General features: G+C 42.7%; 4 protein-coding genes and 1 long non-coding RNA gene across 7 annotated transcripts in view; 3 read left to right on the top strand and 2 right to left on the bottom strand.

The window, feature by feature from the left end:
• Positions 1 to 7774: 7774 nt before the first annotated feature.
• Positions 7775 to 28673, top strand: mmp20b (matrix metallopeptidase 20b (enamelysin)). The gene is given in 23 exon segments (XM_014163141.3): positions 7775 to 7915; positions 11222 to 11466; positions 11800 to 11948; positions 12189 to 12314; positions 12448 to 12609; positions 12774 to 12945; positions 13046 to 13179; positions 13680 to 13836; positions 13955 to 14058; positions 14161 to 14260; positions 14460 to 14481; positions 22552 to 22614; positions 22792 to 23036; positions 23266 to 23414; positions 23499 to 23528; positions 23531 to 23623; positions 23711 to 23872; positions 23995 to 24187; positions 24301 to 24431; positions 24551 to 24572; positions 24836 to 24979; positions 28368 to 28463; positions 28577 to 28673. Coding segments are annotated over 23 exon segments (2937 nt in total).
• LOC106581228 (matrix metalloproteinase-20) lies at positions 14264 to 21793 on the top strand. The gene is made up of 10 exons (XR_014381911.1): positions 14264 to 16517; positions 16846 to 17085; positions 19666 to 19814; positions 19988 to 20119; positions 20239 to 20392; positions 20460 to 20588; positions 20673 to 20818; positions 21048 to 21196; positions 21489 to 21562; positions 21693 to 21793. It is a non-coding gene; the product is annotated as a matrix metalloproteinase-20 (long non-coding RNA).
• A 1107-nt stretch (positions 28674 to 29780) lies between the features above and the next one.
• tbrg1 (transforming growth factor beta regulator 1) lies at positions 29781 to 35427 on the top strand. 3 transcript variants are annotated; one of them, XM_014163144.3, is made up of 15 exons: positions 29785 to 30096; positions 30351 to 30523; positions 30733 to 30790; positions 30911 to 30993; positions 31190 to 31226; positions 31715 to 31777; positions 32125 to 32361; positions 32553 to 32623; positions 32749 to 32972; positions 33086 to 33225; positions 33490 to 33636; positions 33766 to 33863; positions 33958 to 34068; positions 34270 to 34414; positions 34610 to 35427. In XM_014163144.3, exons 1-15 carry the CDS (start codon positions 29800 to 29802, stop codon positions 34613 to 34615), a joined length of 1890 nt encoding a protein of 629 aa, XP_014018619.1. In that variant the 5' UTR covers positions 29785 to 29799; the 3' UTR covers positions 34616 to 35427. The 3 variants fall into 3 exon arrangements, with proteins under 3 accessions (XP_014018618.1, XP_014018619.1, XP_014018617.1); XM_014163142.3 differs by having other exon boundaries at positions 34270 to 34418; XM_014163143.3 differs by lacking the exon at positions 31715 to 31777 and having other exon boundaries at positions 29781 to 30096; positions 34270 to 34418.
• LOC106581216 (sialate O-acetylesterase) lies at positions 35404 to 49391 on the bottom strand. Its single transcript, XM_082966109.1, has 9 exons — positions 49373 to 49391; positions 39650 to 39814; positions 39160 to 39329; positions 38864 to 38927; positions 38521 to 38692; positions 38219 to 38322; positions 36309 to 36486; positions 35898 to 36087; positions 35404 to 35753 (listed from the first exon to the last, which is right to left on the bottom strand). The coding sequence occupies exons 1-9, from the start codon at positions 49389 to 49391 to the stop codon at positions 35547 to 35549; spliced, it is 1269 nt and encodes a 422-aa protein (XP_082822235.1). The 3' UTR covers positions 35404 to 35546.
• Positions 49392 to 52688: 3297 nt separating this feature from the next.
• Positions 52689 to 60948, bottom strand: part of siae (sialic acid acetylesterase) — a 15103-nt gene continuing 6843 nt past the window's right edge. The window contains exons 2-10 of the mRNA XM_014163145.3: positions 60014 to 60178; positions 59134 to 59291; positions 58924 to 59062; positions 58601 to 58781; positions 58236 to 58354; positions 58012 to 58145; positions 54153 to 54307; positions 53745 to 53931; positions 52689 to 53345 (exon numbers count right to left, since the gene is read on the bottom strand). Coding sequence (XP_014018620.2) covers positions 53100 to 53345; positions 53745 to 53931; positions 54153 to 54307; positions 58012 to 58145; positions 58236 to 58354; positions 58601 to 58781; positions 58924 to 59062; positions 59134 to 59291; positions 60014 to 60178 — 1484 coding nt within the window. The 3' untranslated portion in view covers positions 52689 to 53099. The remainder of the gene's footprint in view (positions 53346 to 53744; positions 53932 to 54152; positions 54308 to 58011; positions 58146 to 58235; positions 58355 to 58600; positions 58782 to 58923; positions 59063 to 59133; positions 59292 to 60013; positions 60179 to 60948) is intronic.

Here is a 60948-nt window from a genome sequence, read left to right as displayed (position 1 = left end):
ATAACTCACGGACACTAGAGAAGCTTTAATCAAGTTGAATTATTCCCAAAGGTTCTGTACAGCTGTAATCAGACAACCCAACATTTGTCCCATCCAGATATTTATATCCCACTTAAGACACTCCCCCTTCTCTCCAATCCTTACATCTTGTGCTCAACAGGAAGAAGGAAACCAGATACTAAACCCTGATTACTCCCTTAAGGGGAACTGACCTCACCTCCTGACCTCAACCGTACCTTCCCGTAGTCCACAGATGTCCATCTGTCTCCCCTATCTCAACCGTTGCTCTACTCCCTTCCCCCAACCCATTCCAACACATTCCACAGCTATCTGTCTTTCTACAGAGGCCCAGTCTCTTTCTCCTTTGATTCTATGCTTCTTTCTTATCATTTATTTAATATCTCAAGGCTCAAAATGTCGAATCCAAAAGTTCAGAAGTCACATAATTAGTTCAATAAAGTCCACTTGTGTGCAATCTAAGTGTCACATGATCTGTCACAGGATCTCAGTAGATATACACCTGTTCTGATCAGAAACTTTGAACATTCCACGGAGCACCATTAAATCCATTATAAGAAAATTGAAAGAAAATGGTACCACAACAAACCTGCCAAGAGAGGGCCGCCCACCAAAACTCACGGACCAGGCAGGGAGGGCATTAATCAGAGAGGCAAGAAAGAGAACAAAGATAACCCTGAAGGAGCTGCAAAGCTCCACACCGGAGATTAGAGTATCTGTCCATAGGACCACTTTAAGTCGTACACTCCACAGAGCTGGGCTTTACGGAAGAGTGGCCAGAAAAAAAGCCATTGCTTAAAGAAAAAAATAAGCAAACACATTTGGTGTTCGCCAAAAGGCATGTGGGAGACTCCCCAAACATATGGAAGAAGGTACTCTGGTTAGATGAGGCTAAAATTGAGCTTTTTGGCCATCAAGGAAATCGCTATGTCTGTTGCAAACCCAACAACTCTCATCACCCCGATAACCTCATCCCCACAGTGAAGCATAGTGGTGGCAGCATCATGCTGTGGGTTTGGTTTTCATCAGCAGGGACTGGAAAACTGGTCAGAATTGAAGGAATGATGGTTGGAAATTCTTGAGGGAAACCTTTTTTTTAGTCTTCAAGAAATTTGAGACTGGGACAGAGGTTCACCTTCCAGCAGGATAATGACCCTAAGCATACTGCTAAAGCAATACTTGAGTGGTTTCAGGGGAAACATTTAAATGTCTTGGAATGGCCTGGTCAAAGCCCAGACCTCAATCCAATTGAGAATCTGTGGTATGACTTAAAGATTGCTGTACACCAGCGGAACCAATCTAACTTGAGCTTGAGTAGTTTTGCCTTGAAGAATGGGCAAAAATCCCAGTGGCTAGATGTGCCAAGCTTATAGAGACATACTCCAAGAGACTTGCAGCTGCAATTGCTGCAAAAGGTGTCGCTACAAAGTATTGGCTTTGGGGGGGTGAATAGTTATGCACGCTCAAGTTTTCAGTTTTTTTGTCTTATTTGTTGTTTGTTTCACAAAAAAATATATTTTGCATCTTCAAAGTGGTAGGCATGTTGTGTAAATCAAACGATACAAACCCCCCCAAAAAATCTATTTTATTTCAAGGTTGTAAGGCAACAAAATAAGAAAAATGCCAAGGGGGGTGAGTACTTTCCCAAGCCACTGTATGGTGTTATTACTGTGTAGGCTTATCATATATTGGTCCCAGATTAAGCATAGTCTTGGACTAAAATGCACCTTTAGTGGAGATAGCTTCTTAGTCCAGGACTAGGCTTAATCACTGTCTGGAAACCAACACATAGTGTATAGGCTTGCTTATCACATTTACTGTAAACGCCAAACATCCTGTATCACTGATACACCTGCAGCTTAGATCATTGATGTAAACATTATGAAGAGGTTCACTGGTGATCTACTAACTACTGTAGGACTATATCATGGTAAAGTAGCCAATTAACACAAACAACACACAAAAAACACTATATATACAAAAGTATGTGGATTCGGCTATTTCAGCCACACCCGTTGCTAACAGGTGTATCAAATCAAGCACACAGCCATGCAATCTCTACTGGCGAACACTGGCAGTAGAATAGCCTTACTGAAGAGCTCAGTGACTTTCAACGTGGCACTGTCATAGGATGACACCTTTCCAACAAGTCAGTTCATCAAATTTCTGCCCTGCTAGAGCTGCCCAGGTCAACTGTAAGCGCTGTTATTGTGAAGTGGAAACGTCTAGGAGCAACAAAGGCTCAGCCGCGAAGTGGTAGGCCACACAAGCTCACAGGATCGGACTGTCCTCGGTAGCAACGAGTTCCAAACTGCCTCTGGAAGCAACTTCAGCATAAGAACTGTTAGTCAGGTGCGTCATGAAATGGGTTTCCATGGCCGAGCCGCCGCACACAAGCCTAAGATCACCATGCGCCATGCCAATCGTCGGCTGGAGTGGGGTAAAGCTTGCTGCCATTGGACTCTGGAGCAGTCGAAATGCATTCTCTGGAGTGATGAATCAAGCTTCACCATCTGGAAGTCCGATGGACAAATCTGGGTTTGACGGATGCCAGGAGAACGCTACCTTCCCAAATGCATAGTGCCAACTGTAAAGTTTGATGGAGGAGGAATAATAGTTTGGGCTGTTTTTCATGGTTCGGGCTAGGCCCCTTAGTTCCAGTGAAGGGAAATCTTAATGCTACAGCATACAATGACATTCTAGACAATTCTGTGCTTCAAACTTTGTGGCAACAGTTTGGGGAAGGCCCTTTCCTGTTTTCATGACAATGCCCCTGTGTACAAAGCGAGGTCCATATAGAAATTGTTTGTCAAGATCGGTGTGGAAGAACTTGACTGGCCTGTCTAGAACCCTGACCTCAACCCCATCAAATACCTTTGGGATGAATTGGAACACCGACTGCGAGCCAGGTCTAATTGCCCAACATCAGTGCCCGACCTCACAAATGCTCTTGTGGCTGAATGGAAGCAAGTCCACGCAGCAATGTTCCAACAACTAGTGGAAAGCCTTCCCAGAATAGTGGAGGCTGTTATAGCAGCAAAGGGGGGACCAACTCCATATTAATGCCCATGATTTTAGAATGAGATGTTCAACGAGCAATTGTCCACATACTTTTGGTCATGTAGTGTACAATAACACATAACCTTTAGGGAAACGGAAAGGGGTATACCTGGTCAGTTGTCCAACTGAATGTATTCATCTGAAATGTGTCCTCCGCATTTAACCCAACCCCTCTGATTTGGTGGCATTTACCTGTATTTGGAGCAGTTCATAGATCATTATACGTAAGGGAATGACCGTTTCTTTTGAAAATAACTGACTCATCAGTAATTCATTCCATTCAAAAGGTTATTTAAAACAATCTTACAATTACAATGGAGCAGCTGAGCACACAACATAATGGTATTCTGATTTAGCATTAGGCCTTCCCTTTGGAGGCAGGCACAGGGCACAGACAGAGGCACCAGGGGAGGGCAGCAAAGCACTGCTGAACAATGACAACACTGTCTGAGACATGTTCTTGTTCCAGGGTGGCCCAAAACGAATGTGTGAGGTGACAGGTGAGTCACATGTTTTTTTGTGTCACAAAATATCATATGAAACATCATTCGTAATCAGATTTTATTTGGATTAGACATGAATCTTAGTGTACCAAGACCAAGTTACACAAGACATGTAACATGTGGTTTTCAGATGTCAGATTAAAATTGGCAAATATAACAAAGTAAATATTGTACATCTGCAATGGATATGGTTATGAAGCTACTGAGAATGGTTTGTTAGTTAATTGTTCTTTTTATATTCTTTTTAAATTCTTTTTATAAATTATTGACATTTTGTGCCTTTGGTGTAGATTATTGTGTTGACATTTTAGTTTTGGTGATTAAGTGGTTTTCAGTGGTTAAAAGCAAGCTCCTGTGAGTCTGGGTTGTGCAATGCAAGTGGTGTGCTTAGGGCACCTGCATACCTTCTATGGCTCATCTCCTTTAGGCTATGGATTGTGAAAGCCCTTAGTTGCAGAAAACATTCTGATTGTGAAGACATCAGAAGCACGACTGTTGGCTTTGTTCTTAGTTCTTACACAAACACTACACACGTACTACAGTTTAAGGCCAATGATATGCCTATAACACTGACTGTAGAAACATAGTCATCTAATATCTGCCATCTCTCTGACAGACCATGAGAGAACTTGTACCCCTAGGGATAGATTTCCAACCTGAGAAGACTCAACATCGCTAAGAACCAGAATTCAATACAGGAACAAAGCCCCAAGAAGCCTGATGCTGATCGGAGGGGCACAACATAATGATTAATACTATTATGATCTTGCCTTATGTTCCCTCATTAAATATAAAAATAGCTAAGATTTGGAATAACTGTAACAATACATGAGAGGGTGTGATATAGTATATGGTGTGATATATACTGTATAGGCCAATCATATTGTATACAGTGCCTTGCAAATGTATTCACCCCCCTTGGTATTTTTCACATTTTTTTGCATTACAACCTGTAATTTAAATAGATTTTTATTTGGATTTCATGTAATGGACATACACAAACTAGTCCAAATTAGTGAAGTGAAATGAAAAAAATAACTTGTTTCAAAAAATGTAAAAACATTTCAAACTGAAAAGTGGAGTGTGACTGTGTATTCACCCCCTTTGCTATGAAGCCCCTAAATAAGATCTGGTGCAACCAATTACCTTCTGTTAGGTTCTTATTTTTCTGAGTAAATAACTCACGGACACTAGAGAAGCTTTAAAATAACTGACTCATCAGTAATCCATTCCATTCAAAAGGTTATTTAAAACAATCTTAACAATTACAATGGAGCAGATGAGCACACAACATAATGGTATTCTGATTTAGCATTAGGCCTTCCCTTTGGAGGCAGGCACAGGGCGCAGACAGAGGCACCCAGGGGAGGGCAGCAAAGCAGAATACTTCTCATAAGGGATTTCGAATAATTTCCGATGTTTTACTCAGAGCAAATCTGGCAATGGTTTTGTTCTGGCAAACATGACTATGGGAAAGGAAAGACACTGCTCCTGCTTGTTTAATTACCCTCCTCACTCTCTCAGCGCATTTCCTCTCCACCCCAATCTGGGGGCCCACAAATGTTCCCACACAAAATTACACTTAACAGCCTAATAAACTATAAACATCAGCTTTTATTAACGTAACTCTCAAAAATAAAGATATACAGTACCAGTAAAATGTTTGGATACACCTACTCATTGAAGGGATTTTCTTTATTTTTACTATTTTCTATATTGTAGAATAATAGTAAAGACATCAAAACTATGAAATAACACATTTGGAATCATGTAGTAACTAAAAAAGTGTTAAACAAATCAGACTCTATTTTATATTTGAGATTCTTGAAAGCAGCAAACCTTTGCCTTGATGACAGCTTTGTACACTCTTGGCATTCTCTCAACCAGCTTCACCTGGAATGCTTTTCTTACAGTCTTGAAGGAGTTCCCACATATGCTGAGCACTTGTTGGCTGCTTTTCCTTCACTCTGCGGTCCAACTCATCCCAAACCCTCTCAATTGGGTTGAGGTCTGGTGATTGTGGAGGCCAGGTCATCTGGTGCAGCACTCCAACACTCTCCTTCTTCGTCAAATAGCCCTTACACAGCCTGGAGGTGTGTTGGGCCATTGTCCTGTTGAAAAACAAATGAAAGTCCCACTAAGTTCAAACTACATGTGACGGCCTATTGCTGCAGAATGCTGTGGTAGCTATGCTGGTTAAGTGGGCCTTGAATTCTAAATAAATCACTGACAGTGTCACCAGCAAAGCACCACCACACCATCACACCTCCTCCTCAATGCATCACAGTGGGAACCACACATGCGGAGATCATCCATTCACCTACTCAGCGTTTCACAAAGACACGACAGTTGGAACCAAAAATCTCAAATTTGGACTCATCACAGATTTCCACCAGTCTAATGTCCATTGCTCCTGTTTCTTGGTCTAAGCAAGTCTCTTCTTCTTATTGGTGTCCTTTAGTAGTGGTTTCTTTGCAGCAATTTGACCATGAAGGTCTGATTCACGCAGTCTCTGAACAGTTGATGTTGAGCTGTGTCTGCTACTTGAACTCTGTGAGGTACTTTCTGAGGTGCAGTTAATTACCAATTTCTGAGTCTGGTAACTCTAATGAACGTATTCTTTGCAGCAGAGGTAACTCTGGGTCTTCCTTTCCATTGGCGGTCCTCTGAGAGCCAGTTTCATCATAGTGCTTGATGGTTTTTGCAACTGCACTTGAAGAAACTTTCAAAGTTCTTGAAATTTTCCGTATTGACTGACCTTCATGACTTAAAGTAATGATGGACTGTCGTTTCTCTTTGCTTATTTGAGCTGTTCTTTCCATAATATGGACTTGGTCTTTTACCAAATAGGGCTATATTCTGTATACCACCCCTACCTTGTCACAACACAACTGATTGGCTCAAACACATTAAGAAGGGGAAAAAAGCCACAAAAAAGAGTGTGCAAAGCTGTCATAAAGGCAAAGGGTGGCTGCTTTCAAGAATCTCAAATATAAAATATATTTTGATATGTTTAACACTTTTTTTGCCTACTACATGTGTTATTTCATAGTTTTGATGTCTTTACTATTATTCTACATTGTAGAAAATGGTAAAAATAAAGAAAAACCCTTGAATGAGTAGGTGTGTCCAAACTTTTGGCTAGCACTGTATATATTTTAAAGTGTATGTTTCAGAACTATGAAATTCTATCATAACACAAATCATGCACTAATGCATTCTGCAGTCCTGCTACGGTGGGCAGAGAAAAATCCATGTAGAATGAGGATGCTGCCAAGCAGTGGAATGTTGCTGATGCTATAAATCTCAGCTCAGAAGCACCCAATCGAGCCTAATTGTAGCCTGAATTTGCCATGGAACCACCAGGCCTACTGCAGGCATCCTGGCTGGCAGCCATTGTCTTTATCAAAGGCCCAAAGCCAACCACAGTTGCAACAGTTATAATTACAGCCAGTTTGAGTTCCTTTTTAGATGCTCTTCATAGAAACGAGTTACATGGATTTGCTAAATTAGGACAACAGTTAACTTTTAAATGTATTTCAGGAGACACTGGAATGCGTTGGTGGACAGCATAGCTATATTGGTTGTGTCAGTTCACATGCAATACAAAATTAAGGTAGCTACCAGAAATGATGAAATGACAAATGTTTATCATTTGATTTTGGAAGAAAATAATTATTTCCGTCTTCTGACAAATATATTTTGCAGATCATAGGCTAATTGTGAAAACAAATCTGTTTTCTTCACTACTGCATCAGTTTCATCATTTCTCTGGGGTTATCTCTGGGTTAGCAACTTAGTCACTAACTGTTGACAGAAACTTGGGTCTTAGGGACTTATCCACGTCACAACATCAGCACAGAGTCATGGACATAGCTTGACAGAGAATATCATTAAGATATATCCTTTTAATATCAATTTCAATAGTCAAAGGAAAACACATCATACAGTATTATCATATTATATAAAAACGTCAATAAAATATTACATTTGATATGATCTTTTATGCATTTTGTCTCTCCCTTTGCTCTAACTAAACCCCTCCCTATTTCCATACTGCTGTTTGAGGCTTCCATGGCTTTGGCGGAGTGAGTATGACTCATAATAACCAGTTAAAAGGCTTTCCCATTAACCAGGACTTGCTACTCTATGCAAACTAGCCCCACTTCAATCCTGTGTGGTTACTATTAGAAATGCATCTTCTGTTCTGTTGGACCTGTGTTCTGGTCTTGGTTCTGCTTGGTCCATGTTCTACAGCTCCTACATCTATTCCTGAAGAAGAGGTCACGGCACTCCTCACAGGACAGACCCAAGAGGACCTAAAGCTGGCCACAGTAAGTGTATAATTGAATGAGTTAAATTACAAAATTACAGACAAGGACTGCATGTTACATTGTTTACTGTACGTAAAAATGCACATTTTAAATAACATGTTCACGTTTGACTGCGGATGACTGCGGATGTGAAAAAACTATATCATCCACATGTATTTGTAAAAATGTGATCAATACTTTAGAACTTTGTTCTAAAGATGTATCTGTACCCATTGGATGCAGTGATCACAATATAGTGGCTATATCCCAGAAAGTAAAGGCTCCAAAAGCTAGTGTATAAAATTGTGTATAAGATTTTCCAATTATTGATAAACATGCACCTGTTAAGAAACTGACTGTTAGAACTGTTAAGGCTCTATGGATTGATGAGGAATTGAAAAACTTATGGTTGAAAGAGATGAGGAAATTGGAGTGGCTAAGGAGTCTGGCTGAACATCTGACTGGTTGACTTACTGCAAATTGAGAAATGATGTGACTAAACTCAAAAATAATAATAATCTGTATTATGAAGTCAAGATCAATGATATAAACAATGACAGAAAATAATTTTGTGCAGAAAGATAAATTCACCTCATTCTTTCATCGAATCAGATCATCAAATTAAATCACTTCAACTTAGATGGAAAGCTACTGAGGATGGTAACTGAATCTTTAGCCAGTATTAGCCACTCCTATCTGTCATATCTTTAATCTGAGCCTACAGAAAAGTGTCAGGCCTGGAGGGAAGCTAAAGTCATTCCGCTACCCAAGAATGGTAAAGCTGCCTTCACTGGTTCTAATAGCTGACATATCAGTTTGCTGCCAGCTCTTAGCAAATTGTGTTTGACCAAATACAATGCTATTTCTATCTAAACAAATTAACAACAGCCTTTCAGCATGCTTATAGAGAAGGGCACTCAACATGTACTACACTGACACAAATTACTTATTATTGGTTGAAATAAATTGATAATAAGAAGATTGTGGTAGCTGTACTGTTAGTTTTCAGTGCAACCTTTGATATTATTGACCATGACCTGTTGTTGAAAAAACATGTGTTATGGCTTTTCAACATCTGCCATATTGTGGATCTATCTATCTATCTATCTATCTATCTATCTATCTATCTATCTATCTATCTATCTATCTATCTATCTATCTATCTATCTATCTATCTATCTATCTATCTATCTATCTATCTATCTATCTATCTATCTATCTATCTATCTATCTATCTATCTATCTATCTATCTATCTATCTATCTATCTATCTATCTATCTATCTATCTATCTATCTATCTATCTATCTATCTATCTATCTATCTATCTATCTATCTATCTATCTAATAGAAGAGAGAGGGTGTTCTTTAATGGAAGCTTCTCTAATTTTGAACATGTAAAGTGTGGTGTTCTGCAGGGCAGCTCTCTTGGGCCTCTACTCTTTTCAATTTTTTTTACAAATGACCTGCCACTGGCATTAAACAAAGCCTGTGTGTCCATGTATACCGATAATTCAACCCTATACTTGTCAGCAACGACAGCTAGTGAAATCACTGCAACCCTAAACAAAGAGTTGCAGTCAGTTTTAGAATGGGTGGCCATTAATAAACTGGTCCTGAACAGCTCTAAAACTAAGAACAATGTATTTGGTACAAATCATTCCCTAAGTTCTAGACCTCAGCTGAATCTGTCAATGAATGGTGTGGCTGTTGAGCAAGTTGAGGAGACTAAATTACTTGGTGTTACCTTAGATTGTAAACTGTCATGGTCAAAACATATTGATTCAATGGTTGTAAAGATTTCTGTCTAATGTGCTGGGGGTGTGTACATATTATGTAACACATAGTATCCTGTCTCACAGTTTTGATTCATGAACCTGCAAATATTTCCTAAATGTTATCCTTACAGGCAACCTAATATATTGGACTAAATTCAACATGTTATAATTAGTAAGTAAAAGTCCTGCAGGCACTTATCTTATCTTGATTATTGTCCAGTCATATGGTCAAGTGCTGCAAAGAGAGTTAATCTAGTTAATCTACAGCTGGCCCAGAAGAGAGCGGTACGTTTTGCTCTTCATTGTAGTGAGAGGGCTAATATCAATACCATGCATGCCAGTCTCTCTTGGCTAAGAATTGAGGAAAGATTGACTGCCTTGCTTCTTGTTTTTATAAGAAACAATGTGTTGGAAATTCCAAATTGCTTGAATATTTTACTTACACAGCACTGACACACACACACTTATCCCATCAGACATGCCACCAGGGATCTGTTCACAGTATCCAGATCCAAAACAAATTCAAGGAAACATACAGTGTTATACAGAACCATGATTGCATGGAACTCCCTTCCATCTCATATAGCGAGAGTGAACAGCAAACCTGGTTTCAAAAAACAAAAAAAGCAATACCTCAGGCACAACACCTCTCCCCCATGTGTCCTACTTTTTGTGTGTATGTACTGACGTGTAACTGATAGATGCACACACACACACACACACACACACACACACACACACACACACACACACACACACACACACACACACACACACACACACACACACACACACACACACACACACACACCCACGTCAGTGTTTTTAAATGTATGTAAATTGTAAAGTCTTTTGTCTGTAATGTAATGTATTTTTTGTTATGTGCCGGACTCCAGTAAGACTAGCTGTCACCATTGCCGTTGGCTAATGGTGATCCTAATAAAATCCCCCCCAAAATACTGTAACGGCACAGTGTGAGATATTGAGATAATCTTTTTTTATCCTTTTTTGTTGTCGTGGGTGGGAGGCGGAGCTAAACACAATTACCTCAGAATGTACATGCCCTCACAATCAAGCACAGTATATGTTCCAAGATTGGCAAGGCAAGGCTCCAAAATAAATCTGTTTTTAATTTAGAATGTAAATGTGATATGCACTGTGGGACCATTAAACTGAAGGATAATTGTGATTATTTCAAGGTTGCGTCTGAACAAACCCTATATTTATTTTATGGATTTGAGTAAACTATGCATTATTGCTTAACCACTGATGTAAAATGATGTTTGAGCATTAATGGTTCTGCTATGCCAAGTCTCACACAACAGTTGTGCTAGAGTATCAGAACTAGAAAGAATGGGGAAAATAATATGAACCCTTTGTCTCCAATTCCCTATAAAGTTTGTCCTTGGTACAGTGTTTCCACATGTCTAGTGTTTCCAACAAGAAGTTGTAACAAAGTGATTGAGTCCTTACTCAGTCAGCATAATATTGATTTAAGATGTTACGTTATATGATAGTGAGACTCTAAAGAAGCTTTCATCTGTTCTCAGGAGTACCTCCGGCATTATTACAACCTGAAGAAAGAACAACCTTTGGCTCGGATCAAGAGGAACCTGCCCTCGTTCACCTCCAAGGTGAAGGACATGCAGAGCTTCTTTGGCCTCAACACCACAGGCAGTCTGGACTCTGAGACCCTGGAGGTGATGAGTACCCCTCGCTGTGGGGTCTCTGATGTAGAGGACTACAGTCACAACAACCGAGTCAACCGCTGGAACAAGAACGTCATCACCTACAGGTAACAGTTAGGGGTTGGGTTAAATGCGGAAGACACATTTCAGTTGAATCCATTCAGTTGTACTACTGACTAGGTATCCCCCTTTCCCTATTCTTCTGAAATTAGATCCATGGCAACTGGAAGGCATGATATTATCACAGGATTTGTGTATTAGCTCACTGGAGGCTGTAGCAGGTAGACTAGTGGTTAAAAGCATTGGCCCAGTAACCAAATGTGCCTTTGAGCAAGGCACTTGTGCCTTTGAGCAAGGCACTTAACTCTAATTGCTCCTGTAAGTCGCTCTGGATAAGAGTGTCTGCTAAATTATTAAAATGTAATTGTTTGATCTTGCAGCATTGGCAGGTACACCAGTGATTTGCCTCACAGCATGGTGGACTCTCTGATCGAGTCGGCGCTCAGCGTCTGGGCCAGGGCCAGCACTCTGACCTTTGTCAGGTCACGCACACAGAGGGCCGACATCATGGTGGAGTTTGCTACCTTTGGTGGGTAACACCTATAGTGGTCTTTCTAGATAACACTTTACATTAAGGTATACTTTATGAAGGGTTTATATACTTTATTGACTATTTATAGATTTACAGATACTTTATGAATCAATAATAAACATTGAACTTGCTGTTTGATGCTCCTAATACTCAGCTCCAAAACAAGGGAGTAGCAAAAACAATTGCTTTGACTCTGACATTTTGTTGTGTGTTTTCTCTAACCTCTGGGACATAAAGAGCACGGTGATGCCTACCCATTTGATGGGTCTAAGGGCACTTTGGCACATGCCTTTGGCCCTGGAGAGGGAATTGGAGGCGATGCCCACTTTGACGACGATGAAACTTGGACGGCAGGGTCAAAGGGTATCCTTTTTCATTTTATAGAATCATTAGAATTTTTTTTTAGATGTACTGATCAGTAGTTTATTTATTTTTTTAAACAAGAGAGAATGACCAAATAAACTGATTGTGCATGTTCCTGTTTGTGTGATTTCAGGGTTCAACCTGTATCTAGTGGCAGCCCATGAGTTTGGTCATTCTTTAGGCTTAAGGCACTCCCAAAACCCAGAGTCACTGATGTATCCTACATACAAATCCAGTCGCAGTTCACACAACCTGCTCTCCAAAGAGGACATTGCAATAATCAACTCACTTTACGGTAAGGAGGAGACCATTCAACAAATTCAAATTCTGAATGTAAGATAAGATCATACAGTAACGGCCCTTTGGCCCTTGTTAAAAGTAGTGCACTATAGTGCATAGTGTATATATAGGGGATAGCAATTTCGACACAGACTAAATGTTTATTTTGGTGTGCCTTAGGTCCAAAAAACAGTCAGCCATATTACTACTCCAGATATGGCTGGAATCCACTTTACAACCCCTGGTTCCTGGGTTCCCACTTCCCTCTGATGATGCAGAACAAATGTTCAGCTGACCTGTCCTTTGATGCTGTCTCCACCCTGGGGGATGCCACCTTCTTTTTCAAAGACAAGTATGTCCATCCACCCTGTTGAAATGCCAATAGTATTGATGAATGAAAAGCAAACAAATCTGGGGTTCCAAATGTCATGTTTTTTCCCCCCCTTCTGGAGGTATCTATGGATCAAGCACAACCAGCAATATGATATAAAAGAAGGTCCTATTAACAACTTCATGCCAAAGATTGAATCCAAAATTGATGCTGCCTTCTGGGTCCCTCGGCGATCCACTGCTTACCTGATTCATGGTACAGACATCTCCTACCATACTACCCCATCATGGTTAACGGTGTGTAACGAATGTATAGGACTCATTTTCTGAAAATAAAGTGAAGCCAGTTTGGAATGGGAACCCTAGTGCCCGTATCAGCTGAGATTGCACTAATTAGATGCTGGTATCAATCACGCCTACCTTATTTAGCGGTCTATTTCAGCTGACCGGTTCTGCTCAGACACCCTGCTGCCGCTTGCTGCTACTGCTAGTATGTGTTTCCTTCTTTTGCTCCGACCACCGCCCCAGGCTCCACCTGTTAGGTTCTGTTTCCTGCTGGGGGATTGGTATAGTCTACCGCGCTTCACTGCTTGTAAGTCCTTTTATATATTGACGCTTTGCTTGGGCAGTGAGCTACCCTGAAGGAGCAGAGTCTATATCGCCAAGACTTGCATTATTAATTATTGAATAAAAGGTTAAACATATTTCTACATGGTGTTTCCTTTCTAACTATGAGCCATCCTCTGTTTGTTCCAGAATCCATATACTGGACGGTGAAGGGTTCCATTGTGAAAGGCAAACCTAAACCCATCAGCAACTTTGGCTTCCCACCATGGGTTCAGGAAATAGATGCAGCGGTACACATTGTCAAAACAGGACGCACGCTGTTCTTCATTCACGACATTTACTACAGGTGAGCCTGGCATTCTGAAACATCACTAGTGTACAGTCATTAACCTACAGTACAAAATATCATTATAGCATATTGAATATATTGCAGAGAAACTGTATTGTGGACATTGTTTTTTCAGTTATAATGAAAACCGAAGAGTTATGGATGCTGGATACCCACAGTACATCAGTGATGATTTCCAAGGGCTCAATACTACTATCGATGCAGCTGTCTACAAAGATGGTTAGCTACTGTTACATCACGACAACAAAGACCATGTCAGCTCAATTTGAACATTTCATTTTGTAAAACTCCTCCTAATTGTTCAATTTTTGTTCATCCTAGGCTTCATCTACTTCTTCGTTGGACCACAAGTGTACAAGTACGATTATACCCAGAAACAAGTTGTTGGAACTGAGAAAGCAAATACCTGGCTCGGATGCTAGTGAATTCATGGGAATTTAAACGTTTTTGTCCAAAATGCAATAATGCAAAGCTGTACAAAACAGTATGCATAATGATAACATGTTGAATTTAGTCCAATGTATTAGGTTGCCTGTAAGGATAACATTTAGTAAATATGTGCAGGTTCATGAATAAACTGTGAGACAAGAATGTGTTACATAATACCAACATACTCGCAGCACATTAGACAGAAATGAACGGGTAAGTTTATGTGGCTCATTTCATAAACATTGCCTCGATCATATATTTCAGTTCACACATCAGCAAGTGCGGTTGAGATTGAAATGAAGATATGAAACCAGTCAAAATGTAATTTGGACATTTGGAAAGATTAAGTAGACGATTGATGTGCAAACGTGTAGCTAACGTGCAGGAAACAATATACAGTTGAAGTCGGAAGTTTACATACACCTTAGCCAAATACATTTAAACTCCGTTTTTCACAATTCCTGAAATGTAATCCTAGTAAAAATTCCTTGTCTTAGGTCAGTTAGGATCACCACTTAATTTTAAGAATGTGAAATGTCAAAATAATAGTAGAGAGAAGGATTTATTTCAGCTTTTATTTCTTTCATCACATTCCCAGGGGGTAAGAAGTTTACATACACTCAATTAGCATTTGGTAGCATTGCCTTTAAATTGTTTAACTTGGGTCAAACGTTTCGGGTAGCCTTCCACAAGCTTCCCACAATAAGTTGGGTGAATCTTGTCCCATTCCTCCTGACAGAGCTGGTGTAACTGAGTAAGGTTTGTAGGCTTCCTTGCTTGCACACGCTTTTTCAGTTCTGCCCACAAATGTTCTATAGGATTGAGGTTAGGGCTTTGTGACGGCCACTCCAATACCTTGACTTTGTTGTCCTTAAGCCATTTTGCCACAACTTTGGAAGTATGCTTGGGGTCATTGTCCATTTGGAAGACCCATTTGCGACCAAGCTTTAACTTCCTGACTGATGTCATGAGATGTTGCTTCAATATATCCACATAATTTTCCCTCCTCATGATGCCATCTATTTTGTGAAGTGCACCAGTCCCTCCTGCAGCAAAGCACCCCCACAACATGATGCTTCACGGTTGGGATGGTGTTCTTCGGCTTGCAAGCTTCCCCCTTTTTCCTCCAAACATAATGATGGTAATTATGGCCAAACAGTTCTATTTTTGTTTCATCCTACTAGAGGACATTTCTCCAAAAAGTACAATCTTTGTCCCCATGTGCAGTTGCAAATCATAGCCCGGTTTTTTTATGGCGGTTTTGAAGCAGTGGCGTCTTCCTTGCTTAGCGGCCTTTCAGGTTATGTCGATATAGGATTCGTTTTACTGTGGATATAGATACTTTTGTGCCTGTTTTCTCCAGCATCTTCACAAGGTCCTTTGCTGTTATTCTGGGATTGATTTGCACTAATCGCACCAAAGTCTCATTCCTGAGCAGTATGACGGCTGCGTGGTCCCATGGTGGTAATACTTGCATACTATTGTTTGTACAGATGAACGTGGTACCTTCAGGCGTTTGGAAATTGCTCCCAAGAATGAACCAGACTTGTGGAGGTCTATAATTTTTTTCTGAGGTCTTGGCTGATTTCTTTTGATTTTCCCATGATGTCAAGCAAAGAGGGACTGAGTTTGAAGGTAGGCCTTGAAATGTACCCACAGGGCCACCTCCAATTCACTCAAATGATGTCAATTAGCCTATCAGAAGCTTCTAAAGCCATGACATAATTTTCTTGAATTTTCCAAGCTGTTTAAAAACACAGTCAACTTAGTGTATGTAAACTTCTGACCCGCTGGAATTGTGATACAGTGAAATAATCTGTCTGTAAACAATTGTTGAAAAAATTAAGTGTATGTAAACTTCCGACTTCAACTGTACTTGATAACCAAAGTAACAATCCCAGCATTGACAGAAAGGGCCATAAGATACCCTTTTAGTCCTGTTTCATACTCTTAAGACCTATATGTAGTTCAGGGCTTTCTATAGAGCAATTATTCTTACCACACACCTCATGGTAATAGTGGCAGCAACTGCAGAATTGAAGGCTTTGAAACCACGTGATTCACCGCAGACCTTTAGTATGCTCCTATCTATAAAGCCATGAACTAAAATGTAAAGAGCTTGTTCATTTAAAGATGGAGCGGCTGTGGCCCTGGATCCATGTGCTGTGTATTCTAGTCCTCACAGACCTGTGGACTTTACCCATCTCTAAGGAACAATGGCCAAGGCCTAAGAACATGGAACTGGCTGAGTTTTGTGTCTTCATCCACTCTTTTGAAAATCATCTGGAAAAGAGTAAAAAAATACTGCATTGGAGTACATTGATTGTTTTGACTAATTCCTCAGGTATTGCAATTCTAGTTATTTTCTGTTTTTCAATGGTAATAGTTGAGTATACTTACAGTAGGAGGTGCACTTTAGGACAACTAAAAGTTATGACTACTTTAGATCAAGCAAAAGCTATTTTCTGGATAACTTAAAATGTTGCCTACTTTAGGACAAATAAGACGTATTTGTCCATATAAGAGAAGCGACCTGCTATCAGTGGGAATTTGGTTAGTAACCAGCTGGTTGATAAGGTACCTGAGGATGTTCTACCACATGAGCCACAGCAGTGGTCCCCTGCCCTGCAGTAAGAGGGCCACCTCAGCCCTGGAGGAGAAGATCAGGGAGATGCAGGGTTTCTTTAGTCTGAAGAAGACTGGTAGACTGGATCTCCAAACCCTCTCTCTGATGAGGAAGCACAGGTGTGTACTGCCTGCTGTGGAAAACTACAGCTTTTACCCTGACCAGTGGAAGAATCACACCTTCACCTACAGGTAGGCGCATGTTATTACCTGTTATCTGTTAGCGGTCACAATGTCTTCTTCTTTCTGCTGACAAGTGTCTTCTGTCTGTGTTGTCCATCTTGTTGTACCATTTCTTTTTATTTCCTCCCCCTGCCCCACAGGAGGCCTTTTGCCTCAAGCCAGGCCGTCTTTGTAAATATGGATTTGTTCTTAATTAACCTGACTAGTAAAATAAAGAAATACATTTGATCTTTTGACTTTTTCTCCACTGATATTCTAAATATCTGTCAGAATATAGATATACAGTGCCTTCAGAAAGTGTTCAGACCCCTTGACTTTTTCCACATTTTGTTAGGTTACAGCCTTGTTCTAAAATCGATTAAATAGTGTTTTTTTGCCCTCATCAATCTATACACAATACCCCATAATGACAAAGCAAAAACGTATTTTTAATTTTTTTTAAAACATTTTTGCTAATTTATAAATATATCACATTTGCATAAGTATTCAGACCCTTTACTCAAGCACCTTTGGCAGCAGTTAGAGCCTTGAGTCTTCTTGGGTATGACGCTTTAAGCTTGGCACACCTGCATTTGGGGAGTTTCTCCCATTCTTCTCTGCAGATCCTCTCAAGCTCTGTTAGGTTGGATGGCGAGCGTTGCTGCACAGCTATTTTCAGGTCTCTCCAGAGATGTTCGAATGGGTTCAAGTCCGGACTCTGGCTGGGCCACTCAAGGACATTCACAGACTTGTCCCGAAGCCACTCCTGTTTTGTCTTGGCTGTGTGCTTAGGGTCGTTGTCTTGTTGGAAGGTGAACCTTCGCCCCAGCCTGAGGTCCTGAGCACTCTGGAGCAGGTTTTCATCATGGATCTCTCTGTACTTTGCTCAGTTCATCTTTGCCTCAATTCTGACTAGTCTCCCAGTCCTTGCAGATGAAAAATGCTGCCACCACCATGCTTCGCCATAGGGATGGTGCCAGGTTTCCTCCAGACGTGACACTTGTCATTCAGGCCAAAGAGTTCAATCTTGGTTTCATCAGACCAGAGAATCTTGTTTCTCATGGTCTGAGAATCTTTAGGTGCCTTTGGGCAAACTCAGAGCGGGCTGTCATGTGCCTTTTACAGAGGAGTGGCTTCCGTCTGGCCACTCTACCATAAAGGCCTGATTAGTGGAGTGCTTCAGAGATGGTTGTCCTTCTGGAAGGTTCTCCCATCTCCACAGAGGAACTCTAGAGCTCTGTCAGAGTGATCATCGGGTTCTTGGTCACCTCCCTCACCAAGGCCCTTCTCCCCTGATTGCTAAGTTTGGCCGGGCAGCCAGCTCTAGGAAGAGTCTTGGTGGTTCCAAACTTCTTCCATTGAAGAATGATGGAGGCCACTGTGTTTTTGGGGACTTTAAATGCTGTAGAACTGTTTTGGTACCCTTCCCCAGATCTGTGCCTCGACGCAATCCTGCGGACAATTTCTTCGACTTCATGGCTTGGTTTTTGCTCTGACATGCACTGTCAACTGTGGGAACTTATATAGACAGGTGTGTGGTTTTCCAAATCATGTCCAATCAATTTAATTTACCACATCTCAAGGATGGTAAATGGAAACAGGATGCACCTGAGCTCAATGTCGAGTCTCATAGCAAAGGGTCTGAATACTTATGTAAAAAAGCTATTTCAGTTTTTAATTGTAATAAATGTGCAAAACGTTCTAAAAACCTGTTTTCGCTTTGTCATTATGGGGTAGTGTGTAGATTGCTGAGGATTTTTTATTTATTTAATACATTTTCGAATAAGGCTGTAACGTAACAAAATGTCGAAAAAGTCAAGGGGTCTGAATACTTTCCGAAGGCACTGCCACTTCCCAAAACAGACTTTCATATGTTTTAACTGCAGGGAGTTACACTGAGTGTACAAAACATTAGGAACATGACATAGACTGACCAGGTGAATCCAGGTGAAAGCTATGATCCCTTATTGATGTCACTTGTTAAATCCACTTCAATCAGTGTAGATGGATAGGAGGAAACAGGTTAAAGAAGGATTTTTAAACCTTGAGACAATTGAGACATGGATTGTGTATGTGTGCCATTCAGAGGGTGAATGGGCAAGACTAAAGATTTAAGTGCCTTTGAACGGGGTATGGTAGTATGTGCCAGGCGCACCGGTTTGAGTGTGTCAAGAACTGCAACGCTTCTGGATTTTTCACACTCAACAGTTTCCCGTGTGTATCAAGAATGGTCCACCACCCAAAGGACATCCAGTCAACTTGACACAACTGTGGGAAGCGTTGGAGTCAACATGGGCCAGCATCCCTTTGGAATTCTTTCGACACCATGTAGAGTCCACGCCCCATTGAATTGAGGCTGTTCTGAGGGCAAAGGGGGTGCAACTCAATATTAGCAATCTGTTCCTAATGTTTTGTACATTCAGTGTATAAGAGGAACTACATAATCCACAAAATTAACTATGTTATCATAACTTCACAGTTTTGTTTCATCACTGAATTGCAACAATCAATACCTGCCAATAGATTACAAGCTCACTGGATATAACTAGTCATGTTTCGTTCAGGTTGCTTCATGCTTTTCTGTGTTGTCTGTGTGCCAATGACCAGCAGGATTGCTCAGTACACCCCTGACCTTACAAGGGAAGTGGTGGATACCTCATTCCGTTTGGCCCTGAAAATCTGGAGTGATGAGGCCCCACTGAAATTCATCAATGTCAACCACGACAAGGCAGACATTATCCTCTCCTAAGCAAGAAAGAGTATTCTGACCCTAAATCAGTCTCTGCTCAGTTCAGTGTAGTTTCTAATAGAGGTGGTAGAGAATGTGTGTGGCTGCATGTGAGATTTTAATTGCGCTATAATTATATACCTACTGGAGCCAGTTTCCAGGTACATGACTGTTAGTACATCTCTCTCCATTTGTCCATCGTAGCTCATGGAAACTTCTTTCCCTTTGATGGCCCCACAGGTATTCTGGCTCACGCCTTCAAGCCAAGGGAGTGCATGGGGGGAGACGTGCACTTTGACAAGGATGAAATCTGGACAGTGTGGCATCGCAAGCTAGGTAGGGCCACTGCTCCAAGCATAACATGAGGATCTGAATAGTTTTTAAAAACACAATAAAATAGGATTTCAAATATGATTATAGACAAATAAACATTTTCTCATTGGATGTTGTTTTAGGTTACAACCTGTTCACTGTTGTGGCCCATGAGTCAGGCCACTCCCTTGGTATCTCCCATTCCAAAGACCCCTCATCTCTCATGTACCCCAACTACAAGTATTACAATGGAGCACAGTACACACTGCCATGAGGTGACGCGCTGGTAATCCAGCAGTTGAGTTGAAGTCACCATAGTTATCAAATGGTCCATTTTTGGTGGATTTCTATCTAAACATTGGAGACTTTGCTTTTATTTCCAAAGCAAGCCGGTCAGAAAACAGGATCCACCTAATCTTCCTAAGAAGTGCGATCCCAACTTCTCTGTTGATGCAGTGGCAGTGTTCGGGAAGGAGATAGTTCTCTTTAAAAAGCATGTAAAGGAGTTTTGAATTATGCAATATGATTTTTATGGTATAAATTCTTATTTGCCCCAACACAGCTGTTTGTTTCCCTCCAGGTACATGTGGTTGAGGACAACATGGACGACATACTGGAATCGTCTGAGAGAGGGCCCCAGCAGCACATACCTTCCCAGCATCAACTCTCCTGTGGGTGCGGCCTATGACATCCCTGCCAAAGGCGTGGCATATGTCTTCACTGGTAATGTGCAGTCTGATCGCCTCAAAGGCCTCACTTAGGCCTTGCAGCATGACAAGGCTAGATTTGAAACAGAAAACTGTTTCAAAGAACAACTGGACCTAAATTATAGCACTATGTCATAATTGTCGCACCTCATGCAAGAAACTCACGAAGCTTATTGCCATCTGGCAGTTCTTGTGGTATGGTTTTCATAATGTTCCAAATGCAGTGGCGGTGCTCTGTGTTTCAGGTCCTAAGTACTGGGTGGTTTGACAGCTTAAGATGAAAAGCCACTTTGGCTCCATATATGACTATGGCCAGAGTAAGGAACATTGACGCTGCTGTTCATATCAGTGAATATGGAAAAACCTTATTCTTCATCGGACACAATTACTACAGGTAAACACAGTCTCTAACAAAATGTTTTTGGGTAAATGACAAACATAAAGTGAATGGTAATTACAGTATAATACAGTATTCTGTTGCAGAAAATATAATGTTTCCAAACGTCCAGTTTTGGTAAGAGCGGTATGTCTTGACTGTTGCAGTGTTTTGATGAATAGGCATTCCAGCTCCTGAGAGGCAAAGCCTGCCATCTAGTGTTTAACAATGAGACATTTGTTAGAAATAACTGCACTTAAGCAATCCATCATTTATAAGTTCAATGTTTATTTTTTTATACAATGTATAGATACGATGAACACAGACGTTCATCAGACTGGCCAGGTATTGGGAGGAGGGTTGATGCCGCATTTGAGTTACAAGGTAGCCTATAAAACAGTTTGCCATGTCACCTTGCCTTCAATTGCATACATTTTGATATCATGACACATTTGTGTTATCTTGATTACAAGGCCCACTTTAACAAAACATTATCATGTTTTCTCACCAACAGGTACAATCTACCTCTTCAGTGGAACAAAGGCATACAACTATGACTACAGACAGAACCGGGAGCTGAGTCGAATCCTAGCAAATGCATGGCTGGGCTGCTAACATATCTGTCAAAGACACTAGACGTGATCCTACACTCCTTCATGAAAAGGAATACTACTTACAGACATTTTACATTTAAGTCATTTAGCAGACGCTCTTATCCAGAGCGACTTACAGAAGCACCTCACCTTGCATGAACCAAGATAACTCATCAGTTGAATGTTGATGACAGTGTTGCAAGGAGTTAAATGACATCATCAAGCAACCGTCTTCAAGGCCAGTTCACTTAAATCCCAGTGGTATCTTTCTGTATGTGTACAGAACATAAAATACAAATGTATTAATTGTATTATAATGTAGTAACATGTTACACTTCTGAATTGTATTTCAATAAAATAGGTATTTTGAATTTTGAATGTTAATAGATGTGCTTCCATTGACTGATCAAAGATATTCAAACTAACCACTGCATTATCCTGACAATGTATACCTACAGTATGCCTAAACCTCACCCTAACAATCACCCCAAACTCTACGCACCACCTCCTGAAATGTTATCAGGAGGATGATCCCTCTTCCGTGAGAATAGGGGCTTGTCCTAACGTTTACAGCAATGTTCAACAGCACAAAGCCGACTTTGGCATCTCACTCATGTTCTGATTGGAACCATGCACACCACAGGTTAAAATAGAGTGTGGACAGGGCAGGGTGATAGAGAAAGTGAGGGTCTCCCTCTCTGCATTATGACAGGTTTGTAAATTATGGGTCTTTCTACGGGTTCCGCGGTCCTGTTTCTGGCCTGTTTGGGTCTGTGTCAGGCTGCCCCCACCAGCACTCCAGAGGTCCAAACATCACCAGAGGATGACGAGACAGTTGCTAGGGTAATTTAGCATTACATGGCTCAGTGTGTTGCTACCCGTACTGTCAGTATTATCTCAGAATGAGGCGAGAAAATACTTGTTAGTCTACTTGTTATGCTTGTTATGTACTGTTTTGCATGAGAGTCCTAATAGGCATGATAGTTTCAAATGTTGTCTCTAATCCTCCTTCTACACCAGGACTACCTGTCTCAATACTACACAGATGTGGGGTTGACGAAATCAACTTCCCAGAGTATTATCAAGCCTGACATTCACAAGAGCCTGGAGGCCATGCAGGCGTTCTTTGGCCTGGAGGTCACTGGGGTTCTGGACAAAAACACTCTGGAGGTGATGAAGGAGTCCAGGTGTGGAGTGTCTGACATCAGCAGATATGGACACTTCCACAGGAAACCAAAATGGGAGAAGAGCACTGTCACCTACAGGTATAGTAAAAGCTCTTTAAGTGCATTAAGTTTGACAGCTAAAATCATTGAAAATAATATGGTATTCATGGATAATTGTTGATCATCTGCTGAAATGTCAAATCCGTTGTTACCCACCCGGGGTCATTGTGCAATGCCTAGGTTGCACTGCACTGCAGGAGTAAAATGGGTCCCTTTTACTTGTCAGGTAATGTCAATGAGTGAGTGCCGAATGACTTGTGTTTGACAGAATCACTCAGTACACACCAGACCTGAGGCAGAGTGATGTAGATGCAACTATAGCTCAGGCCTTCCAAATCTACAGTGATGTAATCGCTCAAGACTTCAAACAGATCTACACTGACACTGCCGACATCATGATCCTCTTCAAGGGTTGATGTGAGTATGGACTATCACAATGGTAAGGATTCAATACCATCTCTATACACTACTGACAAAATATCTTAAATCTCGCAAACACAGATCATGGGGACTTCTATCCTTTTGATGGCCAAATGGTGTCTTAGCCCTTGCCAACTCCCCTGGACGGGACCAAGGCGGGGAAACACACTTTGACGATGACAAAACCTGGACAATGAGCTAGAGGGGTGACCATCTGAACACACAACAATATTTAAAACATAGTGTTGACCGATTCACTTATTCAAAAGACTCACGTGTAATGTTGTCCTCAGGAGTGAATCTGCAGTTGGTGGCGGCCCATGAGTTTGGTCACGCTCCGGGACTTGACCACTCCAGGGACAGGAGAGCTCTGATGTTCCCCACCTATCAGTATGTAAATACCAATGGATACACACTGCCTGATGATGACAGACGTGGGGTCCAAGCCCTCTATGGTAATCAAACACATTGACAGCATTTCTATAGAATAATTCTGTTCACTACCTGTGTTTTTTATTACTATCTTTATGGAATCCTATTTACAGTACATGTTTGTGCGGTGTGTGTTATCTTAAAGGTACACGTACACCTCATCCCAAGCCTACACCCAAGCCAGAACCCAAACTAGGACCAGAGCCAGAACCTGAGGAGCCAACAGAGAACCCCAAGCCAGACTCCAGACCCAACCCCAAAGACGAGCAGTGCAACCGGGACCTGGTGTTTCACGCAGCCTCCTCTATCAGGGGAGAACTGTACTTCTTCAAAAATGGGTGAGTTGGATCCTTGCAAACATTTCCAATGCAAGACAATTTGATCATTATCTTGTAAGAAAAGGCCTGAATGATTGCAACCTGTGTTTCAAGCTGATTCTCTGTCATTATAGGTACTACTGGCTGAAGAGCACTGCTGTCCAAGGAATTAGGCTGACTAAAGTGAGCTCGAGATGGGCTCAGATTAACTATGTCGATGCTGCCTATGAAATCCCAGCTAAATATGTGGTATATCTGTTTGAAGGTACAGTAATGACAGGAATGTCAAAAGCACCAAAAAAGGACAGCTAAATTTGATTTGTGTACTCCCACTCCCAAACTCTCTCGTACAAACAGTATGTCCTTCGTCTCATATTTCCACAGGTGACAAATACTGGGGAATACAGTGCCTTGCAAAAGTATTCATCCCCCTTGGTGTTTTTTCCTATTTTGTTGCATTAGAACCTGTAATTGAATGGTTATGCACGATCAAGTTTGCAGTTTTTTTTGTCTTATTTCTTTGTTTAACAATAAAAAATATGTTGTATCTTCAAAGTGGTAGGCATGTTGTGTAAATCAAATGATACAAAATCAATTTTAATTCCAGGTTGTAAGGTAAAATAACAGGAGAAATGCCAAGGGGTGAATACTTTCGCAAGACACTGTAAGGGCTAATGCAAAGACAATCCTCCCTGGTTATCAAAAGTCAATCTCCAACTTGGGTACCCCCTTATCAGTGACTAAGTTAGATGCATCTGTGTATGTGCCAACCAGAGGGAAAACTCTCTTCTTAGTTGGCAACAAATGCTGGAGGTGAGTTTACATTTACATTTTACATTTAAGTCATTTAGCAGACGCTCTTATCCAGAGCGACTTACAAAATAGTGCATTCACCTTATGATATCCAGTGGAACAACCACTTTACAATAGTGCATCTAAATCTTTTAAGGGGGGGGGGGGTTAGAAGGATTACTTTATCCTATCCTAGGTATTCCTTAAAGAGGTGGGGTTTCAGGTGTCTCCGGAAGGTGGTGATTGACTCCGCTGTCCTGGCGTCGTGAGGGAGTTTGTTCCACCATTGGGGTGCCAGAGCAGCGAACAGTTTTGACTGGGCTGAGCGGGAACTGTGCTTCCTCAGAGGTAGGGGGGCCAGCAGGCCAGTGGTGGATGAACGCAGTGCCCTTGTTTGGGTGTAGGGCCTGATCAGAGCCTGAAGGTATGGAGGTGCCGTTCCCTTCACAGCTCCGTAGGCAATCACCATGGTCTTGTAGCGGATGCGAGCTTCAACTGGAAGCCAGTGGAGAGAGCGGAGGAGCGGGGTGACGTGAGAGAACTTGGGAAGGTTGAACACCAGACGGGCTGCGGCGTTCTGGATGAGTTGTAGGGGTTTAATGGCACAGGCAGGGAGCCCAGCCAACAGCGAGTTGCAGTAATCCAGACGGGAGATGACAAGTGCCTGGATTAGGACCTGCGTGAGGCAGGGTCGTACTCTGCGAATGTTGTAGAGCATGAACCTACAGGATCGGGTCAGCGCCTTGATGTTAGTGGAGAACGACAGGGTGTTGTCCAGGATCACGCCAAGGTTCTTAGCACTCTGGGAGGAGGACACAAGGGAGTTGTCAACCGTGATGGCGAGATCATGGAACGGGCAGTCCTTCCCCGGGAGGAAGAGCAGCTCCGTCTTGCCGAGGTTCAGCTTGAGCTGGTGATCCGTCATCCACACTGATATGTCTGACAGACATGTAGAGATGCGATTCGCCGCCTGGTTATCAGAAGGGGGAAAGGAGAAGATTAATTGTGTGTCGTCTGCATAGCAATGATAGGAGAGACCATGTGAGGATATGACAGAGCCAAGTGACTTGGTGTATAGCGAGAATAGGAGAGGGCCTAGAACAGAGCCCTGGGGGACACCAGTGGTGAGAGCGCATGGTGCGGAGACAGATTCTCGCCACGCCATCTGGTAGGAGCGACCTGTCAGGTAGGACGCAATCCAAGCGTGGGCCGCGCCGGAGATGCCCAACTCGGAGAGGGTGGAGAGGAGGATCTGATGGTTCACAGTATCAAAGGCAGCAGATAGGTCTAGAAGGATGAGAGCAGAGGAGAGAGAGTTAGCTTTAGCAGTGCGGAGAGCCTCCGTGACACAGAGAAGAGCAGTCTCAGTTGAATGCCCAGTCTTGAAACCTGACTGATTAGGATCAAGAAGGTCATTCTGAGAGAGATAGCAGGAGAGCTGGCCAAGGACGGCACGTTCAAGAGTTTTGGAGAGAAAAGAAAGAAGGGATACTGGTCTGTAGTTGTTGACATCGGAGGGATCGAGTGTAGGTTTTTTCAGAAGGGGTGCAACTCTCGCTCTCTTGAAGACGGAAGGGACGTAGCCAGCGGTCAAGGATGAGTTGATGAGCGAGGTGAGGAAGGGGAGAAGGTCTCCGGAAATGGTCTGGAGAAGAGAGGAGGGGATAGGGTCAAGTGGGCAGGTTGTTGGGTGGCCGGCCGTCACAAGACGCGAGATTTCATCTGGAGAGAGAGGGGAGAAAGAGGTCAAAGCACAGGGTAGGGCAGTGTGAGCAGGACCAGCGGTGTCGTTTGACTTAGCAAACGAGGATCGGATATCGTCAACCTTCTTTTCAAAATGGTTGACGAAGTCATCCGCAGAGAGGGAGGAGGGGGGGGAGGGGGAGGAGGATTCAGGAGGGAGGAGAAGGTAGCAAAGAGCTTCCTAGGGTTAGAGGCAGATGCTTGGAATTTAGAGTGGTAGAAAGTGGCTTTAGCAGCAGAGACAGAAGAGGAGAATGTAGAGAGGAGTGAGTGAAAGGATGCCAGGTCCGCAGGGAGGCGAGTTTTCCTCCATTTCCACTCGGCTGCCCGGAGCCTTGTTCTGTGAGCTTGTAGTGAGTCGTCGAGCCACGGAGCAGGAGGGGAGGACCGAGCCGGCCTGGAGGATAGGGGACAGAGAAAATCAAATGATGCAGAAAGGGAGGAGAGGAGTTGAGGAGGCAGAATCAGGAGATAGGTTGGAGAAGGTTTGAGCAGAGGGAAAAGATGATAGGATGGAAGAGGAGAGAGTAGCGGGAGAGAGAGAGCGAAGGTTGGGACGGCGCAATACCATCCGAGTAGGGGCAGAGTGAGAAGTGTTGGATGAGAGCAAGAGGGAAAAGGATACAAGGTAGTGGTCGGAGATTTGGAGGGGAGTTGCAATGAGATTAGTGGAAGAACAGCATCTAGTAAAGATGAGGTCAAGCGTATTGCCTGCCTTGTGAGTAGGGGGGGAAGGTGAGAGGGTGAGGTCAAAAGAGGAGAGGAGTGGAAAGAAGGAGGCAGAGAGGAATGAGTCGAAGGTAGACGTGGGGAGGTTAAAGTCACCCAGAACTGTGAGAGGTGAGCCATCCTCAGGAAGGAACTTATCAAGGCGTCAAGCTCATTGATGAACTCTCCAAGGGAACCTGGAGGGCGATAAATGATAAGGATGTTAAGCTTGAAAGGGCTGGTAACTGTGACAGCATGGAATTCAAATGAGGAGATAGACAGATGGGTCAGGGGAGAAAGAGAGAATGTCCACTTGGGAGAGATGAGGATTCCAGTGCCACCACCCCTCTGGCTCGATGCTCTAGGGGTATGCGAGAACACGTGGGCAGACGAAGAGAGAGCAGTAGGAGTAGCAGTGTTATCTGTGGTAATCCATGTTTCCGTCAGCGCCAGGAAGTCTAGGGACTGGAGGGTAGCATAGGCTGAGATGAACTCAGCCTTGTTGGCTGCAGACCGGCAGTTCCAGAGGCTGCCGGAGACCTGGAACTCCACGTGGGTCGTGCGCGCTGGGACCACTAGGTTAGAGTGGCAGCGGCCACGCGGTGTGAAGCGTTTGTATGGCCTGTGCAGAGGGGAGAGAACAGGGATAGACAGACACATAGTTGACAAGCTACAGAAGTGTTGTTTCTTGTATTATTGTCTCTTGTGTCTTTAGAGAACTGTTTCACTTTGATATCCTTTTTCTTCTGTCCTGATTTTCTCTTTCTTTTCTTCTGTTAACTAGATATTCTTTGTTGTTCTTCGTTAGCTAGCTAGCTTCTTAGAGTTTAGAACATGATTTAATAAAGATGCCAATAATATATATATGTCATGCATTTTTCTGTATGATAACATGAATCTTTAGATTTAATAATAATAATAATACAAAATAATGATTTGATTGATAATTATGTTTCAGCTTTGAGGCAAGATGACAAATGGACTATGGATATCCTCAATCCATAACTCAGGATTTCCCAGGCATTGGCTCCAAAGTGGACGCTGTCTTTGAGAATTTGTTTTGCAATGAATATTATCTTCATATTATTACATACATGAGTTTATAAAGCGTTCAGCACAACATTTGCTCTGGACAAAACTTTTGCTGATAAAGCCAATGTTTCTTCCTATAGGTTACCTTTACTTCTCAGATTGTCCAAGGCAGAGTGAGTACAAACGGGTGATTGGTGTTCTTCTGAACTAAGGCTGGCTGGATTGCTCCTAAGATACTACTACTGCAGTTTCGCTAATTTTCTATCTCTGTAAATAATTGCAAAACTGTTGTAGGCTTACTACTGTGTTTCTTGCTTGTCTATCACTACAAAACAAGGGAAAGCTGTTATAGAGTGTATGTCTACTTTTATATTCATCCATAAATATGAATATGTGTATGGGCTCATCTCTAAAAGAGACCTTGGTCTCAGCATGACTCCCTGTCAAAATAAAGTTGAAATGCAATAAACAAGTGATTGCTGTATTTGATTTATGTCAAATGACGTGCATATAACTGTTGGGTATGTGTATTGTTAATATTGCGACAGTTCGTTTCTGGTATCAGAACAAAATAGTCAGCACATAGTAACTTCTAATTTATCTGTACTTTAATTAATGCAAACACGTGTATGGTAAATATGTCGTTCGTATACGGTCTCTCTATGACACCTCGCAGGGCAAACAGAGAAGAGGACGACACCTCCTTTGTTCTCTCTTTTATTCTCTGACAGAGTTAGTTCCTGCTCAATGCTGGCCTGTCAGAGGGAGGAGGAGCGTGGTTTAAACTCGCTCCTCCTATCGTCGGCGTGCAGGCTGGTCCCAGCCTCGTGACGCACTTCCTGTCGCCGGGTGTCGTTCTTCCTGTCTTCAGCAGTTGATTTATTCGTAGTTTATATACTTATTATTGTAGCATAGCTTCCCCGGTATATTATATAAGTTATGCAAACAAATATCCAGTTCAACCCTAACAGTATAATAGATCAAGGGTTGTTGTCTATTTCTTAATTAATGTCAAACTCCTATCAGCATAGCCTAGGGATTCAAATAAAAGTCAGATGTTGTGTAAGTCGACGTGTTTACTGTACCTTCTGGCATTGGCAGGACTGCTGGCACTTGTTTGTTTCTCATTTGATCATATCTGTTGTCAGAGAGCAAGATTCGAGATGTTCATTGATAAAACATTTATCATTAAATAAATGCAATTGATACAAATATTGATTAGTATTATTGTGAACGTAGCTCATACTCAGTTCCAACTACAGATACAGCATACTTGAGGACATCAGCTGTTGACAACAGGCTGCATAAAGAACTACATTTCCCAAATCTAAAAAAAGCGATTAAATGACAGGAAAGGCATGGTGCTCGTTTTAATACCTCCGAAGCTTAGTTTCCGTCAGTTTTCTGAAATAGTTCAGGCGATAAAAACAAGTCGACTGCACAACGCGTTGTTGGATTTTTGCAAACCTTTCATCATAGTAATTTTTGAGATTAGAAACAAACATACTCTCCGGGAAACGTGTTTGTTTGCTAGCGTCAAGCTTTTGCTGCAACGTGTAAGTTATGTAAACAATGCAATGGAGACAAGCGAAGAAGTGCTTCAGGGTTCTCCGATGATTCACGGAAAAGAGCAAGCACGAATTGACAGGAGTGGGGTAAGTTATAAAACGAATACTCGTACAAACGTTCATTAGCGTAAACTGCCGAGTTATCTACTTCCTACAAACCTCTCGCCTGCGTTCATTGATAGATAACTAGCTGGTAGTAGCTGCTCATGCGCCGTCGCCGATGACCATTTCAAACAATTTCCAAAACATCCTCATGCCTCTTATTTTCCCATGCAGTAGCTATGTTCTACAAAGTAATCTAGATGACCAGTTCTTGGATGTGTGTCTTCGTCTTGTTCCAGCCCTCAACGAGCAGAAACCAGACCACAGGAACTCCTCTCTCACCTATGGACCCACTGAACACACTGTCCAACTTCGAGTCAGAGATGGAGCCAGACGGACAGGGAAACTACTCTCTCTTCCCTGCCTTGGACAACATGGCCAGCCTGGCAGGAGCTGCCGAGGCTCTAGAGAGGTAAGCAATGCCAAATGTACAGCATACACACACACGTCCTTATTCTGTTGTGTGTAGGAGGACAAATAGGCTGCCACTACACAGGAAATATAATGTTGGGTCTTTCTGCTAGTATGATATGAGGACAAGTCTCTTACTTGAATATTTATTTGCTTTGTCTTAAACTTTCTACCTAAATATGAATATGTCTATTCATTATTTTTCCACAGTGAACCAGCTAACGATGTTGCAGACAAGCCCAATCTCACATGGCTTGATGCTGCGCAGGTACGGTATTTTTTTAACACAGCACTGTCTGTAGGCTACTGTATGTACCATGTTGACATTTAAAATCAGATTGCTGTCTGTCAGTGAAATACAGCAGCAATACAGTCTGCTCTTTCCCAGATTGTACTGGAGGCAGCTGGACGCCCAATGCATATCAAGGAGATCAAACAGCAAATCATTGACAGGGGATTGGTTCAGTCCAAGTACAGTACATCATTATCAATTCTATAGATATACAATGCATTTTAAATAAAGACAAAATGCGTCAACTGCATGCTTTAAAAAAATATATATATATTTGAAGCTTTCAAAAACATTCCTGATAGATCAACAGCATGATATTCCCAGTAATCATTCCTCAACTGTCCATAACCACATTTATATTCTATTTCTGGACAGTGCGAAGTCAAGCCTTGAGGCTGTCATGTACCGTGAGGTAAGACTAATGAGACACTTCAATGGCCGTGATAGGTCCAAAGCTCATAGCATCTCCATTTTCTTTGCTGTACTCCAATGGACTCCACACCAAGGCCACTATAAATTAAGCAGTTCACTTTATTTTCATTATTTGTGCTGTACATTATCGAAGTGGATATTTCAGTATTACAAAAAAATACATTTTTTTTGCTTTCTGCATATCATTTCTCTGTTGCTTTCCCTTCCTTTTGTTATTGAAAGAAAGGCCGTTAGTTGAACGTAAGACAGGTTTGCACATCAAAGGCCTGTGCCTTGAACCAGAGCGAATGCAATTGTGCTCTCTGCTATAGTGTGCCAGGATTAGAACATTCATCATGATGCTCTTAAGTAGCAGTTAACACAGGCTAGATCTTATTCATTCAAGGTTACAACAGTGAGACCTGCCCTTAAGACATTTGTCAGTTCCCCAACACCTAGCCTTGGCCTTAGTATCCCACTATGTTGCAGACACAGAAAGGCAGCAGGAGATTCAAGAGGATTGAGAACAGAAATGGAGTCTTTGCACTGTTGGTAAGTTATCATTATGCAAAGGATGTCAGAAGAAATCCCTTTAGTTCAATTCTATCACTGCTGATCTGACAAATATAGACATTTAGGAGAGTGCAGTGGAAGATCAATGTGTTTGGATAATTAACATATTTTTTTTCCTTATATAGTCATTGTAGCCATGTTACTTTGCTCTGTCACAGTTTTCATTTTGCGTTGCATCAGTTACTGTTCCAGATATACCTCATCCACATAACATTGTCATTGTATGCACAATCATATGATGTGGATCATGGCCTACATTGCCACTAGTATTTGAATGTGGTGTTATGATGCAATGCCCACTGAGTTTGGTCTCTCGCCATTCACAGACAGATGATGAGGGGCAGCAGGCTCTACAGTCCTTCACCACCCAGTCTTTCATGGGGTCTCCCCCCCAGTCAACCTTCTCCAGCTCTGGCTCTGCAGCCTCTCTGCCTCCCTTCCCCTCCCCCACAGGTCTCTCTGAGACCAGGCCCAAGACCAAGAAAGGCCCACGCAAGAACCAGAACGAAAAGTACAGACTAAAGTACCTCAGACTACGCAAAGCAGCACTGGCCATGATTTTTGTGAGTACTCTACATACTAAAGACAATCACTTGAATCAGTATTATTCAAGTTATTTCTGTAACACAATGTGTTCAGATGCTACATGCGTCCACCATAACACTTAGATGTATGGAAGAGAAATGTTGGAGATGTATAGTAGACTATGGTATTATAGGCCGAGGGCTGAAGTCACAAACTGAATATCCCACAGGAGAATGCGGCTCTCTGTGATGAAGTTGCCCACTTAGAGGAGAAGTTTGTGCGAGCAAAAGAGGAGCGCAGGTGAGTTTAACTGTGCTATATTGATGCATTTTCCCCCCCTTTTTTTCTTTTGGACACTGATTGACAGGTACTTTGAAAACAGTTTTTGTTGTCTAATTGGGCATCTCTTGTGCTTTGTTTTCCAGGTTCTTACTGAAATCGCTGTTGCAGTACCAGTCTGTGTCAGAGGGGGAGCTGCTCACTGCTGCTACTACCAGCTCTCACCCCCCTGTGACCTTCAGTGCCGTCCCAACGGGGGCGTCAGTCCTGCCTGTGGGTCATAACCTGGCCTCTGGGACCTCTGGGGCAGAGGAGGGCCTTCCTAAGAAGCCTAAGAAGGAACGAGGCAGGGAGAATGGAAAAGACGACGGTGGGTAGAGCCATGTTTATACCAGCCTACCTGTAGATAAGACAGATTCTTATGTCTTGTAATGATGGGTAGCACAGTATTTTCTTTGACTCCATAAAATACATTTTCCTCAGGTCCAAAAAGAATGTCAAAAAAGCGGAAGCTTGCTGACGCGGGGTCTCGTAAGCTGGTTCAGCCCATCGCTCTGGACTCCTCAGGACGTCCTGTCTTCCCCATAGTACTGGGGGGTCTGACTGTGTACAGTCTAGGGGAGGTCTGTGTCTCAACTCATACTTATGCCTCACATTTGCTCTTTATAAACACTGTCCAACTTATCTTACATTGTTCTCCTCACTTGCATAACCATTCTGTTGAAAGTACTGAACAGATTTCCACCATAGGCAGAACATTCATGTTGGTCAGGATCAGTGTCTATGAAAGGAGACCAGGAGAGGCTATTTAAGACTGTTGGGACACAGCCCATGACTTCTCAGATCAGTGGCTAGAGAATAATGAATGATGTCCTTCCTTGTTCCAGATTATCACAGACAGGATGCTGTTCCATGACCAGTGTGCCATCTACCCAGTGGGTTTCTGTAGCACACGCTTCTTCGCCAGCATGAAGAGCCCTGATCAGCAGTGCCTCTACACCTGCCAGATTAAGGACGGGGGTGGTGGCCCACAGGTACACTCGCACTAATGGAGCTATAAAACATTATGAAGTCAAGTGCTAAGTAAGTCAATGAGGTGCTGTGAGACAGCTTATGTTTTTGTGAGGAGTGTTTTCCTTATCAAACCATCTCCCTCCTCCCAGTTTGAGATCGTGCCTGAGGAAGACCCTCAGAATGCCATAGCTGCCTCCTCTGCCCTCACCTGCCATTCCAACCTGCTGAAGGCCATTGGTGCTCTAAGGTACCTGCTTGCTGTACAGACTGGCTTACAGAATCAGTGGATGCATTTCATTGTATGACTTTTCTCTCATTATCTTACGTCTATACCCCTACAGATCTAAACCGGTGGCACCCATCGTGCCTTCTGGAGCAGACTTTTTCGGCTTCTCCCACCCCACCATCCAGAATCTGATCCAGAGCTGCCCAGGAGCACGCAAGTGCAGCAAGTGCGTCTCTAGTACTCAAGTATAATGTCATGGACCTCACAGGAAATTAATTGAACGTTGCACATTATCTTTGTGGAGATTGTAATTGGTGCATTTCCTGAGTTCAGATGAACTGACCTTTAATATACTCTCTCATATCTGCTAAAGTACATGTAGCTGAACAACTTATGTGTTGCTTATTGGTGTGATATGTCCCTGTAGTTATCAGTGGATCCGTTTTGAGGTGTGTCGTCCAGGCGACGGCCAGGTTCCACACAGCCTGTCTGAGGACGATGCCTCAGTCAACTTTGAGGCCTACCAGAGACACCAGGGCTTTGATGACAGCATCAGGGGGGAGCACAATCTAGTAGGTGAGGCCGAGCAGTTTGCCACACTTTCTCTACCTACCTGTACACCCCCTAGGCTCAGCATTTAGCATATAATGGCCTTTGTTTATTATTCTTGTTGTCTGCTAGCGGAAATAGAAAGCAATGATATTATGGGTCAACGATCCACAGTCAAGATCTGATTTCAACCACTCAATCCCATTTTCTTTCCCCAGGCATGACTCCACAATCCCCTGGTTCCTCTCACCAGCATCTTCTGAGCTCACCCACCCTTCAACCTTCTACATCTTACTTCAGCCACTGATCCGTTCCTCCTCAACCTCCAGACCAGTGAAGTAGTGGAAAAGAAAAAACTGATAAACGATGATCGCCTTTTGTGGTTAATAAAGTAACGCTCCATATATTTTCAATGCATTTATTTGTGATAGGTGGGTAAATGCTCGTGCAAAATAAATTAAATGGCATTTACCCTCCACTACACCACTGCTCTAGAAAGCCTGGTGACGCCTGTGTGGAGGTTCTCAATAGGACCAGTTGCGTCTGTACTGACATTGACAGTCCTAGAAGGAACCAAGAAGAGGAGACTACAGAATCATGTTCTCTTCCATTTAAACGATCAATGTACGTTGTTGTTGTTATCATGTGAAAGAAAGTTGATCTGACCGCCCTCTGCAGGTCTCTTTGTGTAGATGATCAAGTTGGCCCCTGTATGTAATACTGTAGTTAGTACTATAAAATGGGTGGTTCGAGCCCTGAATGCTGATTGGTATACCACGGGTATGACAAAACATTTATTTTTACTGTTCTAATTACATTGGTAACCAGTTTAATAACAATAAGGCACCTCGGGGGTTTGTGATATATGGCCAATATACCAAGGCTAAGGGCTGTATCCAGGCACTTAACAGTCCTTAACCGTGGTATATTGGCCATATACCACACCCCCTCCTGCCTTACTGCTTAACTATAGTTGATTTGGTGGACAATGTAAAATGGACTACACCTGGCATTTCAATAAAAACATTTTATTTCATTGATCATCAAATAATAGAACAAGGTAAAAATCATTTCTCATATCGTATCATTCAAAAACACATTTCCTACCCAGATGGGTTGACTAATCCATTCCTAGCGGGGGGGGGGGTTCTCGTCTCACTGCTCGTCTGGCCAGCGGTTGAGAGTGAAGGGAGGTGCAGGTAGAACCCCATCAGCACTGTAAACAGGACATGCCTTAAAGTCACAAGGCCAGTCCCTCCATGCGTAGCGCAGGCCGGCTACATTGTCCATGGAACAGTAATTCGTGTACACTTGGACGGCGTTAACGCCCCACTGCAGTATGGGAGCTGGGACCCACACCTTTTATCAAGGTGGAAAAGCCTGCATGAGCCAAGCTGCTGACAACACCAAAGAAAGAATTCAGACCAAGTTGATACAGCCCATCCTGTTCATGGTCGGTAGAAACACTACACTATAAGTTAATACACATTACAAGTACAGCAATCAGACTTGAAAGATATCTTTGGATTGAGCGACGAAGATTCTCTGGTTATAAATAATGTTGAGATACTGGTCATTGACCAGGACCCGGCTAGGGAAAGGCCCCTGGAATGAGACGCCCTCCTCCCCATAAGCCACAGCTCTCGCCCCTAGAGACAGTCTATAGGCCACGCCCTGCTTGTCCCGGGGATGGATACTGGAACAAAGTCACTGGTAAACATCTTGTTCCACATTCTAATATCCTCATTAGTGTACCACTTAGAATGATGCAATGCATGCATCCTAAGTGGTATGTTAGTTTCGATATTGGAACATAGCCTTGTATTCTCACAGTATTCAAATGTGAACTGCTTAAAGCTTTTAGAAGAGTACAGGCTTATCAAATACTGTGGTATCCATTCTATGATTGTTACTTACCTGCCAAAAGGAGACATTTCATCTCCTAAGTCCATAGCAACGGCCATGAATGTGTTCTTCATACGCAGGTTGGGAGCAAAGCCATAGTCTGCAGTCTGGTGCCAGCGTATGTTTGGAAATCCCTCACTTAAGGAGGCCTTTATATATGTAGAGACCTCAGGACAAATATATAGACAGAATCAACGTAACAGCGTAAGAAGCAGTGGATAACATCCTGGAGTGATACATTGTCAAAGCAATGTAGTGATTCCTACTATTCAAGATGGTTGCAAGAAAAAGTATGTGAACCCTTTGGAAATACCTGGATTTTTGCATAAATTGGTCATACAATTTGATCTGATCTTCATCTAGGTCACAATAGACAACACAGTCTGCTTAAACTAATAACATAAACAAGTATACATTTTAATGTCTTTATTGAACACACCGTGTAAACATTCACAGTGCAGGGTGGAAAAAGTATCTCAATCGGGTTGAGGTCAGGACTCTGACTGGGCCACTCCAGAAGGTGTATTTTCTTCTTTTAAAACCATAATGTTGTTGATTTATTTCTGTTTTGGGTTATTGTCCTGCTGCATCACCCAACTTCTGAACTTTAATTGGTGGACATTCTCCTGAAAAATGTCTTGATAAACTTGGGAATTCATTTTTCCGTCAATGATAGCACGCTGCCCAGGCCCTGAGGCAGCAAAGCAGCCCCTAACCATGATGCTCCCTCCACCATACTTTACAGTTGGGATGAGGTTTTGATGTTGGTGTGCTGTGCCTTTTTTTCTCCACACAGTGTTGTGTGGTCCTTCCAAACAACTCAACTGTAGTTTCATCTGTCCACAGAATATTTTGCCAGTAGCGCTGTGGAACATCCAGGTGCACTTTTGAAAACTTCAGATGTGCAGCAATGTTTTTTTTGGACAGGAGTGGCTTCTTCCATGGTGTCCTCCCATGAACACCATTCTTATTTGGTGTTTTACGTATTGTAGACTCGTCAACAGAGATGTTAGCATGTTCCAGAGATTTCTGTAAGTCTTTAGCTGAAACTCTAGGATTCTTCTTAACCTCATTGAGCGTTCTGCACTGTGCTCTTGCAGTTATCTTTGCAGGATGGCCACTCCTAGGGAGAATAGCAACTGTGCTGAACTTTCTCCATTCATAGACAATTTGTCTTAGTGTGGACTGATGAACATCAAGGCTTTTAAAGATACTTTTGTAACTCTTTCCAACTTTATGAAAGTCAATTCTTAATCTTAGGTCTTCTAAGATCTCATTTGTTCGAGGCATGGGTCACATCAGGCAATGCTTCTTGTGAATAGCAAATTCAAATTTTGTGAGTTTTGTTATCGGCAAGGCAGCTCTAAACAACATCTCCAATCTCGTCTCATTGATTGGACTCCAGGTCAGCGGGTTCCTGACTCGAATTAGCTTGGAGAAGTCATTAACCTAGAGGTTCACATACTTTCTCAACCTACAGTGTGAATGTTTAAATGATGTATTCAATATAAACAAGAAAAATACAATAATTTGTGTTACTAGGTTAAGCACACTATGTCTATTGTTGTGACTTAGATGTAGATCAGATCAAATTTGATGACCAATTTATGCATAAATCCAGGTAATTCCAAAGGGTTCATATACTTTTTCTTGCCACTGTACATTCACAGGGGATTAGGTTTTGTCACGATTTCATTTAGTGAACAAAGAGGAGAGCAGTTGTTGATGAATCCAATAAAAATCTATCCGGTTTATTACAATCATTTAGGGAGAACACCTTCAGAGCTGAAGCAAAGAAAATGTCTTACGGGCATGTCAGACATGTTAACGTGGCTGTTTCTATGCTGTTTGTATGCTGTTACTGTATGCTGTTACTGTATGCTAAAAGATGGGAGAAAACAGATGACTCCAAGCTGTTTTACCTTGGTACCAGAGGTCATGTTGAGAAGTGGATGGATCATGGCATTCCACAACAGAGTTAGTCCGCTTAGACAAATACATTGAAGGTGTATATGGCATGGGGATCCTGGATGAAAAGAACATAACATAGTCCAACTGATATCAAGTACCATAGATGAGAGGATATTTTTCTTAGTCCAAAAGAACAAGACACAAATATTCACTAGTCTACCCATCTACAATCCCTAAGAAAAATGCAATAATTTGCATACCTAACAAACATCTCTATTGCAAGAGTAAAGCTCCAGGGTCCCTGTACACTTACCCGTTAATCCTGTCCAGGTCACAGTGTTTGAGTGCTCGGGGGGAGGACCATGCCTCTACAGGTGTGCCTCCCCAGCAGGACGTCACTAGGCCGATGGGGTACTTCAGCGCCTTGTACAAGTGGCGCCCAAACATCCAGCACACTGCAGAGTAGTGCTTGAAATCCTCCCCCACTCAGCAACTCTGTTCAGGAGGTTTAAGATTTATTCCCATTATCAATTAAATGTATTAATACCATTTCACTTAGTCAGTTGGCTGACAGCTATCATTTGCATGAAATTTCACATCTAATTGAGCTAATAGACTGACTCCAGAGCCTATCCATACTTGCTGTGGGGACAGACCAGGGCATCTCCACTCCTGAAGGAACTTGGAGGCCAGAGCTAGCTCCTCTGATGCTTTGAACACCTTGAGGACAAGACATAATAATGGTATAACTCAGTTGGTAGAGCGTGGCGCTTGCAACGCCCTGGTTGTGGGTTTGATTCCCAAGGGGGACCAGTATGAAAATGCACTCAATACTCTAAGTCGCTCTGGATAAGAGCGTTTGCTAAATGACTCAAATAAATGTTTTAAAACAATGCAGACTCAGACTTATATTAACATTGCAGAGTAGTCTCAGAGGGAATCTTTGGAATCATGCCGTTTTCACCAGAGACGTTGTGAAAGCCATGTTGCTCTGTCCCCCACACAGCCAGACATCCCCAAACAGCACATCTGTGAGAGTGATACTGTGGTTGTTCTGGAGGACTGCAGTCACATTGTAGGGCCCGCCAGCTTCCATTGGGTCAAGGGTCATCCTCCATTTCCCTGGGAAGAGATTCAAAACCATGGATCAGTGAAGGTTACCCTTATGTGTTTATGTACAAGGCAAAAAAAGTGGAACACAGCACAATTAACTTCAAACAATTTTGGTGCTTTCTTTATTCCTCATACCCTTTTCCTCATTCTAACAGATGTGTCACCATCACCTTTACAGTACAATGTTATTTGTTAGAAAAATAACTTGACATGAGTTTAGGGATTTATCAACTTTCCTCTTTGAAATTCTGCTTACTTCATCCTCAGCTTCATGACATGACTGGATAGTCACGCTAAACTAAAGGCATTGTTGCGATCAGATAACTCACCGGCAGCCACACTGACAGCAGGTGCATTGTTAGTGAATGGTCCTCCTGATAGAAAGACCGTGACCTCAGTATCATCGGGTCCATAGCCCCACAACACAGCCCTCTCTGGGGCCTTCTGCAGAACCATGTGATCGCCATAATAGGAGGCAAATTGTAACCCACTGTCTGGAAACAAAAATGACTATTATTCATCTACTGTATTAGAAAATATATATTTATCCAGTCAATATTCAAGGCAATTAAACTAAATCATATTACACATATTCAAAGTAAGACTGTCAAATAACATCTAAATATTATCCAAACAGAAAAATATATTGAAATATACAGAGCATACAAAACATTAGTAACAACCTTCCTAATTTTGAGTTGCAAAAGCCTCAATTTGTCGGGGCAAAGACTCTACAAGGTGTTGAAAGTGTTCCACATGGATGCTGGCCCGTGTTGACTCCAATGATTCCCACAGTTGTCAAGTTGGCTGGATGTCCTTTGGGTGGTGGACCATTGTTGATACCAGTGGTGTAAAGTATTTAAGTAAAAATACTTGAAAGAACTACTTAAGTAGTTTTTTGGGGTATCTGTACTTTACTATTTATATTTTTGACAACTAACTTCACAACATTCCTGAAGAAAATGATGTACCTTTTACTCCATACATTTACCTTGACACCCAAAAGTACTCGTTTTTGAGCGCTTAGCAGGACAGGAAAATAGTCTAAATTCACACACTTACAGTGAGGGAAAAAAGTTTTTGATCCCCTGCTGATTTTGTATGTTTGCCCGCTGACAAAGTAATGATCAGTCTATCATTTTAATGGTAGGTTTATTTGAACAGTGAGAGACAGAAAAGAGAAAAAAAATCCAGAAAAAAACGCATGTCAAAAATGTTATAAATTGATTTGCATTTTAATGAGGGAAATAAGTATTTGACCCCCTCAATCAGAAAGATTTCTGGCTCCCAGTTGTCTTTTATACAGGTAACGAGCTGAGATTAGGAGCACACTCTTAAAGGGAGTGCTCCTAATCTCAGCTTGTTACCTGTATAAAAGACACCTGTCCACAGAAGCAATCAATCAATCAGATTCCAAACTCTCCACCATGGCCAAGACCAAAGAGCTCTCCAAGGATGTCAGGGACAAGATTGTAGACCTGCACAAGGCTGGAATGGGCTACAAGACCGGCGCCAAGCAGTTTGGTGAGAAGGTGACAACAGTTGGTGCGATTATTCGCAAATGGAAGAAACACAAAATAACTGTCAATCTCCCTCGGCCTGGGGCTCCATACAAGATCTCACCTTGTGGAGTTGCAATGATCATGAGAACGGTGAGGAATCAGCCCAGAACTACACGGGATAATCTTGTCAATGATCTCAAGGCAGCTGGGACCATAGTTACCAAGAAAACAATTGGTAACACTATGCCGTGAAGGACTGAAATCCTGCAGTGCCCGCAAGGTCCCCCTGCTCAAGAAAGCACATATACATGCCCGTCTGAAGTTTGCCAATGAACATCTGAATGATTCAGAGGACAACTGGGTGAAAGTGTTGTGGTCAGATGAGACCAAAATGGAGCTCTTTGGCATCAACTCAACTCGCCGTGTTAGGAGGAGGAGGAACGCTGCCTATGACCCCAAGAACACCATCTCCACCGTCAAACATGGAGGTGGAAACATTATGCTTTGGGGGTGTTTTTCTGCTAAGGGGACAGGACAACTTCACCGCATCAAAGGGATGATGGACGGGGCCATGTACCGTCAAATCTTGGGAGAGAACCTCCTTCCCTCAGCCAGGGCATTGAAAATGGGTCGTGGATGGGTATTCTAGCATGACAATGACCCAAAACACATGGCCAAGGCAACAAAGGAGTGGCTCAAGAAGAAGCACATTAAGGTCCTGGAGTGGCCTAGCCAGTCTCCAGACCTCAATCCCATAGAAAATCTGTGGAGGGAGCTGAAGGATCAAGTTGCCAAACGTCAGCCTCAAAACTTAATGATTTAATGAAGATCTGCAAAGAGGAGTGGGACAAAATCCCTCCTGAGATGTGTGCAAACCTGGTGGCCAACTACAAGAAACGTCTGACCTCTGTGATTGCCAACAAGGGTTTTGCCTTGTGCTAAGTGCTAAGTCATGTTTTGCAGAGGGGTCAAATACTTATTTCCCTCATTAAAATGGAAATCAATTTATAAAGTTTTTAACATGTGTTTTTCTGGATTTTTTTGTTGTTATTCTGTCTCTCACTGTTCAAATAAACCTACCATTAAAATGATAGACTGATCATTTCTTTGTAAGTGGGCAAATGTACAAAATCAGCAGGGGATCAAATACTTTTTTCCCCCACTGTAGGTCCTGGATGGCAGGAAGGTTGGCCCCAGTGATGTACTGGGCCGTTCGCACTACCCTCTGTAGCGCCTTACGGTCAGATGCGAGCAGTTCCCATACCAAGGGGCGATGCAACCAGTCAGGATGCTCTTGATGGCGCAGCTGTAGAACCTTTTGAGGATCTGGGGACGCATGCCAAATATTTTCAGTCTCCAGAGGGGGAAAAGGTTTTGTCGTCCCCTCTTCACAACTGTCTTTGTATGTTTGGACCATGATAGTTTGTTGGTGATGTGGACACCAAGGAACTTGAAACTCTCGACCCGTTCTACTACAGCCCCGTCAATGTTAATGGTGGGCTGTTCGGCCCACCTTTCCCTGTAGTGCACAATCAGCTCCTTTGTCTTTCTCACATTGAGGGAGAGTTTGTTGTCCTGGCACCACACTGACAGTTCTCTGACCTCCTCCCTATAGGCCGTTGCCATACGTTTTGTTACATATCAAATTTATTTGTAAGGCCCTTCTTACATCAGCTGATATCTCAAAGTGCTGTACAGAAACCCAGCCTAAAACCCCAAACAGCAAGCAATGCAGGTGTAGAAGCACGGTGGCTAGGAAAAACTCCCTAGAAAGGCCAGAACCTAGGAAGAAGCCTAGATAGAAACCATGCTATGAGGGGTGGCCAGTCCTCTTCTGGCTGTGCTGGGTGGATATTATAACAGAACATGGCCAAGATGTTCAAATGTTCATAGATGACCAGCACGGTCAAATAATAATAATCACAGTGGTTGTCGAGGGTGCAACAGGTCAGCACCTAAGGAGTAAATGTCAGTTGGCTTTTCATAGCCAATCATTCAGAGTATCTCTATGGCTCCTGCTGTCTCTAGAGAGTTGAAAACAGCAGGTCTGGGACAGGTAGCACGTCTGGTGAACAGGTCAGGGTTCCATAGCCGCAGGCAGAACAGTTGAAACTGGAGCAGCACCACGGCCAGGTGGACTGGGGACAGCAAGGAGTCATCAGGCCAGGTAGTCCTGAGGCATGGTCCTAGGGCTCAGGTCCTCCGAGAGAAAGAAAGAAAGAAAGAGAGAAAGAATTAGAGAGAGCATACTTCAATTCACACAGGACAAGACAGGAGAAATACTACAGATATAACAGACTGACCCTAGCCCCCCGACACAAACTACTGCAGCATAAATACTGGAGGCTGAGACAGGAGGGGTCGGGAGACACTGTGGCCCCATCCGACGATACCCCCGGACAGGGCCAAACAGGCAGGATATAACCCCACCCACTTTGCCAAAGCACAGCCCCCACACCACTAGAGGGATACCTTCAACCACCAACTTACCATCCCGAGACAAGTCAATCACACTTCTGTGAAATCAAACTGTCCACTTAGGAAGCAACACTGATTGACAATAAATTTCACATGCTGTTGTGCAAATGGAATAGACAACAGGTGGAAATTATAGGCAATTAGCAAGACACCCCCAATAAAGGAGTGGTTCTGCAGGTGGGGACCACAGACCACTTCTCAGTTCCTATGCTTCCTGGCTGATGTTTTGGTCACTTTTGAATGCTGGCGGTGCTTTCACTATAGTGGTAGCATGAGACGGAGTCTACAACCCACACAAGTGGCTCAGGTAGTGCAGCTCATCCAGGATGGCACATCAATGCGAGCTATGGCAAGAAGGTTTGCTGTGTCTGTCAGCGTAGTGTCCAGAGCATGGAGGCGCTACCAGGAGACAGGCCAGTACATCAGGAGACGTGGAGGAGGCCGTAGGAGGGCAACAACCCAGCAGCAGGACCGCTACCTCCGCCCTTGTGCAAGGAGGAGCAGGAGAAGCACTGCCAGAGCCCTGCAAAATGACCTCCAGCAGGCCACAAATGTGCATGTGTCTGCTCAAACGGTCAGAAACAGACTCCATGAGGGTGGTATGAGGGCCCGACGTCCACAGGTGGGGGTTGTGCTTACAGCCCAACACCGTGCAGGACGTTTGGCATTTGCCAGAGAACACCAAGATTGGCAAATTCTCCACTGGCGCCCTGTGCTCTTCACAGATGAAAGCAGGTTCACACTGAGCACGTGACAGACGTGACAGAGTCTGGAGACGCCGTGGAGAACGTTCTGCTGCCTGCAACATCCTCCAGCATGACCGGTTTGGCGGTGGGTCAGTCATGGTGTGGGGTGGCATTTCTTTGGGGGGCCGCACAGCCCTCCATGTGCTCGCCAGAGGTAGCCTGACTGCCATTAGGTACCGAGATGAGATCCTCAGACCCCTTGTGAGACCATATGCTGGTGCGGTTGGCCCTGCGTTCCTCCTAATGCAAGACAATGCTAGACCTCATGTGGCTGGAGTGTGTCAGCAGTTCCTGCAAGAGGAAGGCATTGATGCTATGGACTGGCCCGCCCGTTCCCCAGACCTGAATCCAATTGAGCACATCTGGGACATCATGTCTCGCTCCATCCACCAACACCACGTTGCACCACAGACTGTCCAGGAGTTGGCGGATGCTTTAGTCCAGGTCTGGGAGGAGATCCCTCAGGAGACCATCCGCCACCTCATCAGGAGCATGCCCAGGCGTTGTATGGAGGTCATACAGGCACGTGGAGGCCACACACACTACTGAGCCTCATTTTGACTTGTTTTAAGGACATTACATCAAAGTTGGATCAGCCTGTAGTGTGGTTTTCCACTTTAATTTTGAGTGTGACTCCAAATCCAGACCTCCATGGGTTGATAAATTGTATTTCCATTGATTATTTTTGTGTGATTTTGTTGTCAGCACATTCAACTATGTAAAGAAAAAAGTATTTAATAAGATTGTTTCTTTCATTCAGATCTAGGATGTGTTGTTTAAGTGTTCCCTTTATTTTTTTGAGCAGTATATTTTACACCATTTTAAAGATAAGACTCTCGTTAATCTAACCACATTGTCCGATTTCAAAAAGGCTTTACAGCGAAAGCAAAACATTAGATTATGTCAGGAGAGTACATAGACACAAATAATCACACAGCCATTTTCCAAGCAAGCATATATGTCACATAAACCCAAACCACAGCTAAATGCCGCACTAACCTTTGATGATCTTCATCAGATGACACTCCTAGGACATTATGTTATACAATACGTGCATGTTTTGTTCAATCAAGTTCATATTTATATCAAAAACCAGCTTTTTACATTAGCATGTGATGTTCAGAACTAGCATACCCACCGAAAACTTCCGGTGAATTTACTAAATTACTCATGATAAATGTTCACAAAATACATAACAATTATTTTAAGAATTATAGATACAGAACTCCTTTATGCAATCGCTATGTCCGATTTTAAAATAGCTTTTCGGTGAAAGCACATTTTGCAATATTCTGAGTACATAGCTCGGCCATCACGGCTAGCTATTTTGACATCCGCCAACTTCGGGGTCAACTAAACTCAGAATTACTATTAGAAAAATTGGATTACCTTTGCTGTTCTTCGTCAGTATGCACTCCCAGGACTTCTACTTCAACAACAAATGTTGTTTTGGTTCTAAATAATCCATAGTTATATCCAAATACCTCCGTTTTGTTCGTGCGTTCAGGTCACTATCCGAAGGGTAACGCGCGAGCGCATTTTGTGACAAAAAAAATCTAAATATTCCATTACCGTACTTAGAAGCATGTCAAACGCTGTTTAAAATCTATTTTATGCTATTTTCTCATAAAATACCGATAATATTCCAACCGGGCAACGTTGTATTCATTCAAAGACTGAAAGAAAAACATGGCGAGTTCTCGTGACCGCGCATCTCCAGTCTTACTGTCCCCAGGCTGACCACTTACAAACTCTGCTCCTATACTTTGCCCAGCGACAGCAGACACCCCATTCCACTTTCTGGCGGCTTTAGAGAGCCAATGGAAGCCTTAGAAAGTGTCACGTTACAGCACAGATGCTGTAATGTCGATAGAGATGCAACAGAAGGACAACAAATTGTCAGACAGGGCACTTCCTGTATGGAATCTTCTCAGGTTTTGGCCTGCCATATGAGTTCTGTTATACTCACAGACACCATTCAAACAGTTTTAGAAACTTTAGAGTGTTTTCTATCCACATCTACTAATTATATGCATATTCTAGTTTCTGGGCAGGAGTAGTAACCAGATTAAATCGGGCACGTTTTTTATCCGGCCATGAAAATACTGCCCCCTATCCCAAAAAAGTTAAGCAGGGTTCATACAGACATTGACAATTCAAATTCAAGGACTTAATTGTAATTTTAGGGCCTCAATGTTATACAATTATACAATTGTATAACATATATAATTGTACATATAGGGCTTAATATAGAAGCCAGGACACCCGTGAAACAAGTCTGTATTCAACGTCCATCCATGTCTGAGGAATTCGGGAGATGACGTGGAAATTGGCCCCTAGGGGCAACAGTGAGCGGTGTTACCTTCAAGTAGGTTTTGGCGTTGTGGACGGCGATTGCAGATGGGCATAAGCACCTGCCTCTGGTGCCAAAGGTTGCATGTTTGAATCCAACAATTGAAAGTTGTTTGAGATTTTTGTTTTAAGCCTATCCCAAACCTTACAATTTCAGAGTTAAGGCCTAAACCTAACCTTAAACACTTTGAAATTTGACGTTTGGAACAACTTTGAAATTTGACGTTTGAGAAACATGGATGAACGTCTAATTCTGACGTGAGACAGAGCTTGTTGCAGCTATTGATTATAGCTATGTTCTCCCTTATATGGTAATGTGGGGCGGCAGGTAGCCTAGTGGTTAGAGCGTTGGACATGTAACCGAAAGGTTGGTAGATCGAATCCCTGAGCTGACAAGGTAAAAATCTGTCGTTCTGCTCCTGAACAAGGCGCAGGCGAACACTGTTCCTAGGCCTTGATTGAAAATAAGAATGTGTTCTTAACTGACTTGCCTAGTTAAATAAAGGTTAAATGTAATGACATAAAAACAATTGGCAGATTATCAATGATTTAAACAGCTGTAACAAGTTGTCCAGCATAGGAAATCCTCACTCGTACCCTAGTTTATAGAAAGATCCATCATCTAAATTGTGGCGCTATATATCAATGCATTACTCAAATTGCGGTGATAGGTTTTGTAGATTATTATTATTGCCAGCAGTTTCACACTGATGACTCAAGAGGAAACTAGGGTTGCAGTCTAGATGTACGGTTTCGACTGCTCATACAGTTTTGCTTCGGTACTGCAGTTGAACTTACGCGGACCCAGAAATAAGAATTCCAAGTCAGATTTGAAAATTCCTAATTAAGACACTTTAGTCATCACCTTTGTGCACAAAACATCCATTGAATTATTCAAATAATTGTCGCTAATTTCTTTTTTCCATCACTCACAGCAGAAGATATTACAATGTTATATTCATCCAATGTCTGCAATGTTTTTGGATAATGTGATGATGTCATCGCTGCTTGTGCTGCTCCCTGTGCTAGAGCTCTGTACGGACTTGAACTTTAAGCCCAAGCCCTACCCACGACGTTCAGGCCCTACCCTACCCAGGCCCAATTGCTTCTGCCAAATTTAAGGCCCAGCCATGCCCGAAATAACTTCCTCCATTTGTAAATCCATTACCTGCTCCTCTCTTTCTGTCACTCGCTCCCTGCGCGCAGGCAGCTCACTATGCATGTACAGTCGTGGCCAAAAGTTTTGAGAATTTCCATAAATATTAATTTTCACAAAGTCTGCTGCCTCAGTTTGTATGATGGCAATTTGCATATTCTCCAGAATGTTATGAAGAGCGATCAGATGAATTGCAATTAATTGCAAAGTCCCTCCTTGCTATGCAAATGAACTGAATCCCCCCCAAAAAAAATTCCACTGCATTTCAGCCCTGCCACAAAAGGACCAGCTGACATCATGTCAGTGATTCTCTCGTTAACACAGGTGTGAGTTGATGAGGACAAGGCTGGAGATCACTCTGTCATGCTGATTGAGTTCGAATAACAGACTGGAAGCTTCAAAAGGAGGGTGGTGGTTGGAATCATTGTTCTTCCTCTGTCAACCATGGTTACCTGCAAGGAAACACGTGTCGTCATCATTGCTTTGCACAAAAAGGGCTTTACAGGCAAGGATATTGCTGCCAGTAAGATTGCACGTAAATCAACCATTTATCGGATCATCAAGAACTTCAAGGAGAGCGGTTCAATTGTTGTGAAGAAGGCTTCAGGGCGCCCAAGAAAGTCCAGCAAGTGCCAGGACCGTCTCCTAAAGTTGATTCAGCTGCGGGATCGGGGCACCACCAGTACAGAGCTTGCTCAGGAATGGCAGCAGGCAGGTGTGAGTGCATTTGCACTCACAATGAGGCGAAGACTTTTGGAGGATGGCCTGGTGTCAAGAAGGGCAGCAAAGAAGCTACTTCTCTCCAGGAAAAACATCAGGGACAGACTGATATTCTGCAAAAGTTACAGGGATTGGACTGCTGAGGACTGAGAAAAAAAAGTCATTTTCTCTGATGAATCCCCTTTTCCGATTGTTTGAGGCATCCAGAAAAAAGCTTGTCCGGAGAAGACAAGGTGAGCGCTACCATCAGTCCTGTGTCATGCCAACAGTAAAGCATCCTAAGACCATTCATGTGTGGGGTTGCTTCTCAGCCAAGGGAGTGGGCTCACTCACAATTTTGCTTAAGAACACAGCCATGAATAAAGAATGGTACCAACACATCCTCCGAGAGCAACTTCTCCCAACCATCCAGGAACAGTTTGGTGACGAACAGTGCCTTTTCCAGCATGATGGAGCACCTTGCCATAAGGCAAAAGTGATAACTAAGTGGCTCGGGGAACAAAACATCGATATTTTGGGCCCATGGCCAGGAAACTCCCCAGACCTTAATCCTCAAGAGGCGGGTGGACAAACAAAAACCCACAAATTCTGACAAACTCCAAGCATTGATTATGCAAAAATGGGCTGCCATCAGTCAGGATGTGGCCCAGAAGTTAATTGACAGCATGCCAGGGCGGATTGCAGAGGTCTTGAAAAAGAAGGTTCAACACTGCAAATATTGACTCTTTGCATCAACTTCATGTAATTGTCAATAAAAGCCTTTGACACTTATGAAATGCTTGTAATTATACTTCAGTATTCCATAGTAACATCTGACAAAAATATCTAAAGACACTGAAGCAGCAAACTCTGTGGAAATTAATATTTGTGTAATTCTCAAAACTTTTGGCCACGACTGTACTCTGCTCATGGGGGCTATAAAAATGTGAGTATCCATAGCAACAGGTCCACTTGGGCTGCACTGCTCAATGAAGAGACAGGAGAGAGAAGTTAGCTGTTAGCTACTTTGTCACTCTAAACTCCAACAAAACTCAAGGAACAATATTATTTTCTGTGAAATCCCTCCTGTTTTTCAGTGTTTTCAGAAAGTATTCATACCCTCTGACTTATTCCGCATTTTGTGTTACATCCTGAATTCAGAATGGATTTAATGATTTTTATGTCACTCATCATGTTTTTAGATGTTTTTGTTAATTTATTGAAAATGAAATACAGAAATCTCATTGACATACGTATTCACAACCCTGAGTCAATACATGTTAGAATCACCTTTGGCTGCAATTACAGCTGTGAGTCTTTCTGGGTAAGTAAGAGCTTTGCACACCTGGAGTGTACAATATTTGCACATTATTTTAAGTATACTTCAAGCTGTCAAATTGGTTGTTTATCATTGCTAGACAGCCTGTTTTGGAATGTAGAATAGTAATAAATAAAACATGACCAAATTACAAACTTTAAAATGAATTGTTATAGTATTAATGCTTTTCTAAATGTTGGGTTTCAGGTTGTCCAAATCAGCTCTAACTTCAGACAAGTTATGAATAATGTGAGAACATAAGGCTACATTCCAATATTGATATTAGCATTTCACTTAGGATGCATGCATTGCTTCATTCTAAGTGGTATTCTTGTGTGGCTATTGGAATGTGGAAAAAGAGGTTTACCAGTGACTTTATGTTCCAGAATCCATCCTTGGGACAAGCAGGACGTGGCCTACAGACTGTAGGGGCGAGAGCTTTGGCTTATGGGTAGAAGGGTGTCTCACTCAATTCACATATCTTTGAGGTAAGTCTGACCTCTGTCCAGTGTCTGTGGTGTTTTAACCATTTTAATAATAACTTTTTATTGGCCAGTCTTTTTATTGTCTTTTTCTTTGCAACTCTGCCTAGAAGGCCAGCATCCCGGAGTCGCCTCTTCACTGTTGACGTTGAGACTGGTGTTTTGCAGGTACTATTTAATGAAGCTGCCAGTTGAAAAGTTGTGAGGCGTCGGTTTAACAAACTAGACACACTAATACAAACTCAGCAATAAAAGAAATGTCCCTTTTTCAGGACCCTGTCTTGAAAGATAATTAGTAAAAATCCAAATAACTTCACAGATCTTCATTGTAAAGGGTTTAAACACTGTTTCCAATGCTTGTTCAATGAACGATAAACAATTAATGAACATGCACCTGTGGAACGGTCATTAAGACACTAACAGCTTAGAGATGGTAGGCAATTAAGGTCACAGTTATGAAAACTTAGGACACTAAAAGAGGCCTTTCTACAGACTCTGAAAAACACCAAAAGAAAGATGCCCAGGGTCCCTGCTCCTCTGCGTGAACGTGCCTTAGGCATGCTGCAAGGAGGCATGAGGACTGCAGATGTGGCCAGGGAAATAAATTGCAATGTCCGTATTGTGAGACGCCTAAGACAGCGCTACAGGCCAGACAGCTGATCGTCCTCGCAGTGGCACATGTAACAACACCTGCACAGGATCAGTACATCCGAACATCACTCCTGCGGGACAGGTACAGGATAGCAACAACAACTGCCCAAGTTACACCAGGAACGCACAATCCCTCCATCAGTGCTCAGAGACTCTCCGCAATAGGCTGAACTGAGGGCTTGTAGGCCTGTTGTAAGGCAGGTCTTCACCAGATATCACCGGCAACAACGTCGCCTATGGGCACAAACCCACTGTCGATGGACCAAACAGGACTGGCAAAAAGTGCTCTTCACTGACGAGTCGAGGGTTTGTCTCACCAGGGGTGATGCTGGGATTCGCGAAGGAATGAGCGTTACACCGAGGCCTGTACTCTGGAGCGGGATCGATTTGGAGGTGGAGGGTCTGTCATGGTCTGGGGCGGTATGTCACAGCATCATCTGACTGAGCTTGTTGTCATTGCAGGCAATCTCAATGCTGTGTGTTACAGGGAAGACATCGTCATCCCTCATGTGGTACCCTTCCTGCAGGCTCATCCTGACATGACCCTCCAGCATGACAATGCCACCAGCCATACTGCTCATTCTGTGCATGATTTCCTGCAAGATAGGAATGTCAATGTTCTGCCATAGCCAGCAAAGAGCCCAGATCTCAATCCCATTGAGCACATCTGGGACCTGTTGGAGGGTGAGGGCTAGGGGCCATTCCCCCCAGAAATGTCCGGGAAATTGCAGGTGCCTTAGTGGAAGAGTGGGGTACCATCTCACAACAGGAACTGGCAAATCTGGTGCAGTCCATGAGGAGATGCACTGCAGTACTTAATGCAGCTGGTGGCCACACCAGATACTGACTATTACTTTTGACCCCCCATTTGTTCAGGGACACAATCAATTTCTGTTAGTCACATGTCTCTGGAACTTGTTCAGTTTATGTCTCAGTTGTTGAATATTTTGTTCATACAAATATTTACACATGTTAAGTTTGCTGAAAATAAACACAGTTGACAGTGAGAAGGTGTTTCTTTTTTTGCTGAGTTTACTTGTCCTTACTAGTTTATTTGCTCAGTTGTGCACCGGGGCCTCCCACTCTTTCTATTCTGGTTAGGGCCAGTTTGTGCTGTTCTATGAAGGGAGTAGTACACAGCATTATACGAGATATTCAGTTTCTTGGCAATTTCTCACATGGAATAGCCTTCATTTCTCAGAACAAGAATAGACTTGAGTTTCAGAAGAAAGTCTTTGTTTCTGGCCCTTTTTAGCCTGTAATCAAACCTACAAATGCTGATGCTCCAGATCCTCAACTCATGTAAAGGCCAGTTTTATTGCTTCTTTGAAATCAGAACAGTTTTCCGCTGTGCTAACATAATTGCAAAAGGGTTTACCAATGATCAATTAGCCTTTTAAAATGATAAACTTGTATTAGCTAACACAACGTGCCGGTTGCTGATAATGGGCCTCTGTACACCTATGTAGATATTCCATCAAAAATCAGCCATTTCCAGCTACAACAGTAATTTACAACATATACACATTATTTCTGATCAATTTGATGTTATTTTAATGGACAAAAAGTGCTTTTCTAAGTGACCCCAAACCTTTGAACGGTAGTATATACATATGTGGCTTGAGTGACAGACTCTGCTCATGGGTAAAGGCTAGGGAAAGGCCCCTGGAATGAGACGCCTTCCTCCCCATAAGCCACAGTTCTCACCCCTAGAGACAGTCTGTAGGCCACGTTCTGCTTGTCTCAGGGATGGATACTGGAACAAAGTCAATGGTAAACCTTGTTGCACATTCTAATACCCTCGTTAGCGTACCACATTGTTGCTATCATGTGAAAGAAACAGTTCATCTGATCTCCCTCTTCAGGTCTCTTTGTGTAGAGCACCTTTAAGTTGACCCCTGTAGCACTGTGTAGATAGAACTATAGTTGATTTGGTGGAAAGTGTAGATGGACCACGCCTGGCATTTCAATAAAAACCCACTAACTTGTTTATTTATTTATTTGATGATCAATGATAGTAAAATGAAATAAGGCAATAGAGATTGGCAACCATTGCTCATATTGTATGCCATTCAAAAACACATTTCCCACTGCGTAAATAATCGTAGAATACAATATGAAAAATTATAGAATGATTCAGCTTCAGTGCAATTGTAAACAAGCCAAAGAGGTGATTAGTTATCTACAAAAACCACATAATTATGTTCAAGACAATTCAAAGATACACACTGAAAGACTGCAAGACTGCAATCAGTTTCACACTGATGACTCAAGAGAAAATGTAAGCATTTCATTTCCAGTCTTGACACAAGTGCATCTCGTTAACCACCATTACCATATTTGGGTGGAATAATCCATTCCTAGCAGGGGGGGGGGGGGGGGGGGGGTTCTCGTCTCACTGCTTGTCTGGCCAGCGGTTGAGAGTGAAGGGAGGTGCAGGTAGAACCCCATCAGCACTGTAAACAGGACATGCCTTAAAGTCACAAGCCCAGTCCCTCCATGCGTAGCGCAGGCCGGCTACATTGTCCATGGAACAGTAATTCGTGGACACTTGGACAGCGCTAACGCCCCACTGCAGTATGGGAGCTGGGACCCACAGTGACAGAGAGTCACAGGGTGCCCTCACCACTGAGCAGCAAATCTGAGGAAGAAACAGTCTGGTTAAGAAATGGTTTCCCATGGCATGACAACATGCCAAGCTGCTGACAATAACAAAGAAAGAATTCAGATCCAGCCCAACCTGATCATGGTCGGTAGAAACAATAATAATAATAATAATAATAATAATAAAGTTGTACTGTCACATACACCAGATAGGTGCAGTGAAATGTGTTGTTTTACAGGGTCATCCATAGTAGTGTGGTGCCTCTGGGGCAAATGAGGGTTTATTGCCTTGCTCAAGGGCAGATCAGATTTTTCACATTGTCCGATCAGATATTCAAACATGCAACATTTTGGTTACCAGCCAAGCACTCTAACCACTAGGCTAAATGCTACCCCATACCTTTGAACACATTACAACTACAGCCATCACACTTACCTGAAAGATGTCTTTGGATTGAGTGACAGACACTCTCTGGTCATAGGTTACGTTGATATACTGGTCATTGACCAGGACCCGGCTAGGGAAAGGCCCCTGGAATGAGACGCCCTCCTCCCCATAAGCCACAGCTCTCGCCCCTAGAGACAGTCTATAGGCCACGTCCTGCTTGTCCCGGGGATGGATACTGGAACAAAGTCACTGGTAAACATCTTGTTCCACATTCTAATATCCTCATTAGTGTACCACTTAGAATGATGCAATGCATGCATCCTAAGTGGTATGTTAGTTTCGATATTGGAACGTAGCCTTGTATTCTCACAGTATTCAAATGTGAACTGCTTAAAGCTTTTAGAAGAGTACAGGCTTATCAAATACTGTGGTATCCATTCTATGATTGTTACTTACCTGCCAAAAGGAGACATTTCATCTCCTAAGTCCATAGCAACGGCCATGAATGTGTTCTTCATACGCAGGTTGGGAGCAAAGCCATAGTCTGCAGTCTGGTGCCAGCGTATGTTTGGAAATCCCTCACTTAAGGAGGCCTTTATATATGTAGAGACCTCAGGACAAATATATAGACAGAATCAACGTAACAGCGTAAGAAGCAGTGGATAACATCCTGGAGTGATACATTGTCAAAGCAATGTAGTGATTCCTACTATTCAAGATGGTGGCAAGAAAAAGTATGCGAACCCTTTGGAAATACCTGGATTTCTGCATAAATTGGTCATAAAATTTGATCCGATCTTCATCTAGGTCACAACAATAGACAAAACAGTCTGCTTAAACAATTATACATTGTAATGTCTTTATTGAACACACCATGTAAACATTCATACAGCAGGGTGGAACAAGTGTGTGAACCCTTCGATTTAATAACTGGTTGACCCTCCTTTGGCAGCAATAACCTCAACCAAACGTTTCTGTAGTTGCGGATCACACCTGCACAACGGTCAGGAGGAATTTTGGACCATTCCTCTTTACAAAACTGTTTCAGCTCAGAAATATTCTTGGGATGTCTGGTGTGAACTGCTCTCGAGGTCATGCCAAAGCATCTCAATCGGGTTGAGGTCAGGACTCTGACTGGGCCACTCCAGAAGGTGTATTTTCTTATTTTAAAACCATTCTGATGTTGATTTATTTCTGTTTTGGGTTATTGTCCTGCTGCATCACCCAACTTCTGTTGAGCTTCAATTGGTGGACATTCTCCTGAAAAATGTCTTGATAAACTTGGGAATTCATTTTTCCGTCAATGATAGCAAGCTGTCCAGGCCCTGAGGCAGCCCCTAACCATGATGCTCCCTCCACCATACTTTACAGTTGGGATGAGGTTGATGTTGGTGTGCCTTTTTCTTCCCCCCCCACATAGTGTTGTGTGGTCCTTCCAAACAACTCAACTGTAGTTTCATCTGGCCACAGAATATTTTGCCAGTAGCGCTGTGGAACATCCAGGTGCACTTTTGCAAACTTCAGATGTGCAGCAATGTTTTTTTTGGACAGGAGTGGCTTCTTCCATAGTGTCCTCCCATGAACACCATACTTATTTGGTGTTTTACGTATTGTAGACTCGTCAGAGATGTTAGCATGTTCCAGAGATTTCTTTAAGTCTATAGCTGAAACTCTAGGATTCCTCTCAACCTCATTGAGCATTCTGCACTGTGCTCTTGCAGTCATCTTTGCAGGATGGCCACTCCTAGGGAGAATAGCAACTGTGCTGAACTTTCTCCATTCATAGACAATTTGTCTTAGTGTGGACTGATGAACATAAAGGCTTTTAAAGATACTTTTGTAACCCTTTCCAACTTTATGAAAGTCAACAATTCTTAATCTTAGGTCTTCTGAGATCTCTTTTGTTCGAGGCATGGGTGACAAACATCTAAAACACTTATCTCCCTCACTAGCTTTAAGCACCAGCTGTCAGAGCAGCTCACAGATTAATAAACCTGTACATAGCCCATCTATAATTTAGCCCTAACAACTACCTCTTCCCCTACTGTATTTATTTAGCTCCTTTGCACCCCATTATTTCTACTTTGCACTTTCTTCCACTGCAAATCTACCATTCCAGTGTTTTACTTGCTATATTGTATTTACTTCGCCACCATGGCCTTTTTTGCCTTTACCTCCCTTATCTCACCTCATTTGCTCACTTTGTATATAGACTTATTTTTCTACTATATTATTGACTGTATGTTTGTTTTACTCCACGTGTAACTGTTGTTGTATGTGTCAAACTGCTTGCTTTGTCTTGGCCAGGTCGCAATTGTAAATGAGAACTCATTCAACTTGCCTACCTGGTTAAATAAATAAAATAAAACATCAGGCAATGCTTCTTGTGAATAGCAAACTCAAATTTTGTGAGTTTTATCGGCAAGGCAGCTCTAATCAACATCTCCAATCTTGTCTCATTGATTGGACTCCAGGTCAGCGGGTTCCTGACTCCAATTAGCTTGGAGGAGTCATTAGCCTAGGGGTTAACATACTTTTTCAACCTTTCTAGACGTAGAGACAAATATATAGACAGAATCAATGTAACAGCATAAGCAGCAGTTGATAACATCCTGGTATGATACATTGACAAAACAATGTAGTGATTGCTACTATGCTAGATAAAGGGACATTTTTTTTTTTGCTGAGTTTCAGGACCCTGTCTTTAAAAGATAATTAGTAAAAATCCAAATAACTTCACAGTTCTTCATTTTAAAAGGGTTTAAACACTTTCTCATGCTTGCTCAATGATCCATAAACAATTAATGAACATGCACCTGTGGAAAGGTCGTTAAATCACTAAGCTTACAGACGGTAGGCAATTAAGGTCACAGTTAAGCAATTAAGGACACTAAAGAGGACACTAAAGAGGCCTTTCTACAGACTGGGCATCTTTCTTTTGGTGTTTTTCAGGGTCCCTGCTCTGCGTGAACGTGCCTTAGGCATGCTGCAAGGAGGCATGAGGACTGCAGATGTGGCCAGGGCAATAAATTGCAATGTCCGTACTGTGAGACGCCTAAGACAGCGCTACAGGGAGACAGGCCGGACAGCTGATTGTCCTCACAGTGGCAGACCACGTGTAACAACACCTGCACAAGATCGGTACATCCGAACATCACACCTGCGGGACAGGTACAGGATGGCAACAACAACTGCCCGAGTTACACCAGGAACGCACAATCACTCCATCAGTGCTCAGAAACGATCCGCAATAGGCTGAGAGTGGCTGGACTGAGGGCTTGTAGGCCTGTTGTAAGCAGGTCCTCACCAGACATCACCGGCAACAACGTCGCCCATGGGTACAAACCCACAGTAAATGGACCAGACAGGACTGGCAAGAAGTGCTCTTCACTGACGAGTCGTGGTTTTGTCTCACCAGGGGTGATGGTCGGATTTGTGTTTATCATCGAAGGAATGAGCGTTACACCGATGCCTGTACTCTGGAACGGGATCGATTTGGAGATGGAGGGTCCGTCATGGTCTGGGGCCCGAGTCTCACAGCATTATCGGACTGAGCTTGTTGTCATTGCAGGCAATCTCAATGCTGTGCGTTACAGGGAAGACATCCTCCTCCCTCATGTGGTACCCTTCCTGCAGGCTCATCCTGACATGACAATGCCACCAGCCATACTGCTCGTTCTGTGCGTGATTTCCTGCAAGACAGGAATGCCAGTGTTCTGCCATGGCCAGCGAAGAGCCCGGATCTCAATCCCATTGAGCACGTCTGGGACCTGTTTGATCGGAGGGTGAGGGCCATTGCCATTCCCGACAGAAATGTCTGGTAACTTGCAGGTGCCTTGGTGGAAGAGTTGGGTAACATCTCACAGCAAGAACTGGCAAATCTGGTGCAGTAATGAGGAGGAGATGCACTGCAGTACTTAATGCAGCAGGTGGCCACACCAGATACTGACTATTACTTTTGACTCCCCCTTTGTTCAGGGACACAATCCATTTCTGTTAGTCACATGTCTGTGGAACTTGTTCAGTTTGTCTCAGTTGTTGAATATTTTGTTCATACAAATATTTACACATGTTAAGTTTGCTGAAAATAAACACAGTTGTCAGTGAGAGGACGTTTCTTTTTTTGCTGAGTTTGCATTCACAGGGGATTAGGTGTTGTCACGATAAGAAGGGCCTTAACACACGGCACTGAATGTTCTGTAAACACCAGCCGAGAGGCTTGTAGGACGTCTCAACACCAACTGCTGCAGAATCACAGTGTCACAGATATGTTATCAGCTCAGTCTGGTGTCAAACTTTAACATTTAGTCAGTACCTGTACAAATCCAAAGGGGAAATCTGGTGCCGTCTGTCCCCCTGAGCTCTGGTGGAAAGCCATCCTCCAGTCATCAATCATGGAGGGAAAGGAACAGGAGTATTTCTTCTGATTGTAGTCTGTGTTGGCCTCACCTATCACAGGGGTCAGGTCAGAGGTCAGACATGTCTTCAGTTTCTATGCTGTTACTGTATGCTAACAGATGTGACGCCAAGCTGTTTTACCTTGGTACCAGATAGCTCCTTTGATGGTCATGTTCAGAAGTGGATGGATCATGGCATTCCACAACACAGAGTGAGTCCACACAGACAAATACATTGAAGGTGTATATGGTATGGGGAACCTGGATGAAAAGAACAGGACATAGGCCAACTGATATCAAGTACCATAGGTGAGAGGATATTTTAAGGTGCATGCTACCTGTATATTTCTGTAACAACGCTCACATTAACTTAGTCCAAAAGAAACAAGACAAAAATATTCACTAGTCTACAATCCTTAAGAAAATGTCTAATTTCAGATGTAAAGTAGCATACCTACCGAACATCTCTATTGCAAGAGTAAAGCTCCAGGGTCCCTTTACACTTACCCGTTAATCCTGTCCAAGTCACAGTGTTTGAGTGCTCGGGGGGAGGACCATGCCTCTACAGGTGTGCCTCCCCAGCAGGACGTCACTAGGCCGATGGGGTACTTCAGCGCCTTGTACAAGTGGCGCCCAAACATCCAGCACACTGCAGAGTAGTGCTTGAAATCCCCACCACCCAGCAACTCTGTTCAGGAGGGTTAAGATTAATTTCCATTATCAGCTGAATGTATTAGTACCATTTCAATTAGTCCGTTGGCTGACAGCTATCAAATACATTCAATTTCACATCTTATTGAGCTAATAGACTGTATGGAGCCTGTCCATACTTGCTGTGGGGACAGACCAGGGCACCTCCACTCCAGCCAGGTCAGTCAGCTCAGTGTAGCTCTGCTCCAAGGCAGCCATAAAGATCCGCACCTGAGGGAACTTGGAGGCCAGAGCTAGCTCCTCTGATGCATTGAACACCTTGAGGACAAGACATAAATGGTTATTACAACTATGCAAACTCAGACTTATTTTAACATTGCAGAGTATACCTGAGAAGTTGTGAAAGCCATGTTGCTCTGTCCCCCACACAGCCAGACATCCCCAAACAGCACATCTGTGAGAGTGATACTGTGGTTGTTCTGGAGGACTGCAGTCACGTTGTAGGGACCGCCAGCTTCCATTGGGTCAAGGGTCACCCTCCATATCCCTGGGAAGAGATTCAAAACCATGGATCAGTGAAGGTTACGCTAATCTCTTCATATATAGTGTATTCAGAACCCTTCCCCTGTTCCACATTGTTAGAGCCTTATTCTAAAATGGATTAAATAAAACCAATTCCTCAGCAATCTACACACAATACCCCATAATGAAAAAAAAAAAAAAAAAAAAAAAAAATAGTTTTTAGAACATTTTGCACAAAACAAAAAACAGCAATACCTTAGAGTATTTGGAATCCCTTCAATTTCAGCATTTTGTTACGTTACAGCCTTTATTCTAAAATTGATTAAATAAAAAATGTCCTCAATCTACACACAATACCCCATAATGACAAAGCAAATTACATTAGGAAACAGAATAAAGGCTATAACTTAACAAAATGTGGAAAAAGTCAAGGTGTCTGAATACTTTCCAAATACACTGTACAGTACATTGCAAGGCAGAAAAGTGGCACACTGATCACAATTAACTTTAAACAATGTGCTTTTTTTGGTACCTCACACTTCCTCAGCTTTTTCCTCATTCTGACGGACATGTCACAGTCACCTTTACAGTACGATGTTAACATTTGTTAGAAAAATAACTTGACAAGAGCTTAGGGTTTTATCAACTCTCATTGAATTTACAGTTCAGCTTACTTCATCCTCAACTTCATGACATGACTGGATAGGCACGCTAAACTAAAGGCATTGTTGCGATCAGATAACTCACCGGCAGCCACACTGACAGCAGGTGCATTGTTAGTGAATGGTCCTCCTGATAGAAAGACCGTGACCTCAGTATCATCGGGTCCATAGCCCCACAACACAGCCCTCTCTGGGGCCTTCTGCAGAACCATGTGATCGCCATAATAGGAGGCAAAGCGGAACCTACCACCTGGAAACAAAAACAATATTATTAAATCTACTGTATTAGAAAATATTTATCCAAGTCAATATTCAAGGCAATTAAACAATCATATTACGCATATTTAAAGTTACTCTTTCAATGTTATTTGACAGTATGCATAAAGGCCAATAAAATATAATCGACATATTTACCTGTTCAGTTGCCTTGACAGTAAAATGCATCATTCAATGTACAGTGCATTCAAAAAGTATTCAGACCCCTTGACTTTTTCCACATTTTCCTACATTACAGCCTTATTCTAAAATGTATTAAATAAAAACAAAATTCCTCAATACCCCATAATGACAAAGCGAAAACAGGTTTAGAAAAACACCTGATTTACATAAGTATTCAGACCCTTTGCTATGAGACTCGAAATTGAGCTCAGGTGCATACTTTCCATTGATCATCCATCCGTAAGATGTTACCACAACTTGATTGGAGTCCACCTGTGGTAAATTCAACTGACTGGACATGATTTGGAAAGGCACACACACGATGTAAGGTCCTACAGTTGACAGTGGATGTCAGAGGAAAAAAATAAACAAGCCATGAGGTCAAAGGAATTGTCTGTAGAGCTCCGAGACCGGATCATGTCAAAGCACAGATCTGGGGAAGGGTATCAAAACATTTCTGCAGCATTGAAAGTCCCCAAGAACACAGTTCATCATTCTTAAATGGAAGAAGTTTGGAACCACCAAGACTCTTCCTAGAGCTGGCTGCCCGGCTAACCTCAGCAATCGGGGGAGAAGGGCCTT

Source organism: Salmo salar, chromosome 20 (genome assembly GCF_965601325.2).
Source record: "Salmo salar chromosome 20, fSalSal1, whole genome shotgun sequence".
Lineage (NCBI taxonomy): Eukaryota > Metazoa > Chordata > Actinopteri > Salmoniformes > Salmonidae > Salmo > Salmo salar.
Note: the sequence above shows the minus strand (reverse complement) of the source record. Positions and strands in the feature narration are given on the sequence as shown.

Bases quoted from the DNA above. Each gene is read 5' to 3' on its own strand.
- tbrg1 (XM_014163142.3), top strand. From the start codon at position 29,800: ATGGTGCTCGTTTTAATACCTCCGAAGCTTAGTTTCCGTCAGTTTTCT. The intron at 30,524-30,732 runs GTAAGCAATGCC...ATTTTTCCACAG, and splicing joins GCTGCCGAGGCTCTAGAGAG to TGAACCAGCTAACGATGTTG. The intron at 32,624-32,748 runs GTGAGTTTAACT...TTTGTTTTCCAG, and splicing joins CGAGCAAAAGAGGAGCGCAG to GTTCTTACTGAAATCGCTGT.
- LOC106581216 (XM_082966109.1), bottom strand. The intron at 38,928-39,159 runs TGATTCCAAAGA...CTTGTCCTCAAG, and splicing joins CGTCTCTGGTGAAAACGGCA to GTGTTCAAAGCATCAGAGGA. The intron at 38,323-38,520 runs GTAAGTGTACAG...CTTTTCATCCAG, and splicing joins GACCTGGACAGGATTAACGG to GATCCCCATGCCATATACAC.